General features: G+C 36.6%; 3 protein-coding genes across 3 annotated transcripts; 2 read left to right on the top strand and 1 right to left on the bottom strand.

Annotated features, from left to right (window-relative positions):
• The first annotated feature begins 23,353 nt into the window (after window positions 1-23,353).
• Window positions 23,354-34,743, top strand: LOC149189289 (UDP-glycosyltransferase 85A8-like). Its single transcript, XM_089410180.1, has 2 exons — window positions 23,354-23,967; window positions 33,791-34,743. Exons 1-2 carry the CDS (start codon window positions 23,406-23,408, stop codon window positions 34,741-34,743), a joined length of 1,515 nt encoding a protein of 504 aa, XP_089266306.1. The 5' UTR covers window positions 23,354-23,405.
• A 1,382-nt stretch (window positions 34,744-36,125) lies between these two features.
• LOC149189288 (7-deoxyloganetin glucosyltransferase-like) lies at window positions 36,126-36,682 on the bottom strand. The gene is made up of 2 exons (XM_089410178.1): window positions 36,265-36,682; window positions 36,126-36,178 (listed from the first exon to the last, which is right to left on the bottom strand). Exons 1-2 carry the CDS (start codon window positions 36,680-36,682, stop codon window positions 36,126-36,128), a joined length of 471 nt encoding a protein of 156 aa, XP_089266304.1.
• A 15,314-nt stretch (window positions 36,683-51,996) lies between these two features.
• Window positions 51,997-52,419, top strand: LOC149189287 (uncharacterized). Its single transcript, XM_089410177.1, has one exon. The coding sequence runs from the start codon at window positions 51,997-51,999 to the stop codon at window positions 52,417-52,419; it is 423 nt and encodes a 140-aa protein (XP_089266303.1).
• The last annotated feature ends 19,670 nt before the right edge of the window (window positions 52,420-72,089 follow it).

Below are 72,089 nucleotides of genomic sequence, written 5' to 3'. Positions count from 1 at the left end.
AACAAATTAGCACAAGCTATGCGAGATTTTAGAAATCAGACTATCGTCTCTGAAAGGAAAATTTCCCCATTTTATTATAGTGCATATATCTTAGATACATTATGTTTCAATTCTGAATTTCCCGTGCTGGGCTGGAGGTCGACGCCACAAGATCCCACGGCTATCCACATATACCATCTGAAATTATGGAAGTCCTCTTACAAGCACCATCTGTACCAAATCTGCAATGGCTTTATGGTGCCTATTCATTATTCTATTTTTTATAAACCCATTCCCAAGATTTCCTATCAAGCTTCGTTTGATATAACAGCGGTAGGGAGTTGGTTTGGAGAGGAGAGATTTACCTACATAAGAGTTTTCGGCAGCCAAGCCAACCAACATGTTCTCCCTTTCTACATACCAGATAAACTGCTAGCAAGAGAAATCGGTTATTTGATTACGGCTAAGAGTGTTACACAGACTCTCAAGAAAGAAAAGAAGAGGGGCTGGCCCTCTTTTCCCTTGAGGTGTGGTGTTTATACTCTGCATGATCTCAAACATGCAGAAAAGGAAGCCACAAAGATTCAATCCTTAACTCTGGCGACTATCCCAAATAGGCCATATGATCCAAAGAAAGTTGCCTACAATGCACTAGAACAGGTCAAATTGACAAAATTTGAGCACAAAGAAGATATGTTTGACGACCTATTCGTTTTGGCCGAATCAATAGGTCAGGCTAAAGAATTTGCTCGAATGAAATATAATGATGAAGGGTTGACTGAGTTTAATAAGCTTAGAGAACAGAGGTTGCAAACTCTGCCTCTAGATTTACTAGCAACAACCCTGGCAACATCATCAAGCAAGCTTTGTCGATAACAGTCAAAGGAACCTACGGTTGTAACAAAGGATTATAAGAAAGAGCAAGAGGAAAGGCAAAAGAAAGAAAATGAAGAACAGCAGAAGAGAGCACAGGAGGACAAATGGAGGAAAGAAAAAGAGGAACAACAAAAGAAAGGACAAGAGGAAAGGCAAAAGAAAGAACAGGAGGAACAGCAGTAGAGAGAGCAGGAAAAAGTGCGGAAGGAGTCCCAAGCTGAATAGGAAAAACAAACCACCATTGATGTCGATATAGATACTCATATTGACCCGAAATTGCTTCAGGAGTGGAAGCCATTTGACTCTATCATCAGTGGGTTGGAATGTTCCAAGGATACAGACACTTCCAAGACAAACGATACATAGGACATCACTTCCCCTCAGCTTCTAAGTGGAACCAGCGGCCCACCCATTTCCAAGGATGTTGAGATAATACCAAAAGACCCCTCCGACCAAATCATTCTCCAGGTAGAATATATTCCTCCCCTGGATGTTTTCTACAGCCCGAGGCATAAAGCAGTGGTAAAAAGACAAAGGAAAAGGAGGAAGATTGATCAACCTCCCCTTTTTCCAGAACAAACTGTAACAAGCAGCGCGGTTTGGAAGGAGGAATTCGACCCCTCCGATGACCTGACAAAACTGTCGCAGTATGCGGGAGCCTATTCGGCAGCGACAATCGATAAGGCATCAGAGGTAAGTGTTCTACTGAAAACCAAGGATCAAGAAATTTTCGCGCTACAGGCAGAATTGGCTGAAACAAAGCAGAAGGCAGAGCAGGCAAAGCAGCAATTGTTGACACAACAGCAAGTGAACAGTCAACTAACCCAACAATTGCAGGCAGAAAAGCAAAGGGTCGACCAAAGCACGATCCAGAAACAGAAGGAATTATCAGAGGCATTGGCACAACTAAGAGCAGCAAACGAGCAAATGATGAAAACAAAGGATGAGCAAATCGCTCAATTGTCATCGCAGCTCGAAAAGATAAAGGGCGCTCAACAAGTGGGTGAATTCAGAGTAGAAGCATTACAAATAAACACTGCATTAATATCTCAAATTAGGCTTCTGTGTCAACAAATCGCTCAGGCAGAGCCACTCTGTGAATTAACGACATCCATAAATCAGCACATAGAAAAGGCCAGAAATGAATTAGATCAAGCCGAAGAGATCATAACTGCATTTCTTGACTGGCAAGATTCTGATCAAGGGAGAGAAGCAAATTTGCCCAAGATTTCAGAAACACAAAAAGATATACTTTTCACAGAATGACACTCTCAGATGATGAAAGCAGAAAGGGCAGCTTCAAGATGTAAATCAACTTCCAGCAATTTGGTTGAACTAGTTAACAACGCTCTCTACTTATCAAATATGGTTTCCCAATGTACACCAGGAAAGATAACAAAAACAAACACATTGGAGCAATCATGCTATCCTGATTTAGAGGAAAAGGGGAGATTAATCGCTGGGATTAATAGTTTAACTATGGAAGAATATTGGTTATTTCTGGTAAAGCCGCATACATAGAGAGCCGCCCTTAAGTGCCTAACAGATGCGATCAGGTATATAATTCCTGATATTCAGGATGCCACCTATGCCGCCCAGCTCAGTTAGCGCCTTAACAAACCTCCTGAAGTAGAGCCAATGCTTGCAATAAGTCAGCTCAGATTTAAAGGCAAGCAGCCTACCTGATGAATCATGCCACTGATTGCCAGATCGCTGAGAAAAATAGGATCAAAATTTATTGATACCGATTTAGTTGCATTTCAGTTTAAAAGATATTTAGATTAATTTAGTATTTATAGACCCTTTCATTGTTTTGGAAAGGTTCGTAAAGTTTTGTACCAGACTTAAAGACTGAAGTTTGCACTATTGTGCTTCAGTCAATATTCTTTTATGAAACTGGACCAGTTGTTCTTAATTCAACAAGGAGGCTTTTTATGCAATTGTGCACTATTGTCTTTGTTGAGAATGTTTCTGCGTTGAAGAAAGAAATACAATTAGCGATTGATATCGGGAGTGTCAAAGCAGCTCATATGGTATTTCTATCTATGTCTGAATTCATTCCTGTTATGTGAACTGTTATTTGATTATCCTTGCTATTGTTGATTATATGCATGCGTTGTAACAGCAGATCTACATTCATACCACTATTGGATGTTTTATGATATGCTTTCCTTTTAATCATGCATATGTCGATAATATAAATGATGAGTGTGGTAATATCACATTAATCGCTGGGCTTAACTATTTAGGCACAGTAATCTTAAATGAATTAATATCTATGTCTGATCGATGGAGTCATCTATATGCCTGTCTTTAGACAGAGACCATTAAATGTTGCACTTTAAAGTTCAATAGATTCTCGGGATAGGTTATGGTTCTTGTATTTTTGTTAATAATTTAGTTATTCGCTTACCACTAGCTTAGTTTATAAATCATACATTCAGCCCGTTTATCCACTTTTGGGAAACTGGTCCCATTATCCCCAGTCGGAGCTACTATTCCAAACGGAAAAGGAGTTGTACTAAGGTCCGGACCGGGTGGTTATCCCCGATGTTGTTGCATCGATTTTCGAGGCATCAAAATTTTTGGCACTAGAAGGAGGGCCATCAACTGTGAATGGCACATAAGCCAAAACCTATAAGCCATTCTAAGAGTAATCCTCCCTCCAAATCCCCTCGATCTTCCTATTTGCATACTGGTTCGCCGACATCCAAACAAGAAGAAGAGGAATCAACTACCACTGCTCAAACTCATCATACTCCAGAACAATTAAGGTCTTGAATCACCTGAAGTCCGGTCTCTTATCCACAAACTTCAGAGCTTATTGATTTCAACACAAAAATCTGAGGTATCACAAAGCAGTGCGACTTCGCAGTTCAATTTACCTCACCCTCTCACCAGACTTCAGAGCGAAAAGCTCGGTATTGAACCCACTGAGTTCCCTTTACCCAAAAGGAAAAAGGCGAAGAAAAATACTGAAGGATCTGATAGTGAAGAGCTTTCATCCATATCCTCCATTCCATCTTCCCCTCTGCAAAGTCAACCATCCACTCCCCCATTACATATTGTTGTTCACCAGGGATTAGAAGCTTCAACATCCCAACCTGCCCACTCCTCAGCATTATTTCCTTCCCATACATCTAGAATTCCAACAGTAGTATCAACCACTGTTGCTATTACAATGGCAGATCCATGGACCAGACCTGGTGCAGTCAATATGCTTGCGCCATTGCATCCATTACCAGATTATCCTGAAAAATGGCTACCCAAGTTTAATCCAGATGATGGAACCCAAGCTGAGGAACACATCAATAATTTCATGTTAGCAGTCAACTTGAAAGGAGTAACAGAACAAGATGTTGTTGTTAGACTTTTCCCTTACACCTTACAAGGATCAGCAGGATCCTGGTATTTCTCTTTACCCTCTAGTTCCATTACCATTTGGAACACTTGCGAAGAGCAGTTTCTTACCAAATATGGAGATGATAGGTCTTTGGCAACTTTAATAAATGATCTCTCCAATCTGAGAATAGAGCATAGAGAACCAATAAAGGAATTTAATGCTCGCTTCAATAAACTCCTAAAAAAAATCCCTACAGCTTCCAAACCAAGTGAACAAATTCGAAGCGAATGGTATATCACTGCCCTACCGGCCAATATAGCCATTTTTGTAGACAGGGCTGGGAAACCTACCTTAGCCGAAAACATGAGAGAAGCACTTGCTGTGGAAAAACACATCAATGCTCTAGAGAAGAAAGTTGCTCTAGAAGACAGAAAAGCCAAAAAAGTCTCTTTCAAAGATTACTCAAGAAAGAAAACCGCAAAAGACCCATACGACATGGAAGGTTTGCAAAAGGTCTTAAAAACATTATCAAATGAAATGATCGAAATAAAGAAACAAGTGGCCGAAACCTCAACCACAAGACCCTTTAGAACTTTTAAGAGAAATGAATCAAAGCCCCCAAATGTCATATCGAATGCGGACTCAGAGCAAGAAGAAGAAGAGGAAGAGGAAACAATCGCACCGACTGATGATGAAGAAGAAGTAGTAGAATGTCATGGAATGTGGGATTTTATACTCCCCAACTCCGATACTGATAATGAAGAAGAGGCGTTCCTAGTCACTACTAGGAGCAAAAGTACTTCTAAACCTGTTCAGGTATCATCAAAGAAGAGGAGTACAGGTGCCACTACAACCAAAGAAAAAACACCTGCAAAGAAATCACCTGCAGCAGTTCCCCAAAACCAGCCTTCAACTTCTAATATTCCTTCAACATCCAAAACATTAGTCGTATCCGATTCAATGGAGTATAACATTGTTGATGACATGAAGAAAACTAAAGCAAACATTACTATGTTTGAGCTTAGTAAATTAAAGCATCATCAGAAATTACTTCTTAAAGAATTGAATGTTGTTCCCTCTACACCACTTCCCAGTGCAAAAGCCGCTAATGATTCAGGCCAACCTCCTCCAGGTATGGTTGAAGCTACCGATTCAGTTCTAATTGGAGATATATCAAATTCTCATACTCCACCCTTCCTGCTAACCTATGAGATTTACAACAGAAACCTGCACAACTGTTTAATTGACTCAGGGGCATCATCTAACATAATGCCAGCTTCAGTTTGCTCTAAACTGAACATTGAACCCCAGAAGTATGCTATTCATATTGTACAGTTGGACAGGACCAAAGTGCAGGTTGTGGGAGAAATTAATTCCGTAACTATCAGGTTGTCTGCTGATCCCAGAGTAGTACAAAGGATTGACATCCTAATAGCCGATATACCTGAATTTTACGGTTTAATTCTGAGTAGGGATTGGTCCGAAAAATTGCATGGGTATATTTCCACTTATTGGTCACATATGTGGCTTCCCTAAAAGGGAAAGCCAAATCAAATAAGGATCGATCGAGAGAAACATATGACCCATACAGTGACTGAATTTGAGCAAGAAAACCAACCTGTGGCATTCAACAACAACATTTTGTGGAATTATTCGTCAGAGTCATTCTTTGGCAACTTTGTTTCCCAACCATCTCCTTTTTCAGTCGATCATTTTACATCTCATATTGAAAACATTTCACAAACTGATAAGTCTAGATGTTTTAATGATGCTAAGAAAACTGTAAATGCATTTGTTAATACCTCTTTATTTTGGTCTTTATATTTTGATGGCTCTAAGTCCAACGAAGGCTCAGGAGCAGGTTGCATTCTGGTTAGTCCACAAGGAGAAAAGACAATGTTCTCCTATAGGCTGGAATTTGAATGCACTAACAATACAGCCGAATATGAAGCCTTAGTCCAGGGACTGTATAAAGCGATCGATCTTAAAGTGCAATATTTGAAAGTATTCGGCAATTCTGAAATTATTGTTAAACAGGTGAGGAATGCAATTCATTGTCTTTCAAATCACCTCAAGCACTATCAATCGCTAGTACAAGAACTTACTTCGCACTTTTCCGCATTCAACATTTCCTCCATCCCCAGGTCTCAAAACTCAGCAGCCGATCTCGTAGCCAATGTAGCTTCCAAGCTTCTACCTTCTGAAGACTACAACCTAGATAGATATTTCGTAGAATTGCTTTTTAGGCCTTCAATTCCTGACAATGTCACTAATTGGAGAGTATTCAACCATGACGAGGATATTTTACAATTTCTAACTTCTGAAAAGTCTTATGACGATCAAATTATTGAGGAAAATGACAATGATCTACAAATGAAAGAAACACCTCAGGAAAATTCAATTCCTAAGCTAGTGGTAAAGCTCGAAGATCTTTATGATATCAAAGACAGGTTTAAACCTGTAGTTAATGCAAAGCTCCAAAGTTCTACCCTTAGGTTCGAATTAATAAATCTAGGTACTAAGCATGCTCCTCAAAATATTAATTTAGGATTAGGACTTTCCTTGGAAGAGAAGGAGGCATTTATTAAATTGTTAAGGAAAAATAAACAGGTTTTTGCTTGGAAATATGATGATTTGAAGACTTATGATACATCCATTATCCAGCATACCATTCCTATGCTTCCCAATCAGAAACCGATTCAGCAGAAGTTAAGAAAAATACATCCAAATTTGGAGAGCCAAATAAAATCGGAACTTAACAAACTCTTGAAAGCCAAGATTATTTTTCCTGTCCAACACTCAAACTGGGTCTCTAATATGGTGCTAGTCAGAAAGAAAAATGGCGACATTCGAATTTGTATTGATTTCAGAAATTTGAACAAAGCAAGCTTGAAAGACAATTTCCCATTACCTACTATGGAGCAAATACTCCAATCACTAGCAGGCTCTGAATTGATGTCCTTTCTTGGTGGTTTCTCGGGATATAACCAAGTTCTAGTTCATCCTGATGACCAGCTTAAAACCACATTCAGAACAAAATGGGGAACATATGCGTATCAGAAAATGCCTTTTGGACTTATAAATGCAGGAGCGACATTCTAGAGAGCTATGGATATAGCTTTTAGCAAGGATAATTTTAGGGGCGAATGTTCGTCCTTTGGCGAAATTAAGGGGTTTTAAATTTTTAGTGGGCGAATATTTTGTATCATAGTACATTTTTACAAATCACCTCAAATAGCCCACCTTATTTTAAGGGAGAGGGTAAAAGAGGTAAATTTAGCCCTTGAAATTAGGACTTACAACCTTCCATTTGCCCATTTTCAAGAATAGGTTTTATTTAAGTGAATCCATTCTCCCATTTTCAAGAATAGGTTTTATTTAAGTGAATCCTATGGGCCAAATACCATATTTATAAAAGAGATATGGTAAATTAATAAAAATATAAATAAATGAGAGGTATGGTAAATAAATAAAACATTTTTTATATTTACTCCATAAGTCACCTTACATACATGTAAGGGTGTAAACAAATAAAAATATAAGTTGAGGTATGGTAAATAAATAAAACATCTTTTTATACTTACTCAAAAGGTATGGTAAATAAATAAAAATATAAATAATCTAGACGTATGGTAAATAAATAAAACCTGTTTTTATATTTAGTCCATAACCCTCATTCTATTTATGAAGGCTCAAGAAAGAGGTTTTATTTAAGTGAATCCTATGGGCCAAATACCATATTTGTAAAAGAGGTATTAAATAAACGAGAGGTATGGTAAACAAATAAAACATTTTTTTATATTTACTCCATAAGTCACCTTATATTTACGAACACTCAAAAAATGGGTTATATTTAGGTGAAACCTATGGCCAAAATACTATGGGACAAATACCATGGACTAGATAGTTATTAATACCATGCAAAAAACCATTATTAACCTTAGAATTAATAAAAATAAAAATGGCACATGGTATTGACCCATGGTATTCACCAAAATGGCACATGGTATTGACCCATGGTATTCACCTGGAATGTAGCCTATTTAAATGGGGGAATTAAACCAGCATGTAGCCTATGCTAAGATTCACTAGGACTTTACAATTTTTTATTATTTAGTGAAAGACTCGCCAAGATCTTACAATATTTTATAATTGAGTAAAATATTCGCCATGCCTCGTTAGAGATTCGCTAAAAAATTATATATACATATTATATTATTGATAAAATCGCCTTCCATTTTTCCTATATACCATTGAGATTCGCCCATTTATTATATTTATAAATTTAGGGGGGGTTCTTAAAATTTTCCCTCGCTTTTAGAGGGTTGATTAATAGAACAGTAGTCGTCTATCTAGATGATATTATTGTATTCTCTAAGGAGAGGTATAATCATTTGCACGATCTAAATCAAATCTTTCAGCGTTGCAAAAGATATGGTATTTCTCTTAACCCTAAAAAGTCTTTCTTTGCTCTTGATCAAGGAAAACTCTTGGGTTTTATTGTATCCAAAGATTTCATTTATATTGATCCTAATCGGATCAAAGAAATCTCTGAAATCCCTTTCCCACACAATAAAAAATCGATGCAGTCATTTTTAGGCCAGATCAATTTTGTTAAAAGATTTGTCCCAGATTTTTCTCAAATTATTTTGCCACTTCAAACAATGATTAAGAAAAATTCAGTCTTTAAGTGGGGATTTGCAGAAAAGGAAGCTTTTGATCTAATCAAGCAATCAATAATCAATGCCCCAACTTTAAATACTCCAAATTTTTCTAATCATTTTACATTGTATACCATCGCATCCAACTTGTCTTATGCTGCAGTACTTACGCAACTAAATAATCACAATTTGGAAGCACCCATTTCATTTTTTAGCTCAAATCTTCAGGGTGCTGAATTGAATTACTCCGATGTAGAAAAACAAGTCTTTGTTGTATTTAAAGCAGTCAAGCATTATAGACCCTTCCTTTTGAAAACTCACACAAAAGTTATAGTTCCTTTCCCAGCAGTTAAGCAACTATTAATCCAAAAAGAACTAGGTGAAAAAAGGGCAAATTGGGTCATAGCGCTTCAAGAGTATGACTTAGAAATTAGACCAACAAAGATTGTTAGGGGCCAAGGTTTTTGCAGGATATTGGCAGGAGCATCCAACATTCCAGAATCAAGCGATACGGAGCAAACTGAAGAAATCAATCAGATAAGTGTTACTGATTCTGAATCCCAATATGCAGATTTAATCTTTTATTTAAAGAATGGTTATGCACCTCCAAACTTATCTTACAAGAACAAAAGGGCCATTAGGTTGAAAGCAAAGAATTTCACAATTATTGAAGATGTCCTTTTTAAGCAGAATTATGATTCCATCTTATTGAGATGCCTTGAGAAAACTGAAGCACAAAAGGTTTTGCAGGAGTTACATGATGGACCAGAGGGAGGACATTTTGGAGCTGATACAACAGCTCACAAAATTATTCATGCTGGTTACTATTGGCCTACTCTGTTTAAAGATGCCCACGAGTATGTAAGGAGATGTCTCAATTGTCAAACTTCTAGTGGAAGACAACGTAAATCAGCTTTCCCTCTGCAACCAATCAACATTGAACAACCATTCGAGCAATGGGGATTGGACATCATTGGGGAGATTACTCCATCATCTTCCAAACAGCATAAGTATATCCTTACCGCTACCGATTATTTTACTAAGTGGGTGGAGGCAATCCCTTTAAAGACAACAAATTCTGAAACAATCATTGAATTCATAGATCAATTCATCATTACCAGGTTTGGTGTCCCAAATGCTCTTGTTTTTTATAATGCATCTTACTTTTCAGGCAATGCTATGTTTGATTTCGCTATTAAAAGAGGATTTAAATTAAAATATTGTGCTAATTACTATCCCCAGTGTAATGGTTTAGCAAAGTCTACTAATAAAAATCTGATTGGAATCATTAAGCAAACTATCGAACAGAATCATAAAATCTGGCACAAATCTTTAGTGTTTGCATTATGGGCTGATAGGGTAACACAGAAAGCTTCTATAGGATCTTCTTCATTCAATCTTGTGTATGGAAAAGAAGCAGTACTACCCACAAATCTTGTTCTTCCTTCTTTAGCCCTAGTGCAGTTCATTGAGGAAAGTCCTTCCTCTTCTATTCAGCTTAGACATGAGCAAATTCTAAAATTAGAAGAGGAAAGAGAAAAAGCCAGGGTTATTCATGCCAAACATCAGCAAGTCATTAAGGCAGCTTTTGATTCAGTCTCATCCGGTTCAAAACAATTCCAAGTCTGTGATTTAGTTCTGAAATGGGACAAAGCCCATGAGGATAAGGGTAAACATACCAAGTTCCAGAAGATGTGGCTTGGACCGTTTCAGATCTGTGAAAAGATAGGCCATTCGACCTTTATATTGCAAGACTTATCAGGGTTGAGATATTCTCTCCCTGTTAATGGCCTTATCTTGAATAAATTCTTTAATTGAGGAGGCAACCCCTTCTCCTTCTAGTTTGATAGATTTTTGTAGTTTGTAGGATTTGCAGAAAATAATGTTGTGAGGTATCTACTATTGACCTTTGTTGTGTTTGAAAATTTGATCTACAGGAGTACAACGATATTTGCTTTTAAAATAATAAAACTCTTAACAAAAAGGGATAATTTCTAGGACATTAGGTATCATTGTATTCTGAAACTACAGTTCAAGTTTTGTGAACTCCTTTCAAAGTTTAAAAGTATTATAAATCATTCTCTGTTTTCAAATTGGTCTCAAAAGGTTATCAATATCAAGATAGAAGCCAATCCAATTTCAGCACCTTCAACTCTTACCCTGTCATCCATTTACTCTTAAGGAGAAGATTGTTCATCCCATTCACTAAAGTTTATGATTACTCAGAGTGTAATTCTAAAATATATGATACTAAAGATAAGAGATCTTATTACAAGCCTGTTTACCATGTTCATAGGGGAATAGTTTAACCGACATTACCAATACTGCATACCAAAACAGGGTAATGGCTTGAAATTATAAGACAAGGGGTCTCATCAAGAGCCAGCTTGTTCGGTTAGATTACTACCAGTGAATGGCATTGTCAATATCTGGCCACCAAACCAAGACAATGGCTTTTTATCTTATCAATAAAAGAAAAGGAAATGAAATACAAAATATGAAAACATGTTTTGAATTCATTCTGTTAATCACACTCTTAATTGGATGGAACAATGGACAATAGCATGGTTAAAAGGTATCCCTGTCGAAACTATGAACGTTTGCTGGCAGCAGAGGCTCTACCTATGACAAAGGAGTTCACTTTAAAAGCTGATTTGGAAAGGTTTTATGTTTTATCATTATAAACCAATAAAGGCCTATTTAAAACTTAGGATGTATTTATTTTCTTAAAAAAGAAAGGAAGTTAGCAAAATAGTTTCATTTTACTCGGAGTGCATATATACCTAGTTATATTAGAATCTTCCCCATTGACTAGAACTCTATTGTGGAAAAAGTTTAAGTATTTTTATGCTTTCCAGAGATAACTGGTTCTTCTAGCGAATCGTGAATTGTTGTGCTCTACAACAACCCCCCATTTCATATCATATTTATTTACTAAATCAATATATGAAATGGGTACCTTTAGAAGTTAGTTGGTATCAATACTTCATTATCTGAAAAAGGTCCGCAAACCAAATGAAGACATTATATAAAACCTTTTAAAAAACCCATTTTTGATCAAATAAAACAATCTTTTATCATTGCGATAAAGCGATCGCAAGATCACATATCGCAATGGCATAGAAAAGACAAATAAGTGGCACATTGGTCTCCGTCGATGCGATATCGCTATCGGCTATCGGCAATACTCCATGCACATTTTAAAGCACCCCATGCCATTAGCCCCGACGCGATGCGCAATCGGCGATCGAATATCGGCAGTAATCTTTACACAGTCTTAAAACACCCCAACCCATTCACCCCGATGCGATAGAATATTGCAATCGGTAATCGGCAGTATCCCATGCACAATAATAAGGCGCCCAGGTCATACCCCGATGCGATGCGATATCGCAATCGGCAATCGGCGATACACTATTTATGCACATTATGATGCCCATTCACCCCAATGCGATGCGATTTCGCTATCGGCGATCGGGATTTCAAAATTGTCAACATAAGGATTTAAGTGTTCCCGACGCCCGATTATTATATAGCGCAGATTTCAAAAAAACCATTAAATGGAGGGATATTATGATTCATTCATATTTAAAGCTTGATCTTTTAAGCAATCATTCACCTGCGCTCAACCGCCAAAACATCCACAACACGCTTAAACGGGCCATTCAGCCGAATAATGGTATAATGAGCATTTAAGGGCTGGCAGGTCTTAAACGGCCATTTAATGTAATTGTAAGATCCTCCCATTGATTATGTCTGTGCCCATTTTTAAAGCTAATCCCTTATCACGCATTTCTCAATATTTCTCGTCACTTGCAAGTTTTCATTGCTATTTCTTTGTGTTACGTATATTTGCGCCTCTGTGCAGAATTCATCCAAAGGAGAAAGCTCAAGCAAGATGGGGAAGAAATCCAAGAAGAACACAGGCACTTCCACTACACCAGCTGCAGGACAAGCTTTCGTGGACAAAAAGAAGGGCTTGATATCTGATACTACATGTACAGGTCTTGTCAGAGTTACTTGGCAAGGGACCTATAACCTGATTGAAGTAGAAGAACCAACAAGGACAATAGTTGAAGCTACTGCAGATCCTACTCGGAAGTCTGAATGTACTCTCAAGGATTTAGCCGACTCTTTCCTTCACAGAATAGCGGCCAGGGAGCAAATTCTCCCATACACAGATGTAGTGCGGTGGGCAATTCAAGAAATCCCAATCTTGGATAGAACTTTCAGCAGTAGAGACGGAAGAATCTTCGGATCGTTCAGGGCAGATGATCTAAGGCAAATGTATCATTTGCCCGAGCAAGAGAAGATATATAATAAGGCTTTCTTGGAGAAATTCGCAAATGAAAATGAAGTTGAATCCGAACCCATCCGGGATTGGAGACAAAATCCGGCCAAGCACAAACACGAATCTTCCGGTAAGTACTCGGTTGATTCTCTGGCTTCTCCTTATTGCTATGCTGGAATAATGATGTGTAGATTATGGGGATTGCATGACTCTGCTAATTTTACCATAGAAATGGTTCCTCTAATGGAAGCAACATGCAACAGTATAATCATGGATTGGGTCACCATCCTTTCTGACAAATTAGCACAAGTTGTGCGTGATTTTAGAAATCAGACTATCGTCTCTGAAAGAAAAATTCCCCCATTTTATTACAGTGCATATATCTTAGATACATTATGTTTCAATTCTGAATTTTCCGTGCTCGGCTGGAGGTGGACGCCACAAGATCCCACGGCTATCCACATATACCATCAGAAATTATGGAAGTCCTCTTACAAGCACCATCTGTACCAAATTTGCAATGGCTTTATGGTGCCTATTCATTATTCTATTTTTGAGAAACCCATTCCCAAGATTTCCTATCAAGCTTCGTTTGATATAACAGTGGTAGGGAGTCGGCTTGGAGAGGAGAGATTTACCTACATAAGAGTTTTCGGCAGCCAAGCCAACCCACATGTTCTCCCTTTCTACATACCAGATAAACTGCTAGCAAGAGAAATCGCTTATCAGATTACGGCTGAGAGTGTTACACAGACTCTCAAGAAAGAAAAGAAAAGGGGCTGACCCTCTTTTCCCTTGAGGTGTGGTGTCTATACTCTGCATGATCTCAAACATGCAGAAAAGGAAGCCACAAAGATTCAGTCCTTAACTCTGGCGACTCTCCCAAATAGGCCATATGATCCAAAGAAAGTTGCCTACAATGCACTAGAACAGGCCAAATTGACAAAATTTGAGCACAAAGAAGATATGTTTGACGACCTATTTGTTTCGGCCGAATCAATAGGTCAGGCTAAAGAATTCACTCGAATGAAATATAATGATGAAGGGTTGACTGAGTTTAATAAGCTTAGAGAACAGAGGTTGCAAACTCTGCCTCTAGATTTACTAGCAACAACCCCGACAACATCATCAAGCGAGCCTGGTCGGCAACAGTGAAAGGAACCTCCGGTTGTAACAAAGGATCATAAGAAAGAGCAAGAGGAAAGGCAAAAGAAATAAAAATAAGAACATCAGAAGAGAGCACAGGAGGAGAAACAGAGGAAAGAAAAAGAGGTACAGCAAAAGAAAGCATAAGAGGAAAGGCAAAAGAAAGAACAGGAGGAACAACAGAAGAGAGAGCAGGAAAAAGTGCGGAAGGAGTCCCAAGCTGAAAAGGAAAAACAGACCACCATTGATGTCGATATAGATACTCATATTGACCCTAAATTGCTTCAGGAGTGGAAGCAATTTGACTCTATCATCAGTGGGTTGGAATGTTCCAAGGATACAGACACTTCCAAGACAAACGATACACAGGACATCAATTCCCCTCAGGTTCTAAGTGAAACCAGCGGCCCACCCATTTCCAAGCATGTTGAGGTAATACCAAAAGACCCCTCTGACCAAATCATTCTCCAGGTAGAAGATATTCCTCCCCTGGATGTTTTCTACAGCCCGAGGCATAAAGCAGTGGTAAAAAGACAAAGGAAAAGGAGGAAGATTGATCAACCTCCCCTTTTTCCAGAACAAACTGTAACGAGCAGCGTGGTTTGGAAGGGGGAATTCGACCCCTCTGATGACCTGACAAAATTGTCGCAGTATGCGGGAGCCTATTCGGCAGCGACAATCGATAAGGCATCAGAGGCAAGTGTTCTACTGAAAACCAAGGATCAAGAAATTTTCGCACTACAGGCAGAATTGGCTGAAACAAAGCAGAAGGCAGAGCAGGCAGAGCAGCAATTGTTGACACAACAGCAAGTGAACAGTCAACTAACCCAACAATTGCAGGCAGAAAAGCAAAGGGTCGACCAAAGCGCGATCTAGAAACAGAAGTAATTATCAGAGGCATTGGCACAACTAAGAGCAGCAAATGAGCAAATGATGAAAACAAAGGATGAGAAAATTGCTCAATTGTCATCGCATCTCGAAAAGATAAAGGGCGCTCAACAAGTGGGTGAATTCAGAGCAGAAGCATTACAAATAAACACTGCATTAATATCTCAAATTAGGCTTCTGTGTCAAGAAATTGCTCAGGCAGAGCCACTCTGTGAATTAACAACATCCATAAATCAGCAGGTAGAAAAGGCCAGAAATGAATTAGATCAAGCCGAAGAGATCATAACTGCATTTCTTGACTGGCAAGATTCTGATTAAGGGAGAGAAGCAAATTTGCCCAAGATTTCAGAAACACAAAAAGGTATACTTTTCACAGAATGGCACTCTCAGATGATGAAAGCAGAAAGGGAAGCTTCAAGATGTAAATCAACTTCCAACAATTTGGTTGAACTAGTTAACAACACTCTCTACTTATCAAATATGATTTCCCAATGTACACCAGGAAAGATAACAACAACAAACAGATTGGAGCAATCATGCTATCCTGATTTAGAGGAAAAGGGGAGATTAATCACTGGGATTAATAGTTTAACTATGGAAGCATATTGGTTATTTCTAGTAAAGCCGCATACACAGAGAGTCGCCCTTAAGTTCCTAACAGATGCGATCGGGTATATAATTCCCGATATTTAGGATGCCACCTATGCCGCCCAGCTCACTTCGCGCCTCAGTAAACCTCTTGAAGTAGAGCTAATGCTTGCGATAAGTCAGCTCAGATTTAAAGGCAAGCAGCCTACCTGATGAATCATGCCGCTGATTGCCAGATCGCTGAGAAAAATAGGATCAAAATTTATTGATACCGATTTAGTTGCATTTCAATTTAATAGATATTTAGATTAATTTAGTATTTATAGACCCTTTCATTGTTTTGGAAAGGGTCGTAAAGTTTTGTACCTGACTTAAAGACTGAAGTTTGCACTATTGTGCTTCAGTCAATATTCTTTTATGAAACTGGACCAGTTGTTCTTAATTCAACAAGGAGGATTTTTATGCAATTGTGCACTATTTTCTTTGTTGAGAATGTTTCTGCGTTGAAGAAAGAATTACAAGTAGCGATTGATATCGGGAGTGTCAAAGCAGTTCATATGGTATTTCTATCTATGTCTGAATTCATTCCTGTTATGTGAATTGTTATTTGATTATCCTTGCTATTGTTGATTATATGCATGCGCTGTAACAGCAGATCTACATTCATACCACTATTCGATGTTTTATGATATGCTTTCCTTTTAATCATGTATATGTCGATAATATAAATGATGAGTGTGGTAATATCGCATTAATCGCTAGGCTTAACTATTTAGGCACAGTAATCTTAAATGAATTAATATCTATGTCTGATCGATGGAGTCATCTATATGCCTGTCTTTAGACACATACCATTAAACGCTGCACTTTAAAGTTCAATAGATTCCCGGGATAAGTTATAGTTCTTGTATTTTTGTTAATAGTTTAGTTATTCGCTTACCGCTAGCTTAGTTTATAAATCATACATTCATCCCATTTATCCACTTTTGGGAAACTGGTCCCATTATCCCCAGTCGGAGCCACTATTCCAAATGGAAAAGGAGTTGTACTAAGATCCGGACCGGGTGGTTATCCCTGATGTTGTTGTAGCGATTTTCGAGGCATCAACAGAAGCTATCTCACAAAAACATAGAGAAGATAGATCAATGCCTTAGATTTCAGCCTCTTCGAGGGGGCAACCTCCTTTACATTACATAAATGAACAATTCTAGGATGATTCAAATGAAAAAACCTCATTTCTATATATAGGAGTCTAAGGAGTCACAATATAACATATCCGACCTAACAATAATAATATAAAGCCACAAAAATAACAATAGAGGGATTTTATGGGGCACAGTAATAACAATATGGGGACAATAGGGTCACAACAATATTAATAAGGGATACAACTACAATAGTAATGGGGTAATCACTAGTATTATAGGGACCTAACATGCCCCTCTCCTTCAAAAAAGTGTTGTCCTCAACGCTTGAGTAGTTCTGGATGCTTCTGTATAAAATTCTCATCCTCCCATGTGGAATCTTCAGCGAATAAGTTCTTCCACTTGATGAGATACTCTGAAATTGATCGATTTCATAGCTGTCGAGTTCTTGTTTCTGTGACTGCTTCCGGTTCCAATATAATTTTTCCTTCCTCGTCAAGTTCTTACAATATTGTTTGAACTGGAAGCTTGTCGCCTATAACTTTCTTTAAACATGAAACATGGAAAACTGGGTGCACTCGAAAAGTTGCAGGAAGCTCCAATTTGTATGCCATAGTACCAATCTTTTGCAACACCTTGTATGGACCATAATACTTTGGTGATAATTTATTATCCTTCTTAGCTTGCTTGAGGGACATTTGTTTATATGGTTGTAGCCATAGGAATACCCAATCACCTACATCAAAACTTCTTTCACTGCGATGTTGATCTGTCTGTTGTTTCATTCTATTCTGTGCCAACACAAGGTTATCCTTTAAGAGTTGGAGGACTTGTTGTTGATGTTCGATGTGATGTTCCACTGCTTGAACCTTAGAATTTTCTCTTAAATATGATGTGATGGATGGTCGCTGATATCCATAAATTGCCATAAATCGGGTCATTTTTGTTGCTATATGGAAGGAAGTGTTATACCACCATTCAGCCAGAGTCAACCATTTGACCCATTGTGTCTGTTTATCAGATGCAAAGCAGCGAAGATATCCTTCCAAACATTTGTTTACTATCTCACTTTGCCCATCAGATTGAGGATGATAAGATGAACTATGAGCTAGCTGAGTACCAAGACAAGAAAATAATTCTGTCCAAAAAATTCCGGTGAAAATGGGATCTCTGTCACTTACAATAATCTTTGGGTTTCCATGTAGCTTTTGAATTGTTTCCATAAATGTAGTAGAAACTATACTGGCTTTAAATGGATGTGATAATGCACAAAAGTGTGCATACTTGGTAAGTCTGTCAACTACCGCCATGATGACACTCTTTCCCTCAGACTTGGGTAAACCTATGATAAAATCCATTGAAACCTTCTCCCAACGTTGGCTTGGAATGGATAAAGGTTGTAATAGACCCAAGGTCTTAATTGTTTCAACTTTATTTTGTTAGCAAATAAAAAATTTCGCCACAAACTTTTGAATATCTGATTTAAGGCCATCCCAAAAAAATTCCTTCTTAACCGTGTGGTAAGTTTTTAAAAATCCTGAGTGCCCTCCTCAGGGAGAAGTGTGCAATTCCATAAGAATCTTTTCTTTGAGTTGGGAATTCTTACAGAGGTATAAACGATCTTTGTACCATAACGAATCATTTTGCTAGCTAAATGTATCGGATGTACTGAAATCTTGTTGTAACTTTCGAATAAGTGCCCACACTTCTTCATCATTCTTACATTCCTCCCTTGCTTCGTTTATCCAATCTGGTTGGAAAATAGAAGTGGCACACAACAGTGCTTTCACATCCTCAGCTTTTCTTGAGAGTGCATTAGCCACCACATTTTGCTTCCCTTTTTTGTAGATGATTTCAAAGTCATAACCCAACATCTTTGTGACCCACTTGTGTTGCTCTTCAGAGGATAATCTTTGTTCTAAAAAGTATCTAAGGCTATCATGATTCGTTTTTACCTTGAAGTGTCTTCCCATTAGGTAGGGTCGCCACTTCTTAAGTGCAATTAGTATTTCCAACATTTCCTTCTCATAAATAGCTTTGTGTAAAAACTTTCCCTTGATTGGATGACTTTCAAAAGCAATGGGTCATTCATCTTGCATTAAAACAACACCAATTTCATTTCCTGAAGCAGCACATTCCACAATAAAGGCTTTTGTGGAGTCCAGTGTAGCTAATACTGGTGCTTGGCACATTGACTCTTTAATCTGTTCGAAGGCCTTTGTTGCTTTTGGAGTCCATGAAAATGCATCTTTCTTCAATAATGTTGTTAGAGGTGCTGCTATTCTCCCATAATTCTTAACAAACTTGTGATAATACCCTGTCAACCAGAGAAATCCTCGCAGATGCTTTATGGATGTGGGGATTTTCCATTCCCTAATGGCTTTAATTTTGCTAGGGTCTACCTTAACTCCTTCATGAGATACAATATGACCTAGATATTCCACCTCTTATACTCCAAAGAAACATTTGGATCTTTTTGAATATAATTGTTTCTCCTCCAATAGTTGTAGCACCCTGTCAACAAGTTCAACATAATCCTTCCAAGACTTGTTGTAGATTAGTATATCATCAAAAAATACTAACACAAATTTTCTAAGGAATGGTTTGAAAATAGAATTCATCAAACCTTGAAATGTAGAAGGTGCATGGTAAGGCCAAAAGGCATGACCAAAAATTCATAATGACCCTCATGAATTCTAAATGTTGTTTTTGGAATGTCTTTAGTCTTCATTATTATTTGATGATATCCTGAACGAAGATCCAACTTGGTGAAGTAAATTGATCCATGCAATTCATCTACTAATTCATCAATGACGGGAGTGGGAAACTTATCTTTAATAGTGAGCTTGTTGAGCTCCCCAGAATCCGGACACATGCGCCATGATCCATCCTTCTTATACACTAATACCACTGGAGCAGAGAAAGAACTTTGACTAGGTTGAATTATACCAACCTCTAGCATTTCTGCAACCATACGTTCAATTTCACTCTTTTAGGCATAGGGATATCTGTACGGCCTGATGTTTGGAGGAACACTTCCTGGAATCAGATGACTAGCATGATCATGATCACGAATAGGTGGGAGACCTTTGGGAGTCTCAAATACCTTGGAATGATTGTCCAAGACTTTTTGGAGATCTGGAGAAATAGATGATTCTGATGTGGAAACATCTAGCGAACATAATTGTTTAATTACACCTCTTTGTTCCTTTTTTAGAAGCTTTGTCATACCGTTAGAGCTGATTATCTTTCCTAGTTTCCCTGCAATACCCCTTAATTCAACTTCCTTTCCTTTCGCAGAAAATTTCATGGAAAGTTCTTGAAAATTAAAAGCTATTGTACCCAAGGATTGTAGCCATTGGACTCCTAGTACAACATCAACACCTCCAATTGGAATGGAAAGCATTGGGCTAATCAATACATATTCTCCCATGGATAGCTTGATATTATGGCACTTTTCAGAGAAATTTATAGTTCCTCCATTTGCAACCATCACTTGACACTTTGGTGCTGGATATAGGAAGCAATTCAATTCTTTTTCTATCTTACAATGAATAAAATTGTGGGTACTTCCTAAATCAATCAACACTATTACCTTCTTCTTTTTGATTTGTCCTTCTATCTTGATTGTTTGAGGAGTGGTAATTCCAGCCAATGCATTACAAGATATGGTCGGATTCATATCTTCTTTAAGTAGGCTTTGTTCCTGGAGTATATCCTGTTCTTTTGACCTTTCTTGCTCCTTTTCTTCTTCCTCTTCACAATCTATGTAGAATAATTTCTTTTCAGCACACTTATGACCTTTAGTGTATTTGCTATCACAACTGTAAAAAAGCCCTTTTTCTCTTTTTTCTTCCAATTGTTGTGGTGTCAACCTTATAGGTTTTGGGAGACTAGGGGCAACAACACTTCCATCTTTATAGTTGTGAGTGGTATGCTTCCTGGTTGCCATAATTTTGCTTTCCATTTTCTTGCAAACCTAAATGCCTTCTCTAATGAATCAGGTTCCCAAAGGCGAACATCATGTTGGATATTATCCTTTAAAGTCCCTATGAACACATCAATCCTATGCTCATCTGAAATATTTTTTACCCTTATGTTCAATTTTTGGAACTCCTCAATGTGCTCCATTATTGAACCCTTTTGTTTGAGACTTATCAATTGCCTAAAAAAAGTGTTTCTTTTTGTATCCCCATAATGTGTTGTTAATTCTTCCGTAAAAATTGCTCAAGTGATGATTTGTTTACAAGAGCAAAGCCATTGATACCATACAAACTGATTTGGTTCTAAATATAAAGTTGCAATACACACCCTTTGTGTGTTTTGCACATTATTGAGATCGAAAAATTGCTCCATCTGTAATATCCATGTTGCGGGATCCTGGCCATCAAACTTCCTCATATCGACTTTTGGAATATGGTGGGTCTTCAGTCTAACATTAGAGTCTATGAAATCATGATTAACATTTCTTTTGTTCTCATGAAGAGTTTCTTTTAGTACCATTTCACCATTAGTAAGCATTTCTTGTAGAAACTTTGTCAAATCTGTCTTCAAATCTTCCATGCCTATCTTCAAATCGTCCATCCTAGCTTTCACGTCATTCATCTTAGCTTCTACACCTTTCTTTAAACAATCCATCTTAGCTTCTACGCCTTTCTTTAAACCATCCATCTTAGCTTCTACATCTTTCTTTAAACCATCCATCTTAGATTCTGTTACTTTTTGTGCAAGTGACACTTGTTGCACTTGGTCTCGTAATTTTGATATATCATATTGCATTTCTTCATCTTCTTCATGAGACATGCTAGAGCTTTCAAGTTGATTACTAGGTATTTGCATTTTCTTTCCTCGGGGCATCAATTACCGATAATAATGCTTTACTATGCCCTTTGAATTCCTTCAACTAATTTTTCAAACCAAGCTTATGCAAAAATTTTAAAAAACTACACACCCTTTTTCACTTTCTAGGAGCTCGATATTGAATCTGACGTATCTCTGTAATTTCGGATCATCTGGTTCTAAAATTGCGACCACCAGTAGCCCTTTATGTCCTCTTTCAAATGCCGCCTGTCTGATCAAAATTGGATTCTCTAGGGAAGAGTTATGCCAAATCTCCCACAGTGACCTGATTATAGACTAGTTCAGTAGAGCAAACTTGTAAGAATGCCAATCTCTGAAGCTAGGTCTCCTATAATTTTTGTGCATGCCAATCCATGGCATGAAAAAAAGCCATTTCCCGAACCAGAAAGGAAGCCCACAATTTATGCCACATGCTTGTATCTTTGCCACCCAATTCAATCCCCTCACTCGCTAACGACTAAAGGAATTGCCCCACATGTGGCAGAGGTAAATCCCATGCATAGTAGAAAAGCCAAAAAGCAAAGTCTCTCATCTTAGAGTGCTTGAGTATAGAGTAATTTGCCATAAAGATGAAAAGTAGCAATAGTTATTCCATGTGTGTTGCATGGGATGGGTTGACCAATCAAAAACCTTTTCTCTCTTCTAAAAATATCTAAACATTATTATTATAATAAACAATTTATTTATATTTTATATAACACCCATTATATATAAATAATTCAAATTAATTATTATAATAAAATAAATGTGAGTTTTTAACCCTACACAGGGGAAGTGTTCTTATCAAAGAAACGTGCAAAATGCAGATAAGTGTTCTTAGTGAAGAAACGTGCACAATGCGGATAGTCTTTAATATTGCATAGAAGAGAAATTAACCTGTAGCAGACATCATACGCAATTACATCTTCATATATTCTCTTTCCACATAATCTTATACAATGACATTCATCTATGCTCTTCCGAACAAACTCTTAAAAAAAAATATCCGTAGAGAAACACAACTCTCAAACTCCATCGATAAACGAAAAGCATAGCGTGTTCCTCTACAAGCTTGTCACTAAAACTCTACCAATAAATGAAAGGCATAGCGTGTCATTCTAAAACCCTTGCCACTGGGGAAAAAGTAGTAGACAGCATTGTCTTTCTTCTTTTCTCATCGTAACACCCCCGACAGCCCGAACTCTCGTTAGCTGACACTACTGAGCTCGGTAGTGGGCATGGTTAACTTCAACAAGTGAAGAATTACCGCCTAACTTTAAGTTTATTGTGTGGAGACGTAATGCCGCTCGACCTCAAGAGTCAACGTCATGACATTGAACGATTACCGCCTAACTTTAAGTTTATTGTGCGGAGACGTAATTATTGAATTATTGGATAGATTCATGACATTGACTCTTGAGGTCCAGGAGCATTACGTCTCCTCGCAGGTAATCATTCAATTGGAGACAAATAACAAGTTGTAGTCAATGACGGAAACGTAAGCCTACCAAATCAACTAAATTAGCATGCTTTGTGCAATGCCCATAAGAACCAAACATAATCACCATGATAATTGTATTCAATCCCTTGGAGAAGCTGTATGAGTCGTAGCTCAACTCCTTAGTGGATTAACGGAAGAGAAACGAATAATGTCGAGCAATAATGACATGAATATGTTGGAGCAAAAGGGGAAACTTGCTCCCCATGCAGTAATTGTGCCACTTCCTGCACAGGGACATGTAAATGTTCTCATCAATTTGGCCCAGTTGCTGGCTATGAGGGATGTTTTTGTCACTTTCGTTAATACTGAGTGGATACACAAACGCATGGTGGAAGCTTCAAAAGACCCTACATCTCTTCTCTCCAGAAACGATCCCGAGCTGGATCAGCAAGGACAAAGAATTCGATTTCTGTCTATTCCAGATGGTTTACCACCCGACCATGGTCGCACTTCCAACCCAGGCGAGTTACTTGTTGCCCTGCAAAAGTTAGGGCCCGCCTTGGAGGAGCTCCTTAGAAGCACTGAAGAGAAATCAGCAGCATGTCCACCCATCACGTTCATCGTCACAGACGCCTTCATGTCTTGTACGGAGCAAGTCGCAAGCAATATGAAAGTGCCGAGGGTTATCTTCTGGCCTATATGTGCCGCCGCCTCCATTTCTCAATGCTACGCCAATTTCCTTCTTTCTGAGGGACATATTCCAGTAAATGGTATGTTCTCCATTTCCAGTAATTACAAGAGAGTTCACATTTTCTGATTGTTGATCAAATCATATTTTATAAATTATCCTTTAATTTCTATTAATTGAAATTTCTGTATTAATAATATTATTAATACCATATTATGATTCGCACTGACATGATTAATAATTTTTTCGCTTCATTTGTTTAGTAATCGGAAAATCTTATATGCGAACATCAATCATCCTTCATGATCCAAATAAATTATTTAATTCGATTGCTTTATGTACGAATAAAACCAAGAACCAAGGTTAATACAAAACTTAGTAAACTGTCAAATTTATTATTTAGATGCCATGTAACCAATAGGTAGACTTTATGTATGACATTATGACAAAACAATTACTTTTTGGTTTTCAATGTACGCAAAAGGTTCTATATGCCCGTTTTAAATGATGGATTGTTTTCAATGATTGCAATCAATTGAGATACATAATTTGTCTGTGAGAGGTAGAAGCAAGATTAAGTTTGTGTATCTGGATTTTTCATAATTTATTTGTTTATGTGAATATTTTTAAGAAGACTTTTTTTTTTTGGTATTTTATGTTTTATTTGTTGGAGTAAGATAAAAAATCTGTAAATTATAATTTTTTGATATTTTAAAATATATAAATAAATTTTGTATATTAGATTTTTTTTAACATTTAAATTATATAGATTTTATAATTTTAATAAATTTCATTTAAATTTTAATAAATTTATTTAACTTACAACCAGTTTTTTTGGTAAATTTTATATATGATTTCAAATATTTAACAAATGTTACTATTACATATACATAAGCATCTTTGCCTTTTCTACTAAAATATTAAATAAAACATTACCTTTTGAAACTACAACAATGGTATCACTTTCAATTTTGTCATTTATTTTAATTTGTGTTTCTTGATTTTTGTTCATTTTTATCTTTTTTTTAACAACTAGTAATATATTTTCTTATGCCTTATTTTTGAACAATGAATAAAAGGAAATATTCGTATTCTTGATTTTGATCTTCCTCTTGATCTTGAATGCCCATATATATTGTATTCAGTTTCCCTTCCATCATAAGGTAAGGCTGCAACTTCTCATCCCTCATTTTTGTCAAATGCTTTGCTTCACATCCCCTCATTCATTAAACTGCTACTAACGTAATCAAACTTTAGGGTCCTTGTAAGTGTTAAAGTTCTCATAGCTACTATCAAATTCAACCAACTTTCTCGCATAGAGAACATGAGTAAAATGGCTCTAGTTTCATCATACAATTTTGTTTTGACAAAGGAAAGGTCAGTGGTAACTATATTAAATTTATTTATATGATTTTTGATTAAAGAACCCTACTTCATCTTGATTTTATACAACTTATTCACCAAGAAAATCTTTTTTGTTGTTACTTTTTTCTTATACAAATCATGTAACCTTTTCCATAGTCCTTGTCTTATCTTTGAAATAGCCACATTGAAGTAGACATTATTTCATAGGTACTACCATATTGTAGAAATGACCTTCCTATGAAACAAATTTTAAGTGTCAACGATCATTGATGAGATTTTTTTACCACTCCCTAAATTAGAAAATATTAATCCTCCAACATGAGTATATCCTTGGTCTATGATTTCCACAGGGAGAAATTGGTCTCATTCAACTTTTCCATATCACTCATTACAACAATCTCCATACTACTTAAGAGGCATAGCTTACAACAATAACAGTAAAAACTTATGGCTTGGATATAGTTGTTAAAAATAAAAACAATAGAGGACGAAGTAAGCTTTAAATAATAGAGTACACAATAGAGGTTGCCATTAGTACAATTGGTTTACCTCGAAAACCCGACAATTGGAAAATAAAAGGGAAAATGATTAGTATATTTATTTAATTTACAATTGAAAATACATACACCCATTGTCCTTTTACTCCCAATGAATTTCACCATGGAGGATTCTTGGCTTGTAAATTGGATTTGTTACAATACCATGAATTATCAGGTTTGAACAATGGCGTTTCTTTTGACTTGTTTAGTAACATTCAAGAAGCTTGAAGAGATCAATATACATTTCATAATCTTGATCAATTTCAAAAAAAATAATATGCCAAAAACACTAAACATGTGAATACAGTAGGTTTTTTTTGGATAAATTCACATATGAGTTCAGAAACTACCCTCCTGTTGGATTTCAAACATCTTTGTGTTTTGTGAACTGACACAGATGTTATTAGAGCTCTCTTTTGAAAAAAAAAAAACTTTGGAAAGTAACATTGACTTAACTACAAAAGAAACTAAAAAAATTATTTTGAAGATTTTAACTAGTGTAGATCTAACATGAGTTTAAAGGGGTCAAATTTCTTTATGTGCAAATTTTTTTTGAGTGCAAAATACAATGTGTAATGTTTTTACTGTTACCAAACATTAAAATATTGAGATTCAAAAATTTTAACCATAAAAACTTATTTTTTCATGATACATATGTAGTTTTTTTAAAACAATATATAATATATACATAGTTAACATTAAAATATTTTACATAACATGTACATCAAGACATTTTATAACACAAATTAAAATAGTTTTTAAATTATTAATATATTTTGTAGAAATTTTGAATAAGATGACACTTATTCACAGAGATTATCTCGATTATACACTATTGTGGAATACATGCATAATACATAAGCTCCTCTACGTTGATCATCAATTTAGCAGCATCAAAAACAATGAAACATCAATCGCATGCGCACATTAACACAGTATGTAACCCGGGGAAAGCATACATTTAAAAGCCCCACACTATCTGTATATTATAATGATGAAGAACATGTAACAATACATAGTACAATACTCATCACAAGTACTCAGTACTATCTCCACCTGTTACACACAAAACTAGCTCAAATCCGAACAAGTCACAGGTTCAAATCTTCTCCGCTGCTTTGCCTGCCTCCACTGCACAATGCTGCAAGAAATCACTCGCATTGGAAATCACGTGAGCACAAGCTATATTGCTTGGTATTGGCCATAACTACGTAATTCTCATTTGCATAACTCAATCCCATTGATTGTGCAAGATCTTATGCACAGCTATAGTCACAACTGATAGCAATCTCAACCTCTAACACCTGTCTCCACTGAACTGTACATGCACTGAGTTAACTGATGTATTCTTTAGTTTCTTTATGAGTTAATAATTAGTGAATTAATTAATAATTAATTCACACAACTCATCACTAGTGTATTTTCCAGTTAGACTAAATACAACTAGTTCAACCAAGTCAAACTGAACATAACTCCATCAACTCCACATCCAACTCCACCAAACCCAACTGCTTGAGTTCTAACTGAAGTCATGCATGCAATAGCTCAACTGACTCATAAAAAAAGAATATTTCTTTTTGACAGCTGCATGTGCCACATCTGTAGCTCAAACTGAAGTGCTCCAAGAGGATAAGATAATGTTTATAGTCTAAATATTATTATGAGACAATAATATTCGGTTGTTTCTATTTTTAGCCTGACAGTCTAAAAATAGAAACCTGCCCATATGTCTAAAAATAGAACTCCATCTATTTTTACCAACATGACCAATCATCCATAAATAGCATCCTGCAACTCATAGACCATGATCCATATGTCTAAAAATAGATATAGTCTAAAAATAGACTTTACGCCATAGTTTTCCTGCGGGCCCACTTAGTGAAGGAGACTCCTTTCCACTAAGCTCCATCATCTTGTTGCATTTTCAACACTCCCTCTCAACAAGATATGGATTATCTGCAAGCCCTATCCTGCCTCGGTGGTATTCGAATTTGCTCCTGGTGAGCGCTTTCATCAAGATATCAGCATCCTGATCCTCCATTGGAATGTATGAAAGTAACATGATTCTCCGCTGCACACAATCTATGATATGATGGTACCTGATGTCAATATGCTTGGATCTATCATGAAATACAGGATTAGTCGAGAGTTTAATGCAACTCTGGTTATCACAGTAAATCACAGTAGGCTCCAAGTGAGAACCGAACAACCCGACCAGGATCTTCCTCATCCATATAGCGTCGTATGCAGCCAAACTTGCAGCCATATACTCGGCCTCTGCTGGACTGAGTGCCACGAATCTCTGCTTCCTGCTATACCAGGAAACTGTTGTCGACCCGATACTGAAGACCCCTCCAGATGTGATCTTTATGTCCGTTGGGCTCCCTACCCAATCTGCATTCGTGAAGCCACATAGCTTCACCTCATCCTCCTGTCTGTACCACAAACCATATCCCGATGTGCCTTTAAAATAACACAATACATGCTTGCCTACCTTCCAGAAGAGCTTGGTTGGCTTAACCATAGCTTGTGAAAGTTGGTTAACAGCATAGCATATATCGGGTCGTTTATTGACCAAATACATAAGCAACTCGACCAACTGTCGATAAACAGTGGCATCCACTTCTTCTGCTGAAGTGGCATCCTCCTTCCTCCAACCTCCAAGAAGAGGAGTATCAACAGGCTTGCAGCCATGCATGTTGAACTTCTCCAGTATCTCCCGAGCATACTTACCCTGAGAAACAAACAGTCCACCACTGCGCTGCCAGATTTCCAATCCCAGGAAATAATGAAGTAGGCCCAAGTCCTTCATTTCAAACTCCTTAGCAAGATCATCCTTGCATGAAAGTATCAACAGCTCATCTCCCGTTAAAATCAAATCATCTACATAAAGTACAATGATAAGCAACTTACCCTCCACCACAATCTGGTATAGGTTAGGATCCGCCTCACTCTTGGAGAATCCAAGTCTGGTGAAATAACTGTCTATCCGTGTGTACCAAGCACATGGTGCTTGTTTCAACCCATACATCGCTCTCTTGAGCCTGCACACATGTGACTCGCTGTTGAAGATCTCGAAACATTCGGGCTGCTCAATGTACACCTCCTCCTCAGTGACTCCGTTGAGGAACGCAGTATTCACATCCATATGATGAATGTGCCACCCCATCTGTGCTGAGAGAGCAAGAATCGTCTGTATGGAAGAATACCTTGCGACAGGTGCAAAAGTCTCCTCATAATCGATCCCCTTTATTTGTGAGAAGCCTCGGGCAACAAATCTTGCCTTGTACTTCTCCACACTCCCGTCAGCTGCCTGCTTAACTTTGTAGATCCATCTCCAACCCACCACTGATTTCCCTTCCGGTCTTGGGACAATCTCGCATGCACTGTTTCTGACAATTGAATCATACTCTTCCACCATGGCATCTACCCATGCGGGATCCTCCACAGCTTCCTCGAAAGAGGATGGCTCAGTCACGACACATTTGCTCACAAGAGCCATGTATCTAGTGTATCGATCAGGTGACTGTCTCTACCTGCGTTGGGCTGGAGGCGGTCCTACAACTTTCTCTGCATCTTGAGCCAGTCGCTCAGCTTCTGTCAAGCGCTTTCGCTCTCTGATGGTTGGCGCTACATGAGTGGTCTCTTCCACTCCATGAACTTCGTCCTGTGGCTAATCCATGTCCTGAAGCTCATCCTTAGGAACTAATAGCTCCTCATCTACATGCAAGTGTGGCTCCCTCTCAAGAGAACACTTCATGGCTTTCTCCTCCTGAAATTTTATATCCCGTCGCACAACAGTCTTAGCACTATCTGGCAAATACACACGATAGTTGTGGGGCGTATCAGTGTACCCCACAAATATCCCAACCTCTGCGGTCAACTCCAACTTCTTCCTAGCATCCTTCGTTACATGCATGTAAACATTAGCACTAAAAATCCTCAAATGAGAAAGATCAGGCCTCTTACCAGAATAAGCCTCCTTGGGTGTACTCATGCCAAGTATCTTGTGAGGACAACGGTTTTGCACATATACTACAGTATTGCATGCTTTCGCCCACAAGTGAAGGGGTAGGCCCTGATCATGCAACATCGCCCGTGCAACACCCACGATCGTTCTGTTCTTTCACTCAGCAACCCCGTTCTACTGTGGGTTATGGGGAGCTCTGAGCTCTCTCCGAATCCCTTCTGCACTGCAGAAATCCTTGAACTCGCCATAGATGTATTCACAACCATTGTCGCTCCTAAGAACCTTCACCTTCTTCCCCGAATCCTTCTCGACCAGTGCTTTGAACTCACAGAACTTTGAGTATGTCTCGCTCTTCTCCTGCATGAAGAGAATCCAGAACTTATGAGAGAAATCATCAACAAAGATCACATAATACCTATGTTTTGTTGTCGAAGCTACTGAGAAAGGTCCACACACATCTGTGTGAATTCTCTCAAGGATCGTCGTGGCGCGACTATGCTTCTCGTGAAAGGTGGCTTTCACAAACTTTCCCAAAGTACACCCCTTGCATTGATCTGACTGTGCAAGGGTGCCTTTAGGAAGCCCAGTAGTGATCTGCTGCAGTATCTTCAAGGCTCCATGGTGAAGGTGACCCAATCTCCTATGCCACAACTTGCCATCAACTCGTCTCACCAATCCTTCTACCTTGCATGCCATTGTTGCACAACCATCTACATGCAACTGATAAAGGTTCCTCACTCGAACCCCTATCTTCTGGGTTTCTCCAGTTGTCTTACTACGCAGGAAAGCCTTTCCCTCACTGAAAACAACATCATATCCCTTGTCTTCTAACATCGTCACAGAGATAAGATTCTTCTTTAATCCTGGAACATGCATCACTTCCTTCAATACGAAGGGTTTACTAGACTCCCTCTCAAAGGAAATGGTACCGATACCGGTCGCACTATATCTACCATCATCGCCCATCTCGATGTGCACTCCAAGATCTTTCTCCTCCAGATCAGAAAAAAATCTCGATCTCCTGTCATGTGAAAAGACGCACCACTGTCCAAGAACCATACCGATCCCATCACACTTGATACCAAGCATGTGATCAATGAAAAATCAAGCTCAAACTGCGAGGCTAAGGCCTCTCCCGCTGCAGATCCAACAACTTGCTTGTTCTTCTTCTTCTGCGGACAATTTGTGGCATAGTGTCTGTGCTGGTGATAGTGAAATCACTTCACCTTGGACATGTCCTTCTTCTTGCCTTTCGCACCAGAATGAGAAGCTTTCTTGTTCTTCCCCTTCTTTGCTTTGGCAGCCAAAGCGCAATTTTCTTCATCAGTTGCCTTTGATGAAGATCCGTCCCTGGTATTTCCCCTAATCTCCTCTTGCACAAGATCCGGCCAAAGTCTCTCTCATCCTGGCAATTTCTCCTGACCATTGACAGAGTCCTGATAGGAATACCAACTCTTCGGAAGACCAAGAAGAGCCAAGCTCACCAAGTCCTAATCATCGTCAGTCACCCCCACACTTCCGAGCTCATCCCTGCATTGGGTGAACTTCGTGAGATACTTGGGCATACTGTCGCCTTTCTCACATTTGATGTTTCTGAGTTTATCCTTGAGCGCCAGCTTCCTCTGATCACTCTTGCTTTGGAATAGATCTGTCAACGCTTTCCACATCAAGTATGGAGAAGCCTTTCCATGCAGGCTGGATACAATGTGATCCTTCACACCCTCCAACAGAATCCTTTGACACTTTGTTGTCTGTTTTGCCAAACCTCAGCTTCAACAGCATCACTGGGTTTTGGGACATCATTCTCTATGAACTCCTTCAGCCCATTATCATCTAACACCGCCTCCATCCTGTCCTTCCATGCAATATAGTTTGAGCTGCCCTCAAGAGCATACTCCAATCGCAATCTGTCGAAAGACATTGCAACTTTGACACCAAGAAAACACTGCTGCAAATTGGAATTCCACCAGCTCAAAACTCAACTACTTCTGATCTAAAATTAGTGTGAACAAGGTATTCCTCGTATAGAGATTGACTGTATGGGCATTCACTGGATATCTCACCTTCCAAAAGAAGGATGAATCTAGAGGCTACCTGGCCTGATTACAGACTCTGCCTGAAGAAATAAAATGCAATCACTTTTTGAATAATAGATCTGATGATCAATCCCGGTTTGATATCTTGTAGAACTTTTTCTACAAATCAACCAGCTCTGATACCATGTAGAAATTTTGAATAATATGACACTTATTCACAGAGATTATCCCGATTATACACTATTGCGGAATACATGCATAATACATAAGATCCTCTACGTTGATCATCAATTTAACAACATCAAAAACAATGAAACATCAATCGCATGCGCACATTAACGCAGTATGTAACCCGGGGAAAGCATACAGCTGAAAAGCCCCACACTGTTTGTATGTTATAATGATTGAGAACATGTAACAATACATAGTACAATAATCCTCACAAGTACTCAGTACTATCTCCACCTGTTACACACAAAACTAGCTCAGATCCGAACAAGTCACAGGTTCAAATCTCCTCCACTGCTTTGCCTGCCTCCACTGCACAATGCTGCAAGAAATCACTCGCACTGGAAATCACGTGAGCACAAGCTCTATTGCTTGGTATTGGCCACAACTGCGCAATTCTCATTGGCATAACTCAATCCCATTGATTGTGCAAGATCTCATGCACAACTATAGTCACAACTGATAGCAATCTCAACCTCTAACACCTGTCTCCACTGAACTGTACATGCACTGAGTTAACTGATGTATTCTTTAGTTTCTTTATGAGTTAATAATTAGTGAATTAATTAATAATTAATTCACACAACTCATCACTAGTTTATTTTACAGTTAAACTAAATACAACTAGTTCGACCAAGTCAAACTGAACACAACTCCATCAACTCCACATCCAACTCCACCAAACTCAACTGCTTGAGTTCTAACTGAAGTCACGCATGCAATAGCTCAACTGACTCATAAGAAAAGCGTATTTCCTTCTGACAGCTGCATGTGCCACATCTATAGCTCAAACTGAAGTGCTCAAAGAGGATAAGATAATGTTTATAGTCTAAATATTATTATGAGACAATAATATTCGACTGTTTCTATTTTTAGCCTGACAGTCTAAAAATAGAAACCTGCCCATATCTCTAAAAATAGAAGTCCATCTATTTTTACCAACATGACCAATCATCCATAAATAGCATCCTGCAACTCATAGACCATGATCCATATGTCTAAAAATAGACTTTGCACCATAATTTGCCTGCGGGCCCACTTAGTGAAGGCGACTCCTTTCCACTGAGCTCCATCATCTTGTTGCATTTTCGACATATTTTTAGATATTTCTCGTATTAAAATATTATATTGATAATGCACATTGAATATTTTATTATATACAACATCAAAATATTTTCATTTAACAATTTTTTTATATATAAATATATATAAATTTGATATCTAAATAAATTAGTTAACATAGATTTTCAAATAGTTTATTTAAATCCAATGTTAAAATATCTTTGAAAAACTTTAAATTTAAACATTTTGTTCACACATTTTTTTACTTCTAATTACTTTAAAACACTTATGAACTCTACATTAACATACTTACACATACATGCGGATTATAAAATGAACCTCTTAACTTAACAACATATGACCACATTATATAAAATGAACCTCTTAACTTAACAACAAAATGTTATTTAAAATAAGCCTCTTAACTTAAGAAGCTATATTTCTAATGATAAACCGAATTGATGACTAAAACTCACAATTACATTTACGAGACCTAACTACACAATAAAAACTCTTGATCACTATCGATGCATCTAAATATAAAGGGTCTTGGTGAGTCTGGATGCAATCGAATATGAAAGATGAAACATTCATTCATAGTTATAATTTTTTACACTATGCTTATAAATCCTGGTTTGTTTCATTCAACTATTTTCATTTGCTCTGCAAAGACAATAACTATAACTATGTTTGTACCTTCTTCAGTAACGGAGGCGAAGAATCCAGAAAATTTCATCACCTGTCTTCCCGGAAACATCCCACCACTGAAGCCGACCGACCTGTTATCCTTCTATCGCTCCCAAGATCCATCCGACATTCTTTTCAAAGCCTTTCTCCATGAATCACAGAAGCAAAGTAAAGGCGACTACATACTAGTGAACACGCTTGAGGAGCTCGAAGGGAAGGACGCAGTAACAACACTGTCTTTGAATGGTTCTCCTTCTCTGGCCATAGGACCTCTTTTTCTTCCCAATTATTTAGAAGGGAGGGCATCGGGATGCAGTCTGTGGGAGGAGGAGGAGGGCTGCCTCACCTGGCTGGATATGCAACGGCCGGGATCAGTTATATATATTTCATTTGGGAGCATCGCTGTAAAATCAAAGCAACAGCTGGAGCAGCTGGCACTAGGGCTAGAGGGCAGCGAACAACCTTTCTTGTGGGTTCTCCGGTTAGATATAGCAGAAGGGCAGGCTGCGATTTTACCCGAGGGCTTTGAAGAACGAACAAAGAAACGGGCAATGTTTGTGAGGTGGGCGCCACAGGTGAAAGTACTTGCCCACGCTTCGGTGGGATTATTCCTCACACACTGTGGTTGGAACTCTATGTTGGAGAGCATGAGCATGGGAGTTCCCGTAGTGGGATTCCCATATTTTGCCGATCAGTTTCTCAACTGCAGATTCGCTAAGGAGGTGTGGAAGATCGGCCTCGATTTTGAAGACGTGGATGTGGATGACCACAAGGTGGTCACGAAAGAAGAGGTTGAGGATGTTGTGAGGAGAATGATGAGAACAGCGGAAGGAAAGAAGATGAGAGACAACGTTCTCAAACTCAAGGAGTCAGCAACAAAAGCAGTCCTTCATGGAGGATCTTCTTTTCTGAACCTAAACACTTTCGTTAATGACATGACGATGAGTAAAGTGCGCCAATCCAAAACATGAAACCATTTGACTTGAATTCCAGAAGATGTCAAGAGAAAGCTTGGCTTTCAAGCCTTTCAGGTTTTACTCATAAGTCGGTTTACCACATATGCAAAACCAGTATCATTCTTTAACAAGAAAATATTTTAGATGTTGAAAATATTAAATATTGTCATCATGCTTACTCCATTTCATGGCTTCAATGGCTTCATCTGGTACAGATTATGTGATCATGTACTACCTAGACTGTAATGGTTCATAATTGTCATCCTTTTCCTTCAAATGTTTTAAAGTAATTGAAATCAGATGTACTACCTAGACTGTAATGGTTCATAATTGTCATCCTTTTCCTTCAAATGTTTTAAAGTAATTGAAATCAGATTCTTGACCGCAATTTAAAATGACCACAGGTAATGTTCCTTTTTAAGTATCTTCTTTCACTGGACTCTACTCTGTTTCTAGATATTTTGATTGTGGCGGTTAAATGATCCGAGCACCAACAGAAGATCTAGCACCAACCAGAATTCTGGAAACTAGAGAAAATTTATGCCCAGCTTACATGGCATCTCATAGTGCTTGAGGCATCTATCGATGACGTTGTGGCACGCCCCTCACACGTGTAACCGCACGTAAGAAAGTCAAATTGTGAAAAGCACACAACCCAATTATACCTAGATGATCCTTACACGTGACTCTCTCGTCTACGTGGTTGACACTCCATTTCGCCCAGTTCTTCCGAATCGTAGTTTAATCCACAAAATTCCAAGTAAATTCCAATGTACATAATTACTTTATTAAAATGTTAAATTAATGAGAATGACAGATGTTTCATAAGTTAAAATTATAATGGTTTTATAATTTTTTATTATCATTAAAAATATATGTACGTACAGAGATTATTGTTGGTTTAGTTTTTTTTATTACAATATTATTTTATAAATGATATGTGATTTAAGTTAATATGTTTTAAATTTTATAAAATATATAGTAGGTAAACATTATCAATTTTTCCTTTTATTTTTTTTATTATTTAATTATTTAAAAATTAGATTTATTTGTTTTTGTTTTTAAATTATATTTAAAAGAATTTGGATTTTTTTTTGTAAGTTTAGGTAGTTCTTTTTCTATTTATAAGTTGCACACTGAGAACACGTACATGATATAGGTGGCCACAGCTTGCCCAATGAGAAACCAAGCTATGAACCACCTAAAAATAACATAAAAATAACATAAGCCATCCAAAATTGGTATGTTAGTACTCTTTCTAACCAAGCTTTGTAAACCATACAATTAGAAATAGAATTTTTATCCACTGTTCCTATAAACATTCAGAAATATAAAAGATACTATCAACTAAAAATGAACACACTGCTAATCTGAAAACGGACTGAGGCAAGGTTTACTCATCCTGATCTTCCTGGTCGGTCTCCACCGTAGCTGGGTTCGCTGCTGGCAGCTGAACCCCGAATATTTTATAATTGTTAATAAAAATTTTAAAATTAAAATTCCAAAAAATAGAATAATTATAATTGAGAAACGTACCGTTTACTGGAATATGTCCCTCAGAAAGAAGTAAGTGGGCGTAGCACTGAGAAATGGAGGCAGCGGCACAAAAAGGCCAGAAGATAACCCTGGGCACTTTCATATTGCTTGCGACTTGCTCCGTGCAAGACATGAAGGCGTCTGTGACGATGAACGTGATGGGTGGAAATGATGGTGATTTCCCTTCAGCGCTTCTAAGGAGGTCCTCCAACGCGGGGCCTAATTTTTGCAGGGCAACAAATAATTCGCCAAGTTTGGAGGTGCGACCATGGTCGGGCGGTAAACCATCAGGAATGGATAGAAATCGAATTCTTTGCCCTTGCTTCTCCAATTCAGGATAGTCTCTGGAAACAATAGATTTAGCGTCTTTTGAAGCTTCTACCACGCGTTTGTGTGTCCACTCAGTATTGACGAACATTCACATGCCCCTGCGCAGGAAGTGGCACTATTACTGCATGCACACAATGTTTCTCTTTCTCCTCCGACATATTCATTTCAGTATTGCTGGACATTATTCGATTCTGTTCTCCTAGTCCACAACCACAATCTACTACTGAGAGTTATGCACCGTTGCAGAGGGTGCATCACGGGCATTGGACAACGCAGTTTAATAAAAATTGCCAAGCAAGTTGCATTCGAGTTATCCAGATTTGGAAAATTCCAGAATTCAATGGACCCCGCTGCTGTTCGTCGGATTCGGAGATATTCTTGGAATCCGCAATCGGATAGGGATGCCCGGACTGAATGATTGATTGCCAGCTAACATGTAAGGATGGCCACACTGAATGATTGCCAGCTAACATCTCGTTTATTGTCGCACAGGATCTCAAGGGCAAGGGCTAACGAGTCTGCGATAGGGTATTAAATGCCCGCTCAGTTGCAAGTTCGTTAGCTATATAAGACGAGGTGGAGACGGAGTGTTCGGAAAATCACCGCGCGTGTGTTAGATATGACTAACAAACTTGCAGCTGAGCAGACATTTAATGCCCTGTGGCAAGCTCGTTAGCCTCAAAAGCCAATATTATGATTCTATCAAATAATTTGGTAAAGTTTTGCCGACCAAGTTTCGTTTATTGTCAGGAGACGTAATGCTCCTCAACCCCAGAGTAAATGTCATGAATCTATCAAATAACTGGGTAAAATATGTCAACGAGGTTTTCCTATATTGTCACAGACGTGATTCTCCTAGTCGGCAAGGCTCAAGGTCATGAATTAAACCAAATAATTTCGTAAAAAACGCAGAGCAAGCTTTCCTTTAATGAAATTTCAGAATCACACGCCATTTTTGTCCTTTATTGATAGAGTTTTAGAGTAGTGCAAAGACAATATATAAATAGCCCCTTGCTTGATATGTATGATACAGTTTTCTTATATATTTATTTTATAACCACAGTTCTCGTATGTGGAGTAATAAATATTCATATTTATTTACAATCTTATTTTATTAAGATAATTATAAAGGATGTGAAAAATAAAAATAGAGCAGAGGAAAAATGAATTTAAAAAAAATATGATAAATTTATTGATAGTAAAGAGAAAAATCAGTAATGAAAAAATTATGTAAAATAATTTAAAAGCTTTATATATATATATATATATAAATTTTAGCATTACATATAACAATCTTCTACTTGAGACAGAATATATGTTTTAGTGAATATTTTGCTATTTTTTTATCTCTTTGCCATGAATCATTTCCCAAAATGTATTTCATCACTTTGTATGAGCTCAACCAATGTTCTACAAGATTCGTTTTTATCCGTTGGAAAAATTAACATGTCACCTCATATGTTCAACATATCATCAGTTTGTATTTTCTCCAATTGTAGCATTCTATTATCTAGCACTTATGAATCCAATGGTATTTCACATCAATGTGCTTTGCCTTAGAATGATATGCTAGGTTTTTTGCTAAATGAATGGTGCTTTGACCATCACAATGTGGCACATAGTTGTCTAGTTTCTGCATCTATGTAACCTTCAAGCACAATATTATTATTATCAAAACACAAACAATAATGACTAGTACCCTTAGGATATCTTTAAATCCACATTACCACTCCTCGATGTCATTTGTCTCGATTTGCAAGGAATCTACTCACTACTCCCATTACATGTGCAATATATGGTTAGGTAAATACCATTGAATACATCAAGTTTCCAACTGTTGAAGTAGAAGGTATTTTACATATTTCCTCTCCCTTGTCATCTTAAGGGATCAAATCAACACTAAGTTCGAAGTGGGATATTATGGGTGTACCAATTAGTTAGGCATCCTTCATGTTGAACTTGTTGTAAACCTTCTCAATATATTTTTCATTTCATAGCCATGAATTTTTTATCTTTCTATCACATATGATCCCGATCATTACCAATATTTGTTGTACTAGACTCAAATCCCTCATTGCAAATTAACAACCCAAATCCCTTTTTAGCTTATGGATCATTGTCTTATCGTGTCCAACAATCATCATACACATATAATCATAGTATAATATACCTTTCTTGAACATACCTCCTAATGTAGACATAGTTATTAGACTCTAGTATTTTGAAACCATGCTCCAACACCAATGAATCAAAATTCTTATACCATTGGTGGCCTACATGTTTCAACCCATTGAGACTTTCTTCATCCTGCAAAATAGGTTCTCTTTACCTTTTACTTTGAATCTTTTTAGTTGCTCCACATAACTCTCCTCCTTCAATTTTCCATGATGGAAGTTTGTATTTACATCTAACTATTCACTTTCCAAATCTAAATCAACAACAAGACCAAGAATAACTCTTATGGATAACATATTAACAATAGGAAAAAGAAACAAAGTCACTACCTTCTTTTCAGGCAAATCCATTCACCAATAACCTTTCCTTCTTCCATTTACCCTCATGTTTAATCATGTATACCTATTTTTTTTGTAAATCATTTATTCCCTTTCGAATCTTTACAAACTCCCAACATTTTCTCTCTAATATTGAGTCCATTTATTCCTTCATTAGTTTCTTACACTCATTGCTACTCTCCACATTATAAGGTTCCTAAAAATAAATATGTTCACCTTCATCACTCAACAAATATGATTTGAGGGTTGATATCTTTGTGAGGGATCATGAGGCCTACTTGTGAACTGTTGCGGCCTTAGAATTCTGCTGCCCCAACATAGGGGATAACCACCCGGTCTGGACCTTAAGACAATTTTCCATTTAAAGTGGCGGCTTCAACTGGGGATAATGGGACCAATTCCCCAGTGTGGGTTTTAAGATGAGAGTGGGTGGTTCACGAGTGACTGCAATAGAATAATGATAATCTAAATGACCCATTCTATCATGCAAATATCTAATTAACTTATTCTAAGATAAACCTGGGTATTTCTGTGTGGTATGCGATCTACAAAGATATCTGGTTAACATGTGATAATAAAGATCAATCACGCATAAACAGAGATGATAACGCATAAGATAATTTCTTTGACTAAATAGTTAGTCAAAGAAATTTATAGAATATATCGCATACATGATGAATTATATATGTGAAAATTAACAATTTCAGCTAGGCATCATACAATAGTGCAATTAATGCTTAACAGAAAGAATAAATCTCACACACAATTCATGAAAGCAAAGTGTTGTCACTAATTAAACAAAAAAGATAGAATCAATCATACAAGATAATAGTACCATATGTGTGAAGTTCTACTCATTTGACTAATGACATGGATCAATTCTTTTCTTCAAATCAGATTATCTCTCAAGAACACAATAGTGTATCAACAAAGGAAAGTAGTCTGATATCTAAAAGAAACAATCATGTTCCATAATTTCATCGAAGCATTCAAAAACTTACAAAAGTGCATTCTTTGTAAATGTTTTTGATAAAATTCTGGACCCTTCTCTAAATGTATGAGAAAGGTATAAATACTATTCTAAATAATGTGCAAAAATAGATTATACAAAAATTTGAGGATGTTTCAAACAACCTTCCTCCTAACTAGTTAACTAACTCTAAAAATAAATAGTGGCTTGATGAGCAGAGGCTAAGATGATGATTTGTTGTCTACCAACTTGTCCTTCAAATCACATATATCGGTCATTGGTTTGGGTTGAGGAGGTGCCCCAAAATGTCTCCTGAGCTGTCCTGCGAAAATCGCATTGGTGAGAGGTGGAAACATCTGTTGAGTCAAATAAAGTGAGCAGTTGAGGGTCATGATTTAGACGTGTGGCTTCATGAGGTATTGCCAATACGAATCCCAGTGGGTCTTGGTCAATTTTGAGATTGCTTCCCTTTGAGTCTCTACCTTTTCCTTCCCACTTTTATGCAAAGCACCTAAATTGGGCATTTCTTTAATATTGCCTTCCTTTACCAGGTTGGTCACAAACATAGTGTGGTTCATCGCCTTGATTATATTCTTCGATACCCCAGCTGCCCTTGCCACTGCTAGCTCATCTTGCTTGATTCTCACGTCCCAGTCCGTGAAAAGAATGTCTTTGTGTGTATCATCAATCTCAGGCAGATTAGCTTTCCTTCTGTCTTTTGTTTCCTTCCATTCAATGAACTCATGAGATTTTGGTGTTTAGATCAGTAAACTTGGTTCTCTGGTCGATCGCCTTATCTATTAGTTGGTCGCTAGTGATCAGATAAGGAGTAATGTGTGACATATTTTAGCAGAAGTGCTCTTGCTGTTTCGTCAGGAGGTAATTTAGTTCCAGCGCCTCTTTAACGAATTCCTCGGTAGTAAGAACATCCTTATATTTTTCCATGGCTTGCTGAAATTCTTGGAGTTGCATGTTTTTGGCTAATATATTGGCCTCATGGCTTATCTTTAGGACTTCTATGCTCTGTTGCAATTGGGAAAGTTGTTCAACTACTTGCCTATTCACACTTTCCTTCTCTGTTTCGAGCTGCTGCTCGAGCTGTGAAATCCTTTCCTCATTTTCTCTCAACAATGTAGAGACTTCGGTAGCTTTTTCCATGGTTGACGTTGCATATGCTCCCATGAACTGTGACAATCTAGTTAAGTTCTCAGCTGGGTTGAAAGGAATGTCCCTCCAAACTATGTCCATTGGATCATTTCCAGGTGGGAGCTCGGGTGTTTCTACCCTTTACCTCTTCCTCTATCTTCTTACTACAACCTTGTGGAGCAGGTTGTAGAACACATCAAGTGGAGGGATTTTGGTCACTTTCAAGACAATGTCTGATGTGGGCAGAGTAGGGATAATCTTAGATTGTTGGGATGTTGTCGCCTGCTCATCCATAGGCTTGGGCTGGTCATCCATGGATTTTGACTGCTCGTCCATAGACTTGGACTCTGTATTCTCCTGAATATGTAGAGGAGTTTGACACTCCATTGTCTCTTGGGTATCTATCGTTTTGGGAGTGTCTTGCAGTTTCTGATTAAACTGATCCCACTCCTGCTCCAAACTATTGCCTTTGACCTTTGAATTGATTTCTTTAGATGGGGTGCTCATAGCCTATTTCTCAGCTGAATTCCTGCTAGACTCTGTTGTATTATCCGTGTCTTGGGAATTTCCTGTATCTGGTGTTTTCTCAGTATTCACCTGAGATTCCATGCGAGAAATAGGTCCTTCACTGTTAACAGTCACACTGGGTGTAGGCTTATCTTCAATATTCAGCAAGTGCATTGGGATTACTTCGAGCCTTTCATTTTTGAATTCTCGAACTTTTTCAATATCTTCAGGACTCAAGTTCACTTTAGCCCATTCGAATGCTTGTTTGAAGGATTCAGCTGACTATAACAGGTCTTCAAAATTGTTATCATCATGGTTGTATTGCTTAAGCGTTACCACAATAGTGATGTTATATGCTACCTTGCCTGGATCAAATTTCCTTTTCGGCAAAGTATGAAGCTTGAGGGCTTCCATGCTTACTGAGTCCTTAATAGCATGATTAAAATTTTCTAAAGAAAAAGAACCACACTTGACATGAAAAGAGGGCCATAATAACTTCTTGCTTTCTTTGGGAACTTTAGTTAAGTCTTTTCCCACGGTCTGGTGGGTGATTTCCCTTGCCAACAATTTATCAGAAACATACAAAGGAAGGACATGAGGGTCAGCTGTACTACCAAAAACCCTAATGTAGGTGAACCATTCTTCAATAAAATATTTTCCAACAGCTAAAAGGTCTATTGCGGCTTCTTGGGAAAACTTGGGGGCCTTCTTATTGAAAATTATTTGATGCAGAGGTAAAATAACATCATGACATATTTTATAGAAATGAGGTATATAATTGGATTCCCATATTTTCTTATGACTGAGATGGATAGGTTAGGGTCCTGTAAGGTCCATTTCCAACCCATGGTCGAAAATGTAGTGTAGAAACAGATGGCATCCATAATGTAGGCACTAAAATAGAACGGGGGAAGGTTCTATGGAGAGGAGGCTCTCTTCTGTCGATATTTGGTAATGATGGTGGCTAGGTTATGAGATAGGATGGTGGCCCAATTCATGATGTGGGAATTAACGCAGGCATCAATCAGAGGAATCCATTCTATGGAAAAAATAGTATTATTGGGTAACCCATATAGTCTACATAATGTAGCAGCTGCATAGTTGTAGGGGTTTGCCAAAGAGGCTATAGCATACATACCCGACTTGTCAAATTTCAATTTCTTGTCCAATACTCTCCAGCCCTGAATCAGCTTGAAGGGGTCTGGGTTCTTCTTTGCGAAGTTGGCAATGTATGTCTTGTCATATATATCCTGAGGGTCAGGTATATGGTACATTTTCTTCAGGTCCTCTTCTCTGAATGACCCCATGAGTTCCATTCTTGAATTCCTGAATTGCCTATCTTCAATGGTGAGGTTTTCAACCACCCACCTAATCATATCCATGTATGGGAGGATTTTAGTCCTCGCTCCTATCTTATGAATGAAAGATCAGGCATCATCCTTGAATTGAGGCCCCAAAGGTCTTGTTAAGTCAGTTGTTGCTCTTGTGACAGTAATCTTGGGATGCTCATCCTCAAGCCTATTGTATATGACCTACTAAGATGTTTCTCCTCTGTCAGCGTTGCAGACTGTATCAGAGAATATAGGAGCCATCTCTGTAAAATCAGATTCAATAATGCTGTTCTTTTTTTGTTTCTCCATCACCTTCCTCAATGACATGTCTTTTGTAGCTTGCTTGAAATGGACAAGATATATCAGCGTAGACAGTATCGGGCAATTAAGACATAAAGATTTTCTGAAATGACTTTGGATCGTGAGGAAGGTTTAATGAGATACTCAACATTAACTACCCATAACTTGGAAAATCATTACCTCTTTTCGGGCCACTAAATATTTATTAACCTGTCAATTCGTTCGTTTTTATATTAAAACACAATTATTTCACATGCTTACTGCTCTTATTCGCACATAACAATCTTTAAAAGGATGCAATATAGTGTTTCCTGCTCTATAAGGTGAAATGTGATTGCGAATGTCACAATATTACATTTCATAAATTGTTAATGGACACTGTAGTGGCATAGCTTAATTACTTGCGATGTTTGCGAAGTGAAATTTGTGAAATAACAAGGTGCTTTGATAGGGATATCGCAGTGGGAGGTTTGATCATGCATCACAATTTTTTAAAGGTGTTTTATGATCATCACATGGAAAAGCGCGATTTGCAATTTGCGATGAGGGTCACATCCTTAGGTTGTTTTGCAAGTTTTTTTAAGGCAATTTCTTAGAGTTAGGTTTTATTATCCTAAGACTAAAAATTTAAAAATGGTCCCCATTTATGTCTCTAACCTTAGGTATTCTTATCCATAAATGGGGGGGTTGTTTCATAGTACAACAATTGGCGATTCACTTGGGATAACCAATTATCTCTAAGTAGTTTTCTAAAATTTCTAAGACTTTCAAAGTAATTAGAGTTATAGGAATAATAATTACATGAGTTATAAAGTAAACAACATTTCTCTAGAATTGTAATCACTTACTCAATCTATTTATTCAACTACTTTACTCTTGTAATGATAAAAATACAAATGTTTGCATCAGTCAATAATAAGATTTTAAAGTGATATAGTAGGTGTTTTCTACAGATTAGTTTTTGGTGTTTACTCATTTATCATAGATAGAGCCTCTGCTACCAGTAGGTGTTCATAGCCTCGACAGAGTTATCTTTTAACCAACAATGATTCATTGTCCCATCTGAAGCAATTTTTAAATTTCAAAATGATATTCACTTGCTTTGAATCTCACTTGGATCTTATCGTTTTTTTAATATAATATTTTCTTTTACGTTTCTTAAAAGACATTGTCTAGGCTTGGTAACCTAATAATGACAATGCCATTGACTAGTTGTAACTAAACTGAACAAGCTCGCTCTTGATGAGACCCCTTGTCTTCTGCTCGATGAGATCATTGGCTATTACCCTGTTTTGATAGGCAATATTGGTAATATCAGTTTAATTATTTCCCTATGACCATGGTGAACAAACTCGTAATGAGACTTTTTATCTTCTAAGTTTTTCATATTTTATAATTACACTCCGAGAAAGGAAAATTTTATCAGATGGGGTGAACCATTGGCTCTTTTAAGAGTTTTGGATGATAATGATAGAGTTTTAATATACTCATTTGCAGAAAGTCCTTACTAGGATAAATATTCTTTTCTTGACTGATAACAAAACATTCATACTCTAAAAGGATAAGAACTTGTTCATAGAATAAACATTTTTTTGCAAGATCAAGTTTTTCCAAAGAAATGAGGTTTACTTTTGTACTCAAATGTCCTAATTATTTCTTTTAACTTTTACTTATAGAAGCAAAAAATCAAAAATATTATCAAAGATTTCATTTTGAAAAGCCAAAAGTAAATACTACTTAACCTTGATTTTCCTAAGAATCTTAAAGGCGATATGATACAAAATTGGAAGAGGCTATCTTCTAAGAAAAGTATTTTTTCAAGATTTGCCCATTAATGGGCAAAGAATGCTTCTTACCTAACAATTATTTTAGAAGAAACGTTGATTTTCCAATTTTCCCAATGATTTGAAAAGGGCCAAGCCATAGTCTTTCAAATTTGGTATGTTTACCATTTTCCTCATGTGCTTTGTCCCATTTCAAACCCAAATCAACTATTTCAAAAGTTTTTTGACTGGCATAGGTTGTATCAAAAGAGGCTTTGACTAATTGTTGATGATGGAAGTGGGTTGCTTTGGCCTTTTCTCGATCTTCTTCAAGCTTAAGAATCTGAAACTGTCTAGCTTGGAGAGAAGAAGAAGGGTTTTCATTGATGAATTGCACTAGGGCAAGAGATGGGATTGCTATGTTTGTGGGAAGAACAACTTCTTTTCCATAAACTAAAACAAAAGGACAAGAACCGATAAAGGTCTTCTAGGTAATTTTGTCTTCCCATAAAGCAAATGTCAATACTTTGTGCCAATTCCTATGATTTTGGAAAATAGTCTTTTTGATAATTCTGATGAGTTTTTTGTTTGTTGATTCTGCTAATAATTTACCTTGTGGATAATAGTTAGCTGAATATTTTAACTTAAAACCTCACTTTAGAGAAAATTCTACCATATTTCCAGAAAATTAAGATGAATTGTCAAACATTAAAGCTGAAGGTAAGCCAAACCTGGTAATTATGTACTGATCAATGAAATCCATACTATTTTTTCTATTAGTTATCCTTAAGGGGATAAGTTCTACCCATTTTGTATAACAATCAGTAGCTGTAAGGATGAATCTATGTTGTTTGGAAGAGTTAGGAACAATCTCACAAATTATGTCTAATCCCCATTTTTCGAATGGTTGTTGGATGTTTACTGGTTGCAAAGGGAATGTTGGCTTTCTTTCTCTTTTGGCTGTGGTTTGACAAGTTTTACAATTTCTTGCATATTCATGTGCATCCTTAAATATCGTTGGCTATTAATATCCTACATGCAGGATTTTGTGAGCTATGGTATTTCCTTTGAAATGTCCTACAGCTGGTCCATCATGTAATTTCTGCATGACCTTTTCAGCTTCAGGTTTCTCCAAGCATCTTAGTAATACTGAATCATAATTTTTTCTAAACAATACATCATTAACTAATTCATAGTGATTTGATTTCAACCTTAAGGCATGTTTTGTTTTATAATTAAGATGCATAGGAGCATATCTGCTCTTCAAATAAAATTTCAAATCAGCATATTGAGATTGTGTATCATTGAGGATTACCTTTGATATTTTCACTTCATTACCTTGATCTTCTTCTGTTGATAACTGGGAAGCTCTTGTTAACATCCTGTAAAAACCTTGGCCCCTAACAATTTTAGTTGGTTGGATTTCTACATCATATTCTCGAAGTGCAGTAACCCAATTGGCTCTTTTCTCCCCTACTTCTCTTTGGATTAATAATTGTTTATTGCAAGGTAGGGTACTACTATCTTTGTATGGGCTTTAAGAAGAAAATGTCTGAAATGTTTCAAGGTTTTAAAAACAGCAAATGCTTGTTTCTCGACAGCTGAATAATTTAACTTGGCACCTTGTAAGTTAGAATTGAAAAAAGAGATGGGTGCCTTGATATTTTCATCTTTCAGCTGTGTTAAAATTGCTGCACATGATGTATCAAATGAAAAAGTATATAATACGAAGGGTTTGAGAAAGTCAGGAGTTGTCAATGAAGGAGCATTAATAATGGATTTTTTTAATAAACTCAAATGACTCCCTTTCATGTTTACCCCATTTGAAAACTGCATTTTTTTGTATCATTGTTTGAAGGGGTTGGACGATCTGTAAAAAATCTGGAACAAATATTTTCACAAAATTAATTTGGCGTAGGAACAATTGCATGGTCTTTTTGTTATGTGGGAGAGGAATATTTGCGTTCTGTAGGACTCTATCGGGATCAATGTAAATCCCTTTCTTGGACACTATACACCCAAGGAGTTTGCCTTCCGGTAAAGCAAAATAAGTTTTTTTTTGGATTTAAGGAAATGTCATATTTCTTGCATTTTTCAAAAATGTGCTTCAGGTCACTTAAATGATTTTTCCTATCCTTATAATAGATTGTGATGTCATCTAAGTAAATAACAACTAATTTATTTATAAGACCTTTAAAATCCGTAGAACATTGAGATGTAACACCGACATTAATGAGTCCGAAAGGAATCTTCTGATAGGCGTATGTTCCCCACTTGGTCCTGAATATTTTCTCTAATCTGTCATCTAGATGCACAAGAATTTGATTATATCCTGAGAATCCATCTAGAAAAGACATTAATTCAGAACCTGCAACTGAATGCAATATCTGTTCCATGGTAGGCAAAGGAAATTTATCTTTTTGACAAGCTTTATTCAGGTTCCTAAAATCGATACAAATCCTAATATCACCGTTCTTTTTCCTTACAGGCACCATATTCGATACTCACTTTGAGTGTCTAACGAGGAAGATTATTTTGGCTTTCAGAATCTTGTTCAATTTGGATTTGATTTGACTCTCAAGGTTTGGGTGAACTTTACAAAGCTTCTGTTGAACTAGCTTTTTGTTCGAAGTCATAGGTATGGTATGTTGAATCACATAGGTATCATAAGTTTTGAGATCTGCATAATCCTAGGCAAAGACACCTTTGTATGTTTTCAACAACCCAATGAATGAGTTTCTTTCTTCTGATGATAGGCCAAGACCTAGGTTAACATTTTTAGGTTGTTCAGTTCACCCTAAGTTTACTACTTCAAATCTCAAAGTATAACTTTGAGTTTTGGAGTTAGTAACTTTCTTGAATCTATCCTTTAGATCATAGAGATCTTCCATCTTAACTACAGACTTCGGGATTGGGTTTTGATTTTGATCATTTTCAATTTGTAGATCATGCTCTTGTTCATCTATGATATGTTCCTCATAGGACCCTTCTGATGTAAGGAAATTAACTATATCCGCATCGTTATTGAATACTGTGTGGTCTAAAATGCGGATACAAATTAGAGTTTAATTTAATGTCAACCTGGGAAGGTAAACTTAGAAGTGCTTATCTAAAATATATAGATCTAGAAAGATTCCTAATTTGTCCAAGATCTTAAAATCCCTTTACAGGAACATATTCATTAAGATCTCTTTCAATAACTAATCAAGCCTAGATATAACAATTGTTTGAGATCTATGATTCCCTTACAAGAACATATTCTACAAGATCTCTTCCAAAATTAGATCATCTAATTAGAACTTAAAAGCGAAAATGAAGTAAACTTAGATCTAATCATTGTATGAGATCTTATGGTTCTTTTACAAAAACACTTTCAAATAAGATCCTTCCAATATTAGAACATTTAATAAAACTTGAAAGCTGAAATCAAACAAAAACATAAAGTAAATTATAAACAAATAAGCATGCAGGTGAGGCCATGGGGGCCCTCCATAACTCCACCAGCACACCATTTCAATGGAGACTCAGATGTAGAAGGAAAATTGAAGTATGATCCTTTATTTCAAAATCTCCATTACAAACCAACTCTAAGATTACAACTCTAAGCTTCTAAGATTACATATTCCAAAATTCTAAGATTACAAAAACTTCACGATTACAAATGGAGGAGATTGTACTCCTATTTATACAATGGGATGAGTAACAAACACATAATGATCATACACTAATCTCTCTTTAGTTCCATAAATCTCGCAACCATTTTTAACTACTTTCCCATTATTACAAAATATGATCCCACAAATCTCTCAAGCATTTTTAACTACTTTCCCATTATTACAAAATATGATCCCTTTGAATCCTCCATAAATCTCTGACATATCTTGGATAAGATATGCCAACCAAATCCTCCATGATCTTCTCCTTAGGAATTGGATAAGATATGCCAACCAAATCCTCCATGATTTTCTCCTTAGGAATAGGATAAGATATGCCAACCAAATTATCCATGATTTTCTCCTTAGGAATAGGCTTGCATAATTATCTCCTTAATATGGTGGAGGAGATATTAATTCTTCACATATTTCCTACACATCACAAAACTCACATATTCTTGAGATATATAAAAATATGTATATTTTCTAATATTTAATCATAAATTCACTTGTAATACAAAAATGAATAAAATGGAAAATAAGAAGGTGAAACCCAAATGTATTTATGAAAATGATATGACAAAAGGTTAATGGGATGATGAAATGTAAGGAATAGTGAAGAAAAAGGTGGACGAAAATATGACATTTCTGAGTCCCAACATCCTCCCCAACTAAGCTTGTTGCATGTCCTCATGCAACCATGCATGGGTCTCTTTAAGAACATTTGGCATCTTGAACAACTTTGGCTTTACATGATGATGTCTTTAATAATGAATGTTTCCAGGATATGTGAAATACATGAGTAACAACCTACATTTTCTTATGGTTGGTTCTTGTGTGACAACCATGAATACAAAGAATGTTGGTTCTTGTGTTAACAACATTCATTTCATTTTCTATTCTCTTTTCTTCAATAATAATGTAAACACATAAGCTATCAATGTGCATAAGAAAGCCCTTTTGTAATATTAATGAAGCATGCCAATATTACCTATGAAGAAAAGCGCAACAAAGTATCATTGGAAAATAAATGTTGGTGAATGGTAAATGAGAAAAAATGGAGTGATAGTGGTGAAGAAATGGAATCATGGAAGTGAATATAGTTCTCCCCCCCTCAACTGAATTGGTTGCATGTCCTCATGCAACTTGACATGGCTCTTGAAAGGAAATGTAGTATGGTGAGGGAATTTTCCAAAATGTTGAAGTTAGCATATAAGGAATTGCATGATTAAAGATTAGAAAACAACATGCTTCTACTTACCCAAGAATGATGAACTATGCAAGAGGAATGTAGCTACTGTTGCTGCTGCTGGATCAGGAAAATGTGACTGATGTTGTTGTTACTGGATCCTGGAAATGAAGGAATCTGAACTGCTGATGCTGAATCATGGAAAAGATAAATGCTGAAAGTGGAACTGTGGTACTCTCATAGATCAGAATTCATGCCACTGTAACTGTTGAGGGAGTCGTGAAAAAGTGTATAGTCTTCACCTGCTACTAAACTTCTTGGTACAATTCTAATCATGCGAAAGAATGTGTCGATGTCGAGCATGAATAGAAATCATTGGATTACCGTCCATTGATGTATGCCATTAACCAATGCGAGGAAACTCACCATTGATGTCAATGAGTGCCAAGGTACCCGAGTACATATTGCAAAGTGCGAATGGATGTGTTGAGGTCGAGCCACTTGCAAGATCTGAAGATCAATGGACATTGATGTATTCCCATGATCGTCAGCAAGAGAACTTGCCATTAAGGCATGCAAGCCTCTAGGTACTCAAAAGGAACTCTAGTCTATTTCCCAGATAAGGTGCTGATGTCGATGGGGCAAGACTTGTTGAAAGGTGGGCCTTAAGGAATCCCACATCAGTCAACACGAGTTTGTACAAAAATATTTGGTAGGACTATAAATGGAAAGAACTCACAGAAAAGCAGTGTGGATCAGCATGGCAAGGAAAACAAGGCAATGTAATCATGGAAAGGGAATGAGTTTTATTCATCGTTGTAAAACAAGGAGTTGTAATCATGATGCAAAAGGATCGTTGTGGAGTGGAAAATGTCATGATATGTGCAGTGAAGAATTAGCTCCTTCAAGCGTCCAAAAATGGATGTAAGGAAATGCATGGTGTATGAAGATGAACTCTTGCTGTGAAAAATGGATATGAAAATGTCATGCTTTATAGATTTACAATTGGTGGAATTCAAAATCTGCTTCAAAAAGGGAGGTGCAAGGTAGTGGTTGTGGAGTTGGATTTGTCTTTAGAATTTTTCATGAATTGAGTCTTTGGAAGACCAACTGTCGTCACAATGTAATCTCCTTATGATCACTTGATTATCCTGTAACCTGTAAAAAAAACTTGGCAGAAAGAAAACATAAGTGTGTTCAAGAAGAAATGGCCATTTCCTTCGTGATTCTTACGCAAAAATTTCATACCAAATAAAACATATTAAGGACAATCAAAGTGTTGAAATTTACTTAATCATGATATTAAAATCAATCCATTCTTAAAATAACCATGAAAAGTAATACTCCCTGTTTGGATCAGATGAAATATGCTCGGCAAAAAGATTGGCATTAGAAAGATCTGTTGTGGTTTGCATATTAGTATGTGATATTAAATAATTCAACAGAAATATGTTATGCCAACTTGAAGATATTGAAACAAGATAATCATCATTTATAGAATCCTCCAAATGTTTGATAAATCAATCCTCAAAATTTGTTTCCAACTGTTCCATTTTCTTTATTTTCAAACCTGCATGAATTTTGTGAAATTTTATTTTTTATTTTTTATTTTTATTTATTTATTATTTATTTATTTATGATTTATTTATTTATTTTTTATATAAAGAAGACAAAAGAATGAAAGTCAATTTTTTTTTTTTTTTTAATAACAAAATTAAGAAATCATATTTTTTTTTCAATAAAGAAATCAACAAGAAAATTTCTAAAAATAAATTAACACTAAAATGGATTTTTTTTTCAATATCCTAAAAAAAACACACAAAATCCTTGAGGCACCATAAAGATCTCAGCATGAGAGTAATGAAACTTATAACGGATTATACCTCGCCTAACGCTGCTACCTTGCACAGGTCAATTTCTTCTTTGGATTCTCTAAACCTTTGATTTCACGGGCGCCTCTATTTCCTTATGGATCAATTCACCTTCCCACTGCCACATTAGTGGTCTTCCAAGAAGGCGTGGGTGGGTTGATGAAGGAGTCCAAGGATCCTGTGAAGGTAGCTCAAATATTGAGAGAGAGGCCTGGCTTCTTCCTTTGCGATGCTGATTCTATGCACTACAATGATTATGTTTCTCCTCTTTCTGCCGATCAGGAACTACAACTGGAGCACCTCTATTTTCTGCTTCCTCTAAACAAACTACGCCATCCTCTACTAGCATCTGACATGGCTGCATTGGCTGTGGAAACCAGCGCTGCCATGGAGCGGAACCGCCTTTGCCACAACAAATTGGGAAAACGTTGCCGCAAAATCATCCCGAGTCTGATGATGATGGAAAAAGAAGTCGCTGGTGTCATTAAATTGCAACGCGTAGCGTCATCGGGGCAGAGAAAGGTTAATGGCGTGTCGCTTAGAAGAAAGTTTTCAACCATTCATGAGGAGGCATTCACGTGATGACATCTGATAATGCAAAATAATTTTATCCAATCATTGTCCCCGATAATTGACGTAGGGCTTCTGAACATTTCTTTACATGATATAGCATGAGATTTTTTTTTTGCTTGTTGCAGCCATATGTACATATGATATTTCTGAACATATTCATGTGATTGTGTGTTGTATGGTTGTATTTTTTTTTAATTTTTTTTTAAGACTTCGTTTTGTTGTGTTTTGGATTTCAATTTTTTTTTTATATTAATCTTTTTTCTTTTTTTTTTTGTTTATTGTGAAAAAAAAATTATTAAAAAAAATGAAATGTAACCTATCTAAAAAAATGGCTATTTTTTCCAAAAAGAATTTTTTTAACAATAATATATATATATATATATATATTATTATTATTATTATTATGTGGCAATTTTTTTATTTTTTTTTATTATTTAAAAAGAAAACTAAAATTAAAAAAAAACTAAGTTTTATCTAAAAAAATTTTAAGATGATTTTTCACTCATTCACAAAATTCTTTATTGTCGCATTGAAGATTAGTACTCTAGCAAGAGTATTTTTATTTGAAATAAATCAATAGATTTTCTGATCTTCCAGATCGCATGAAGCGCGGGAAGAGAGAATACTAGTCTCTTGGTTTTTTATTTTTTTTTTATTTTCTTAATTTATGTAGGTTAGCATGGATGGATAAAACACTATTAAAATCTGCGACAAAAAAAAACACAATTAAGATCTGCGACAAAACCTTGCATTATCTACACTCTTTCTGCAATGTCGCGGGGGCAATTACACTCTCGGAAGACAAATCTTTCTGATAATCAGGCTCCTGGCTCACCCGTGATACAGAAACAAGACATAGAAATGCAAAGATGAAGCAGTTCTTTTATTCATTATGATTTATTTTTGGAAAACAAAACTAAAAACTTCTAATGATAACGAATTCTAATGACTTCTAATGAGATCTCATTTTTATTTTTCTAATCTATTCTATATTAACTTAAAAGATGTTTTATTTTCTAAGTAAAAGAATGCTTCCAATGAAGCCATCTACGAACTAAAAATTTGAACATGCTCACATCAAGATTTAAAAATTTTACATTACATTTTGCAAGTATGTGAGAATCCTGTCTTAGAGTTGGCTCAAGGTTATTGTCCTTGCGCTCCAAGAAGTACCTGTTCAACATTGTCAAAGCCCTCATCCGTAGATGGATTAGTGAGAAATGGGGGGTTTGAAATAAAAACTGAATTTAAATTATCTATGTGCGAAAATGAAAAAAAAAAAGAAAGAATGCTCCAAACTTTGAACTCCTTTACGAACCTGCTGTCACCAAGTTCCACAAATTAGTCCATAAAAACAAATGCATAAAAACAATTACTAAATCCTTCTAGTTGCACTTCCCCGGCAACGGTGCCAAAATGTGTGGTATAAAATGCAGATGCAAATTAGAGTTTAATTTAATGTCAACCCGGGAAGGTAAACTTAGAAGTGCTTATCTAAAATATATAGATCTAGAAAGATTCCTAATTTTTTCAAGATCTTAAAGTCCCCTTACAGGAACATATTCATTAAGATCTCTTTCAATAACTAATCAAGCATAGATCTAACAATTGTTTGAGATCTATGATTCCCTTACAAGAACATATTCTACAAGATCTCTTCCAAAATTAGATCATCTAATTAGAACTTAAAAGCGGAAATGAAGTAAACCTAGATCTAATCATTGTATGAGATCTTATGGTTCTTTTACAAAAACACTTTCAAATAAGATCCTTCCAATATTAGAACGTTTAATAAAACTTGAAAGCTGAAATCAAACAAAAACATAAAGTAAATTATAAACAAATAAGCATGCAAGTGAGGCCATGGGGGCCCTCCATAACTCCACCATCACACCACTTCAATGGAGACTCAGATGTAGAAGCAAAATTGAAGTATGATCCTTTATTTCAAAATCTCCATTACAAACCAACTCTAAGATTACAACTCTAAGCTTCTAAGATTACATACTCCAAAATTCTAAGATTACAAAAACTTCCCAATTACAAATGGAGGAGATTGTACTCCTATTTATACAATGGGATGAGTAACAAACTCATAATGATCATCCACTAATCTCTCTTTAGTTCCATAAATCTCGCAACCATTTTTAACTACTTTCCCATTATTACAAAATATGATCCCACAAATCTCTCAAGCATTTTTAACTACTTTCCCATTATTACAAAATATGATCCCTTTGAATCTTCCATAAATCTCTCACATATCTTGGATAAGGTATGCCAACCAAATCCTCCATGATCTTCTCCTCAGGAATTGGATAAGATATGCCAACCAAATACTCCATGATTTTCTCCTTAGGAATAGGATAAGATATGCCAACCAAATTCTCCATGATTTTCTCCTTAGGAATAGGTTTGCATAATTATCTCCTTAATATGGTGGAGGAGATATTAATTCTTCACATATTTCCTACACATCACAAAACTCACATATTCTTGAGATATATAAAAATATGTATATTTTCTAATATTTAATCATAAATTCACTTGTAATACAAAAATGAATAAAATGGAAAATAAGAAGGTGAAACCCAAATATATTTATGAAAATGATATCATAAAAGGTTAATGGGATGATGAAATGTAAAGAATAGTGAAGAAAAAGGTGGATGAAAATATGACATTTCCGAGTCCCAACAAATACTCTCCAATTTGTTATGTTATCGGGAATAGATGGCCTAAATATTAACTCTATTGAAAATATGTCTGGACTGAAATCTTCTGAAGGTATAAGCTTGGATGTCACATTATCAAGTAAGTCAGCACTTGCATTTTACAGTCTAGGAAATGACGAAATGTTAAAAGCAAAGAAGTGAGAAGTCAAATTCTGGGCTAATGATTGATAGTATTTGAGGTGCCTAGAGACACAATGAATTGTGTTTCTTACCTGCTTCACAATTATTTCAGAATCACCATAGACTTGTAGATGTTTGACATTAAGGCCAATAGATTTGTACAGTCCTTGCATCAATGCTTCATATTCAGTGATATTATTGGTGCACTGAAATTCAAGTCTACATGCTAACGTGGTTTTCTCTCCTTACAGATTGATCAAAATGCATCCTGTGCCTGCACTGTCTTCAAATTTGGAACCATCAAAATAGAGAGTCTAGAAAAAAGAATTATTTGAAATTTTATGTACTAAATGTACACACTTGGAAGCATATATTTGTGAAAAAATTTCTATTTGAGACACTACGACATTATCTGGAAAGGGAGACCTCTGAGCATTAAAGGATCCCAAAAAATGACTCAGGCTAATAATTTCCAATGATGTTATTAGTGAAGCCAATAGGTTCATTGCTTCCCTCACGGTCAATGACTGTATATTTCATGAATTTTTCTTAGTCTACCTTGATTTGGTTTGGTTTACCGTTATGTGGCAACCACATGTGAGACCAATCAGTTGTGAAGTAACCATGCAAATTTTTAGACCAATCTCTACTTAGGATTAAACCATAAAATTAAGGGATATCAGCCACTAAAATATCAATTATTTGTGAAACATTTAGATTAGAGGAAAACGTAATTGAAACTAATGTTATTTCTCCAAGTACCTATACTTTTGTCATGTCTAATTGAACTATGTGTATTGCATATTTTTGAGGTGTAATATTCAATTTGGTGCACACAGCTCTTCGCATAATATTTGAAGAGGCCCCTAAATCAACAAGACAGTTATGAACATTCCTGTTGAAAATTTCGTAAGTGAGCAGAAATGGAGGAATATAAGAAATAGATATATCACTATTTCAAACTAAATATGAAGGATCTACTTTGTTGGAAGATGACGGAGGCTTTCCCATATCGTAGGCAGCTTGAGTAACTACAACAGATGGCAGAGGGGATACAAGAACTGCTTTTAATTCTCTTAATAAATTTTTTTGTTGTTGCTTGAGTTTAGTGAGTTCATGCAATGAAATGTTTTCTCTAGTATTTTTCATGTCTTTGACTATATTGTATTCCATTGTATCTGAGATTACCAATGTTTTGGAAGTATTTGGAGGATCTAGAGGAATAGGATTGGTTTGACTAGTCTTAGATTTCTTACTTATTGTTTTCTCCTTTACAGGAGTAGCAATTTTTTGTTTCTGATTTGTGATAGACATGTCAGGAGAGTTTTTACTTCTTGTAGTCACTGGCATAGCTTGTGCCTCTTCTTCATTTGGGAGGATGAAATCCCACATTCCATTTAATTCAACTTCTTCTTTCGTTTCGGTTTCCTCTTTGGTTGGTGAGTCTTCTTCTGCTTCTTGATCAGACTCAACATTTGAAATGTTGTTTGGGGGCTATGATACAGAAGAAGGATTCTTTATAAACGAGCGAAAAGGTTTCTTGGGAATAGATGATTTTGCGACCTACTTCTTCATTTCAACCATTTCATTGGACATCATTTTTAACACTTTTTGAAGGCCTTCTAGATCGAAAGGGTCCTTTGAAGCTTTCTTTTTAGAATCATCCTTAAATGTTACTTTCTTTGACTTCCTCTCATTTGTTTGTGATATCTTTTCGAAAGCTATAATTCTTGTTTCTACATACATAGCTTATTTAATGTTTTCTACAAGGGTAGCGTTATTGGATCTATCTACGAAAATTGCAATATTAGAAGGAAGAGATGATATGTACCATTCTATTTGTACATCTACTGCAGGTTTTGAGGCAACTAGGAATTTATTTAGAAAATTATTAAATATAGGGTTGAAGTCTTTGATCCTTTCATCTGAATTAGCTTTTAAGTTCGGAAGATCATTGATCAAGGATGCTATGGTCCTGTCATCACCAAATTTTGCAAGAAATACTTCTTGAAAAGTATCCCAGTTCCTAATTGAACCCGCTGGAAGGGAAAAATACCAAGATCCAGCAGATCCTTCAAAGGTATAAGGGAACGGTTTGATTACAACATCCTCATGTGAAACTCTATTAAGATTCATGGCTAACATAAAGTTATTTATATGTTCTTCGGTCAGGAGGCCATCATTGGGATTGTACATATGTAGCCATTTTTTTGTGTTTGTTGGGAGTGCATTTGGATTTACAACCAGTAAAGCACCAGGGTTTGTCCAAGGTTGAGTGGGTTGATTCGCCATAACTTGAGTTAGAGACTGAGAAGATGGGGAGCTTGTTCCAGAAGTAAGTATAGATGCCGAAGAAGTTACTACTGTGTTAGTACTACTAGTGATAGTGCTAATTGGAGAAGTGGATAGTTGAGAAGTTGTGGATTGAGTAGAAGTGAATCGAGAAGTGAATGGATGGAAAGTTGATGTGATCTCATTGGTATCTGATTCAGAGCTTTGTGAGGTAACTTTCTTGTGTCATGGAGGGATGGGGAACTTAAAAGGGGTTACTCCAATCCTTTCACTTTGCAATCTAGTTAATACACCAGTTTGTTGTAATAAGGAAGTAACACTTTCTTCAGAAACTTCGAGCCTCTCTTGTTTCTCGGTGGAAATGGATATCTGTTCCAATTTATGTATCAAAGAATGGAATTCGAGAGACTTGGGAGTGTAATCTAGAGAAGGTGGTTGTCTTACTACTTCGGGAGACGATGGAGATGTTCTTATAACTTCAGATTTCTGATCAGAAGATTTTGAACAAGATCTAGAGGATGTAGAAGTTGTGGAGGGGTTTTGACTCTTATGAATGTTTTTTAATTGATCTTTAGGTTTATATGTCATTCATAGTTGTATGGCCCTCCTTCTAGTGCCAAAATGTTGTGGCCTCAGAATTCTGTTATCCCAACATGGGGGATAACCACCTAGCCTGGACCTTAAGACAACTCCTTTTACGTTTAAAGTGGTGGCTCTGATTGGGGATAATGGGACCAGTTTCCTAGTGTGGGTTTTAAGATGAGATTTGGTGGTTCACAAGTGATTGCAACAGAATAATGATAATCTAAATGACCTATTCTATCATGAAAATCTCTAATTAACTTATTCTAATATAAACCCGAGTATTTTTGTGTGGTATGCGATCTACAAAGATATATGGTTAACATGTGATAATAAAGATCAATCATGCATAAACAAAGATGATAACATATAAGATAATTTCTTTGACTAAATAGTTAGTCAAAGAAATTTATAAAATATATCACATATATGACAAATTATATATATGAAAATTAACAATTTCATCTAGGCATCATACAATACTGAAATTAATGCTTAACAAAAAGAATAAATCTCACATACAATTCATGAAAGTAAAGTGTTGTCACTAATTAAACAAAAAAACAGAATCAATAATACAAGATAATAGTACCATATGTGCGAAGTTCTTCTCATTTGACTAATGACATGGATCAACTCCTTTCCTCAAATCAAATTATCTCCCAACAACACAATAGTGCATCAACAAAAGAAAGTAGTCTGATATCTAAAAGAAACGATCATGTTCCATAATTTCACCAAAGCACTCACAAACTTACAAAAGTGAATTATTTCCAAATGTTTTTGATAAAATTATGGACACTTCTCTAAATTCATGAGAAGGGTATAAACATGGTTCTAACTAATATGCAAAAATAGATGATACAAAAAATTGAGGAGGTTTGAAAGAACCTTCCTCCTAACTAGTTATCTAACTCTAAAAATAAACAGTGGCTTGATGAGCAGAGGCTAAGATGATGATTTTCTATCTACCAGCTTGTCCTTCAAATCGCATATATCGGTCATTGGTTTGAGTTGAGGAGGTGCCCCAAAATTTGTCCTGAGTTGTCCTGCAAAAATCACATCAGTGAGAGGTGGCAACATCCACTGAGTCGAATGAAGTGAGTAGTTAAGGGTCATGATTTGGATGTGTGGCTTCACGAGGTATTTCCAATATGAATCCCAGTCATTCTTGGTCAATTTTGCATTTGCTTCCCTTTGAGTCTCTGCCTTTTCCTGCCAAATTTTATGCAAAGCACCTAAATCAGGCATTTCTTTTAGATTGCCTTCCTTTACGAGGTTGATGAAAAACAAAGTGTGGTTCACCGCCTTGATTATATTCTTCAACACCTCAGCTTCCCTTGCCACTACTAGCCTAGCTTGCTTGATTCTCTCATCCCAATCCGTGAAAATAATGTCTTTGTGTGTCTCCTCAATCTCAGGTAAATTCGCTTTCCTTTTGTCTTTTGTTTCCTACCATTCGATGAACTTTGAGATTCTGGTTTTCATATCAGTAAACTCGGTTCTCTAGTCAATCGCCTTATATGTTAGCTGGTCGCTAGTGATTAGATAAGGAGTAATGTGTGATATCTTTTGGCAAAAGTGATCTTGTTGTTTCATCAGGAGAGAATTTAGTTCCAGTGCCTCTTTAACGAATTCCTCGGTAGTAGGAACATCGTTGTATATTTCCATGGCTTGCTGCAATTCTTGGAGTTGCATGTTTTTTCCTGATATATCAGCCTCATGGCTTACCTTTAGGACTTCCACGCTCTGTTGCAATTGGGAAAGCTGCTAAGCTACTTGCCTATTCACACTTGCCTTCTCTGTTTCGAGCTACTGCTCGAGGTGTGAAATCCTCTCCTCCTTTTCTCTCAACAAATTAGAGACTTCAGTAGCTTTTTCCATGGAAGTTGTTGCATATTCTCCTGTGAACTGTGACAATATAGTCAAGTTCTCAGTTGGGTTGAAAGGAATGTCCCTCCAAGCTATGTCCATTGGCTCATTTCCAGGTGGGAGCTCGGGGGTTTCTACCCTTTTCCTTTTCCTCTGTATTCTTACTACAGCCTTGTGGAGTAGGCTACAGAACACGTCAAGTGGAGGGATAATCTCAATCTGCTGGGATGTTGTCGTCTGCTCATCCATAGGCTTGGACTGGCCCTCCATGGATTTGGACTGCTTTTCCATAGACTTGGACTCGATATTCTCCTGAATATGCAGAGGAGTTTGACACTCCATTGTCTCTTGGGTATCTGTCATTTTGGGAGTGTCTTGCAGTTTTTGATTAAACTGATCCCACTCCTGCTCCAAACTGATGCCTTTCACATCTAAACTAATTTCTTTAGATGGGGTGCTCATAACCTATTTCTCTACTGACTTCCTGTTGGACTCTGTTGTATTATCTTTGTCTTGGGCCTTTCCTATATCTGGTGTTTTCTCAGTATTCACCTAAGATTCCATGCGAGAACTATGTCCTTCACTGTTAACAGTCACACTAGGTGTAGGCTTATCTTCAATCTTCAACAAGTGCATTGGGATTACTTCAAGCCTTTCATTTTTGAATTCAAGAATTTTTTCAAAATCTTCAGGACTCAGGTTCACTTTAGCCCATTCGAATGCTTGTTCGAAGGATTCGGCCAACGGTAACAGGTCTTCAAAATTGTTATCCTCATGGTTGTATTGCTTGAGCTTTAGTGTAGTAGTGATGTTATATGCTACCTTGTCTGGATAAAATTTCCTTTTCAGAAAAGTATGAAGCCTGACTGCTTCCATGCTTACTGACTCCTTAATAGCATGATTAAAATTATCTAAAGAAAAAGGACCGCACTTGACAGGAAAAGAGGTCCATAATAACTTCTTGCTTTCTTTGAGAACTTTAGTAACGCCTTTCCCCATAGTCTGGTAGGCGATTTCCCTAGCCAATTGTTTATCAGAAACATACAAAGGAAGCACATGAGGGTTAGATGTGCTACTAAAAACCCTAATTTAGGTGAACCATTCTTCAATAAAATATTTGCCATCAGCTAAAAGGTCTATTGCAGCTTCTTGGGAAAACCTGGGGGATTTCTTATTGAAAATTATTTGATGCAGAGGTAAAATAAAAACATGACGTATTTTATAGAAATGAGGTATATAATGGGATTCCCATATTTTCTTATGACTGAGATGGATAGGGTAGGGGTCCTGTAAGGTCCATTTCCAACCCATGGTCGAAAATGTAGTGCAGAAACAGATGGCGTCCATAATGTAGGCACTAAAATAGAACGAGGGAAGGTTCTTTAGACAGGAGGCTCTCTTCTGTCGATATTTGGTAATGATGGTGGTTAGGTTATCAGATAGGATGGTGGCCCAAGTCATGATGTGGGAATTAATGCAGGCATCAATCAGAGGAATCCATTCTATGGAAAAATTAGTATTATTGGGTAACCCATATAGTGTACTTAACATAACAACTGCATAGTTTTAGGGGTTTTCCAAAGAGGCTATAGCATACATACCCGATTTGTCAAATTTGAATTTGTTGTCTAATACTCTCCAACCCTGAATCAACTTGGAGGGGTTTGGGTTCTTCTTTACGAAGTTGGAAATGTATGTCTTGTCATATATATCTTGAGGGTCAGGTATATGGTAAATTTTCTTCAGGTCCTCTGCTCTAAATGACCCCATGAGTTCCATTCTTGAATTCTTGAATTACCTATCTTCAATGGTGAGGTTTTCGACCACCCACCTGATCATATCCGTGTATGGGAGGATTTTAGCCCTCGCTCTTATCCTATGAAGGAAAGAGTAGGCAACATCCTTGAATTGAAGCCCTGAAGGTCTTGTTGAGTCAGTTGTTGCTCTTGTGACAGTAATATTGGGACGTTCGTCCTCAAGCCTATTGTATATGACCTCCCAAGTTGTTTCTCCTCCGTTAGTGCTGCAGACTGTATCAGAGAATATAGGAGCCATCTCTGTAAACTCAGATTCAATAATGCTCTACTTTTTCTGTTTCTGCATCACCTTCCTCAATGACATGTCTTTTGTAGCTTGCCTAAAATGGACAAGATATATCAACACAGACATTATCGAGCAATTAAGACTGAAAGATTTTCTAAAATGACTTTGGATCGTGAGAAAGGTTTAATGAGATACACAACGTTAACTACCCATAACTTGGAAAATCATTACCTCTCCTTAGGCCACTAAATATTTATTAACCTATCAATTCATTCGTTTTTATATTAAAAAGCAATTATTTCACACGCTTACCGCTCTTATTCGCACATCACAATCTTTAAAAGGATGCAATATAGTGTTTCCCGCTCTATAAGGTGAAATGTGATTGCGAATGTCGCAATATCGCATTTCGCAAATCGTTAATGGATGTTGTAGTGGCATAGCTTAATTACTTGTGAAGCTTGAGAAGTGCGATTTGCGAAATAACAAGGTGCTTTGATCGGGATATCACAACAGGAGGTTTGATCGCACATCGCAATTTTTTAAAGGATTTTTATGATCATCACATGGAAAAGCGCGATTTGCGATTTACGATGAGGGTCACATCCTTGGGTTGTTTTCCAACATTTTTTAAGCAAATTTCTTAGAGTTAGGTTTTATTATCCTAAGACTAAAAATTTAAAAAGGGTCCCCATTTATGTCTCTAACCTTAGGTATTGTTATCCATGGGGGATTGTTTCATAGTACAACATGAACCAACTATTGGAGCGTGTTTTATAGTTGGATCTCTTGTAATGGTTGTTGCAAGTACTCTTCTTCCTAGTATCCATCATTTTCCACATGGTTTCCATCACATTCTTGAATTGGCTTCCTAGTTTCTTGCAATGGTGGAATATTTTATTGATAATCTACAAAACTATTAACAATTTTCTTAACCTCTATATCACTTGTAGTTTTTTTATACATCTATAATTCATTAAATATAAATCCCTTCTTCAAAAAATTTTGTGCTTAACTGAATCCCACAAAACATAACCAAAATCACCATCCACATATCCGAGAAAAATACATTTAATGGATTTATAATCTATCTTGGTTTTATACTGTCTAGGAATATGCATAATGCTTCACATCCAATTTTTTTTTAAAGTGAGAATAGTTTACCTTCTTACTGATAAAAACGTCTTCAATAATGTCACCATCCAATGTTATAGTAGATGCTTGATTGATGAAGTAACAAATTGTTCTTACTATTTCTATCAAAAAATATTTTTCCAATATGGAATTTGAAAATATGCTCTAAAATTTCTCCATCATAATGAGATTCATCGTTTCTATAGCACCATTATGTTAAGGAGGACTAGGAATAATCTTCTTATGTTTTATGTTGAACCTATGTATAATAATTCTTGAGTGCGTTGCATCAATACTGTCCATTGTTATTGGTCATGAAACACTTGAGTATTTTGTTAGTCTCTCTTTCAACAACAACATGGTATTTATGAAATATCTCAAATAGCTTTCCTTCACTTTTAAGGGAGTAGGGCCAAACCTTCCTAGATGCTGACACAACCTAAGCTGCATCTACCCACATTATGCAAATGAAATTGCATGTCACACTATGTATCTGTCATGTCCCAAGATAAACACCAATATCAATGGTGAAAACCCTCTATAACCAATGTCTAATAAGTGGAAATATAACATTTGATGGAAACTTACTTTATCAAAGTTTAATTCTTTAAGCAGAAATATATTCGGTTCTCTCTTAATCCTTATAACTCAACCCTTCGGTTGATTTTATTACTCGCGGCAACAAAATATCATATAATATTTGACTCTGATTTTAATCACCCACGCTTATCAACCATACCATGGTCTTTAGACTTTGGTTAAAACTCAAACTTAAACCATAATACATCAATCCCGCTTATTTCTATTATAATTCCCATATAATAGAAATATTTCATAACCCACACTTAAACCTTACCTTTCCTCCATTCCAAAAACCTTTGCACATATATTGGTGCTCTCCTTAGCACGTTAAATATTCACCATCGATCTCATTCCTCAATCCAACGGCTATCGCGTCACCCTCTCACCAACTAACCTAGATAATCTCCACCGTCGATAAATCCCATCCAATCGAACAGCTATCGCGCAATCTCGTGTAGATTCTTGCATGGCTGATATCAGGTCGAGAACGCATGAGAAAAGTGGTTTTCCCTTTCCATTATGTGCTACGTGTCAACCCCTTAGGCTAATCACGTGAAATTATAGGATACCTTTTACCGCTTTGAGGGCATGAGAGATACTGCTTACTACCTATGAAAACCGCTCCATCATTCTATACATTTTCCACCCTTCTGTCGACACTAACCTTGATGTGATCCATCCATCTATTAAGTTAATCTCCTGCCATAAGATCTTCGTCGCTCATCTTCCATTAATCATGTTCGTTGATAGGACTGATCCAACGGTTCCTGTGCACTGTTACGTTCTTTTGTTTCTTACTGTGTAATAGCCCATTCGGCTTTCTGCCTATGTATTTGTTCTCGCCTTACGATATTTACTTGTTCTGATCTCGATCTCCACTCTGTTACTTCATTTCTTCACGGTTTACACTTCCTTCATAAATCCTTAGGTTTTATGAAACCTTGCAGTTATACCTTCGCTATAACATTGAAGATTTTCTCCAATATTGTCTGTGTGCAAGCCCATAACGCTCCTCTCTATATTTCGTCTCTGGTTCTGCACACTTGCAAACCTATGTTACGGAAATTTATTCTAATCCACACACAATTTATAATTCAATTACTCAATCCACACTTGCACAATTTAGAATTAAAATCTTTGTGTATATATAAACAAATAATTACATGATGAGTCTCTCTCTCTCTCTGGCTTGATTTTCTAATCAGTGGCCTTTCCCTTTCCTTCCTATAGGCTTACAGTCAAACCCCATCTAATCTCTAAACTCTAATTCCCTAACTCCTTAACTCTCTAACTAACTAACTCTCTCTCTAACTAACTCTCTCTATGCCTTTTAGGCTTACATTTATACAAAAGGACTATAACCCATTTCAGTTCAGATCCTTAATATTTTGAACTAAATCCTAAATATCCTCTAAGTCCACTTTTGACTCAAATAATCCCTAAGGATCCTCTCTGGTTCCACAAAACATGAAACCAATTCCTAATCTAATATTTACAATTAATTCCTAATCTCCCAATCTCTCAACTATCCTAATTCTCTCATGTTCTCCAACATTCGAGACATTTACAAACATGCCTCACAATACTTAATTAAATCCTATTCTTAATATCTCTCATTAAAATCACTCAAAACCTTAATAATTAGTATAATTTAATACTCACGAAACCAACTTCCTTGAAAACACAAGACCCCCTATGTCTACTAAAATACAATGAAATTGGTGAGCTCGATGCTCCTGCATCAGACTCCCAAGGTTAAAATAATCATGATCTCCACATCATGTGTTCTTATATGTTGATAGAAAACCTCTAGGATCCCAAACTTTAGTTTGTAGTTGTCTGAATGTTCTATTCCTTTGTTGTTGTCGTATGTTTGTTACCTTCTATTTCATCTTCCTCTCCTTGTCAGTCAGGATCAAATTCTGATTGATCACTCTTCCTGTTGCTGTCAATCTCCTCCATCTAGATTGCTTCATCATTAATTGCCATCATTCTTTAATTTCTATCTCCAGCACATCCTTGGGTAGGTACATACTCCGCCATTTACTACTACCTCTTTCTCTTTGCTTAAGTTTGTTGCTGCTATCCACTAGCTCTTGCATCTTGACATTCTGCATTTCTTCAAGTTCTTTTGTTCCCCAATGTTGAAATTGAGATTTCTCTTCCTCTTTCATGATTATCTCTTTCTGCATCAAATCTTGATTCTCTAGCATTCTTTCCAGCAACATAATATCTCTATTCCATGGATTAAATACTTCCACGGAATCTTCCTCTTCCATCTTTACTTGGCTACTCATCTGTGCCAAATTTTCTCTAGCATCTACAACAAAACCTGCACTCACAAAACAATTATTAAAATGAAAAACATAAGGCCTTAGTGCCTCTTCTCCCTTTAGCAAGATTTCAGTATGCTGCTATGATTTTTCCTTCTCTATGAGCACATCAGTATGCTGATCCAACCTCTCTAAAGAATTCTCCAAAGGACTCTCGAAACTGTTAGCAAGTCTCTCTTCCACACCATCTACTTCAATCATGTCTTTGTTCTCTTGTCCACTATAGTGAACTCCTTCTTCTGCAATCACACTGTCATACTCTGAGTTTTCCAACAAATATTCCAGCAATTCAATTTCTCTTTGACACTTCATAAGTATTTCATCATCACTTATAATTCTTGCATTTATGCACAATTTATTAGTTTGAAAATTACAAGGTTCAACAGTCTCAACTATTGCTTCACATATCAGTTTTTCAGACTAAATTTCATCTCCTTCTTTCACAAGAAATTGTTCCCGTGTTATAACAACTTCAAACATCAATGTATTACTAAATTCTTTCTGCTGCGATAATTCACTGCTTTTCACATTCAAGAGATATTCTCCATCATTCTTTACTTCAGAGTATTTATCTTCTGAAAGATATTCTTCCATACTTTTGACAATCTCAAAAGATTGCTCATCTTCTGCAAAACCTGTAATCACATCAAAATTATTAGATTCAAAAATACAAGGTTTTGCATCCTCCCTTTGATCCGAATTTGTCCAACAGTTCAGAAAATCATTAATAATTCCTTCTTCAGCAAAGTAAACTTCTTGTTGTCTTGAATGCTCACAATAATTCATAAGATATTCTGTAGATCTTTAGTCTTCATGTTCACCCAGAGCTCTACCTTGTTCTTCTTCACAAATGGAAACTTCCATTCTCAACTCAGCTTCTCTGAGTTCTTCAGACTTCAATCGAACATTCATTACTTGTTCAAGCTTCATCAATGCTTCTGCTAAGTACATATTCACCTGCTGATTTCTCTTCTCTTGTAGCCTCCGCCACTTTACTTTCTTCCTTATGACATAACCATGCTTCTAGTCTTCTTTATTCATCTGCAACATCTCCATCAATAACTCAAGATGAACTGCAATCTCAGCCTTCTCCCTCTCATATTCTTCTTCACTTAATTGTCTTTGTAGGCAATTTCCCTTGGCATCCTCTTTCTTCACCTTGCTTCTACTGTGGTATTTCTTAGAACCTCAGTTATCTCTGTTATCTCTGTTATGACTATCAGTAGTCATCTTCTTCTCTATCTTCATGACTTCCTCACTCACTTACTATGAGCTACATTAAAGCCTTTGCAACAGCAAGTCCTCCCTGCTGTCACTTACCTCACCAAACTCTCCTCTATACTTGGTATTTTGGAAAGCCCTTGGTTCTCTATTCTCTCGAACCTCTTTGAGAAGTTCTCTCTGCTCCTTATAGGCTTCAACTCATCTGCACCTTTTAAGAACACAACTGTCCTCTTGTATTTCAATCACAAATGAAACACTAGGTTCTGGCCACCTCTTCTTTCACTCATAAATTTTTACCATCTTTCTTCATTACTGCTTCTTTTCTTTTGCTGAGATACATTCTTTTGTCTACAACCGGAATTTTGCAACCACAATCTTCAAACCAAATTAAAACAAAAACATATCATCTCACCTTCAAGATCTCTACACGATCTAGTTCTCCCATTCATTTGTACTTTGAATGGATTGTTCTCTGTTTCTTTGCATTTGCAAATTCTGTTAAACTTTATCTATGTGTGCCTACTGTTTCTCATATTTAAAATCTGATATCCTCTTGCCTGTATACATACCTTCAAAACATAACTATGTTCTATGTTTCTCAAAGAATTCTTACACGCAGAATTTCCTTGTTCATCTCTAAATCGAAAACAGCCTAAGCCGCATCTACCCACATTATGCAAATAAAATTGCATGTCACACTATGTATCTGTCATGTCCCAATATAAACACCAATATCAATGGTGAAAACCCTCTATAACCAAGCTCTAATAAGCAGAAATATAACATCTGATGGAAACTTACTTTCTCAAATTTTAATTCTTTAAACGGAAATATATTCGGTTCTCTCTTAATCCTTATAACTCAACCCTTCGGTTGATTTTATTACCCACGGTGTTATGAAGCTAGCGCACAAAAACATAGAAACGATAGATCAACACCTTAGAATTCAGCCTCTTTGAGGGGGCAACCTCCTTTACATTACATAAATGAACAATTCTTGGATGATTCAAATGAAAAAACCTCCTTTCTATATATAGGAGTCTAAGGAGTCACAATATAACCTAGCTGACCTAACAATAATAATATAAAGCCACAAAAATAACAATAGAGGGATTCTATGGGGCACAATAATAACAATATGGGGACAATAGGGGCACGACAATATTAATAAGGGATACAACTACAATAGTAACAGGGTAATCACTAGTATTATAGGGACCTAACATGCCCCTCTCCTTCAAAAAACTGTTGTCCTCAATGCTTGAGTAGTTCTAGATCCTTCTGTATAAAATTCTCATCCTCCGATGTGGAATCTTCAGCGAATAAGTTCTTCCACTTGATGAGATACTCCGAAATTGATCGATTTCGTAGCTGTCGAGTTCTTGTTTCTGTGACTGCTTCCGGTTCCAATATAATTTTTCCTTCCTCGTCAAGTTCTGGCAATATTGTTTGAACTGGAAGCTTGTCGCCTATAACTTTCTTTAAACATGAAACATGGAAAACTGGGTGCACTCGAGAAGTTGCAGGAAGCTCCAATTTGTATGCCATAGTACCAATCTTTTGCAACACCTTGTATGGACCATAATACTTTGGTGATAATTTATTATCCTTCTTAGCTTGCTTGAGGGACATTTGTTTATATGTTTGTAGCTATAGGAATACCCAATCACCTACATCAAAACTTCTTTCGCTACAATGTTGATCTGCCTGTTGTTTCATTCTATTCTGTGCCAACACAAAGTTATCCTTTAAGAGTTGGAGGACTTGTTGTTGATGTTCGATGTGATGTTCCACTACTTGAACCTTATAATTTTCTCTTAAATATGATGTGATGGATGGTCACTGATATCCATAAAGTGCCATAAATCGGGTCATTTTTGTTGCTGTATGGAAGGAAGTGTTATACCACCATTCAGCCAGAGTCAACCCTTTGACCCATTGTGTATGTTTATCAGATGCAAAGCAACAAAGATATCCTTCCAAACATTTGTTTACTATCTTAGTTTGCCCATCAGATTGAGGATGATAAGATAAGCTATGAGCTAGCTGAGTACCAAGACAAGAAAATAATTCTGTCCAAAAATTTCCAGTGGAAATGGGATCTCTGTCACTTACAATAATCTTTGGGTTTCCATGTAGCTTTTGAATTGTTTCCATAAATGTAGTAGAAACTGTACTGGCTTTAAATGGATGTGATAATGCACAAAAGTGTGCATACTTGGTAAGTCTGTCAACTACTGCCATGATGACACTCTTTTCGTCAGACTTGGGTAAAGCTGTGATAAAATCCATTAAAACCTTCTTCCAACGTTGGCTTGGAATGGATAAAGGTTCTAATAGACCCGGGGTCTTAATTGTTTCAACTTTATTTTGTTGGAAAACCAAACATTTCGCGACAAACTTTTGAATATCTGATTTAAGGCCATCCCAAAAAAATTCCTTCTTAACCATGTGGTAAGTTTTTAAAAATCCTGAGTGCCCTCCTAAGGGAGAACTGTGCAATTCCATAAGAATATTTTGTTTGAGTTGGGAATTCTTACAAAGGTATAAACGATATTTGTACCATAACGAATCATTTTGCTAGCTAAATGTATCAGATGTACTTGAATCTTGTTGTAACTTTCAAATATGTGCCCACACTTCTTCATCATTGTTCCATTCCTCCCTTGCTTCGTTTATCCAATCTGGTTGGATAATAGAAATGGCGCACAACAGTGCTTTCACATCCTCATCCTTTCTTGAGAGTGCATCTGCCACCACATTTTGCTTCCCTTTTTTGTAGATGATTTCAAAGTCATAACCCAACATCTTTTTGACCCACTTTTGTTGCTCTTCAGAGGATAATCTTTGTTCTAAAAAGTATTTAAGGCTATCATGTTTCATTTTTACCTTGAAGTGTCTTCTCATTAGGTAGGGTCGCCATTTCTTAAGTGCAATTAGTATTGCCAACATTTCCTTCTCATAAATAGCTTTGTGTAAAAACTTTCCCTTGATTGGACGACTTTCAAAAGCAATGGGTCGTTCATCTTGCATTAAAACAACACCAATTCCATTTCCTGAAGCATCACATTCCACAATAAAGGCTTTTTTGGAGTCTAGTGTAGCTAAGACTGGTGCTTGACACATTGACTCTTTAAGTTGTTCGAAGGCCTTTGTTGGTTTTGGAGTCCATGAAAATGTATCTTTCTTCAATAATGTTGTTAGAGGTGCTGCTATTCTCCCATAATTCTTAAAAAACTTGTGATGATACCCCGTCAACCAGAGAAATCCTCGCAGATGCTTTATGGATGTGGGGATTTTCCATTCCTTAATGGCTTTAATTTTGCTAGGGTCTACCTTAACTCCTTCATGAGATACAATATGACCTAGATATTCCACCTCTTATACTCTAGAGAAACATTTGCATCCTTTTGAATATAATTGTTTCTCCTCCAATAGTTGTAGCACCCTGTCAACATGTTCAACATGATCCTTCCAAGACTTGTTGTAGATTAGTATATCATCAAAAAATACTAACACAAATTTTCTAAGGAATGGTTTGAAAATGGAATTCATCAAACCTTGAAATGTAGAAGGTGCATGGTAAGGCCAAAAGGCATGAAAAAAAATTCATAATGACCCTCATGAGTTCTAAATGTTGTTTTCGGAATGTCTTTAGTCTTCATTCTAATTTGATGATATCCTGAACGAAGATCCAACTTGGTGAAGTAAATTGATCCATGCAATTCATCTAGTAATTCATCAATGATGGGGATGGGAAACTTAGCTTTAGTGGTGAGCTTGTTGAGCTCCCTATAATCCAGACACATGCGCCATGATCCATCCTTCTTGTGCACTAATACTACTGGAGCAGAGAAAGAACTTTGACTAGGTTGAATTATACCAACCTCTAGCATTTCTGCAACCATACGTTCAATTTCACTCTTTTAGGCATAGGGATATCTGTATGGCCTGATGTTTGGAGGAACACTTCCTGGAATCAGATGACTAGCATGATCATGATCATGAATAGGTGGGAGACCTTTGGGAGTCTCACATACCTTGGAATGATTGTCCAATACTTCTTGGAGATCTGGAGAAATAGATGATTCCGATGTGGAAACATCTAGCGAACATAATTGTGCAATTACACCTCTTTGTTCCTTTTTTAGAAGCTTTGTCATACCGTTAGAGCTGATTACCTTTCCCGGTTTCCCTGCAATACCCCTTAATTCAACTTCCTTTCCTTTTGCAGAAAATTTCATGAAAATTTCTTGAAAATTAAAAGCTATTGTACCCAAGGATTGTAGCCATTGGACTCCTAGTACAACATCAACACCTCCCATTGGAATGGAAACCATTGGGCTAGTCAATACATATTCTCCCATGGATAGCTTGATATTATGGCACTTTCCAAAGAAATTTATCGTTCCTCCATTTGCAACCATCACTTGACACTCTGGTGCTGGATATAGGATGCAATTCAATTCTTTTGCTATCTTAGAATGAATAAAATTGTGGGTACTTCCTGAATCAATCAACACTATTACCTTCTTCTTCTTGATTTGTCCTTCTATCTTGATGGTTTGAGGAGTGGTAATTCCAGCTAATGCATTACAAGATATGGTTGTATTCATATATTCTTTATGTAGGCTTTGTTCCTGGAGTATATCCTCTTCTTTTGACCTTTCTTGCTCCTTTTCTTCTTCCTCTTCACAATCTATGTAGAATAATTTCTTCTCAACACACTTATGACCTATAGTGTATTTGCTATCACAACTGT

Source organism: Pinus tabuliformis, chromosome 3_1 (genome assembly GCF_031772625.1).
Source record: "Pinus tabuliformis cultivar Carrire ecotype Pingquan chromosome 3_1, CPIR1, whole genome shotgun sequence".
Classification (NCBI taxonomy): domain Eukaryota; kingdom Viridiplantae; phylum Streptophyta; class Pinopsida; order Pinales; family Pinaceae; genus Pinus; species Pinus tabuliformis.
This window is presented reverse-complemented; position numbering and strand designations above follow the sequence as displayed.

Bases quoted from the DNA above. Each gene is read 5' to 3' on its own strand.
- LOC149189289 (XM_089410180.1), top strand. From the start codon at position 23,406: ATGTCGAGCAATAATGACATGAATATGTTGGAGCAAAAGGGGAAACTT. The intron at 23,968-33,790 runs GTATGTTCTCCA...TACCTTCTTCAG, and splicing joins GGGACATATTCCAGTAAATG to TAACGGAGGCGAAGAATCCA.
- LOC149189288 (XM_089410178.1), bottom strand. From the start codon at position 36,682: ATGTTCGTCAATACTGAGTGGACACACAAACGCGTGGTAGAAGCTTCA. The intron at 36,179-36,264 runs GTACGTTTCTCA...TTCGGGGTTCAG, and splicing joins GGGACATATTCCAGTAAACG to CTGCCAGCAGCGAACCCAGC.
- LOC149189287 (XM_089410177.1), top strand. From the start codon at position 51,997: ATGAAGGAGTCCAAGGATCCTGTGAAGGTAGCTCAAATATTGAGAGAG.